At 43.9% G+C, this 71740-nt stretch overlaps 3 protein-coding genes across 6 annotated transcripts; 1 reads left to right on the top strand and 2 right to left on the bottom strand.

The window, feature by feature from the left end:
- Nucleotides 1-19896: 19896 nt before the first annotated feature.
- On the bottom strand, nucleotides 19897-26591 carry LOC120032838 (4-hydroxy-2-oxoglutarate aldolase, mitochondrial-like). 3 transcript variants are annotated; one of them, XM_038979045.1, is made up of 8 exons: nucleotides 26467-26591; nucleotides 25860-26122; nucleotides 25182-25310; nucleotides 24300-24427; nucleotides 22730-22864; nucleotides 22087-22183; nucleotides 20446-20579; nucleotides 19897-20317 (listed from the first exon to the last, which is right to left on the bottom strand). In XM_038979045.1, the coding sequence occupies exons 2-8, from the start codon at nucleotides 26092-26094 to the stop codon at nucleotides 20168-20170; spliced, it is 1008 nt and encodes a 335-aa protein (XP_038834973.1). In that variant the 5' UTR covers nucleotides 26095-26122; nucleotides 26467-26591; the 3' UTR covers nucleotides 19897-20167. The 3 variants fall into 3 exon arrangements, with proteins under 3 accessions (XP_038834973.1, XP_038834972.1, XP_038834974.1); XM_038979044.1 differs by lacking the exon at nucleotides 26467-26591 and having other exon boundaries at nucleotides 25860-26211; XM_038979046.1 differs by lacking the exons at nucleotides 25182-25310; nucleotides 26467-26591 and having other exon boundaries at nucleotides 25860-26211.
- A 2091-nt stretch (nucleotides 26592-28682) lies between these two features.
- On the top strand, nucleotides 28683-52360 carry LOC120033042 (metal transporter CNNM1-like). The gene is made up of 10 exons (XM_038979327.1): nucleotides 28683-30222; nucleotides 42170-42313; nucleotides 43707-43847; nucleotides 44469-44638; nucleotides 45454-45544; nucleotides 45847-45992; nucleotides 46572-46812; nucleotides 49495-49599; nucleotides 49757-49864; nucleotides 51045-52360. Exons 1-10 carry the CDS (start codon nucleotides 28791-28793, stop codon nucleotides 51122-51124), a joined length of 2658 nt encoding a protein of 885 aa, XP_038835255.1. The 5' UTR covers nucleotides 28683-28790; the 3' UTR covers nucleotides 51125-52360.
- A 1485-nt stretch (nucleotides 52361-53845) lies between these two features.
- Nucleotides 53846-66193, bottom strand: LOC120032643 (aspartate aminotransferase, cytoplasmic-like). 2 transcript variants are annotated; one of them, XM_038978827.1, is made up of 9 exons: nucleotides 65965-66193; nucleotides 61816-61997; nucleotides 60854-60977; nucleotides 60333-60445; nucleotides 59921-60025; nucleotides 59449-59599; nucleotides 58950-59115; nucleotides 56338-56480; nucleotides 53846-55051 (listed from the first exon to the last, which is right to left on the bottom strand). In XM_038978827.1, the coding sequence occupies exons 1-9, from the start codon at nucleotides 66071-66073 to the stop codon at nucleotides 54912-54914; spliced, it is 1233 nt and encodes a 410-aa protein (XP_038834755.1). In that variant the 5' UTR covers nucleotides 66074-66193; the 3' UTR covers nucleotides 53846-54911. The 2 variants fall into 2 exon arrangements, with proteins under 2 accessions (XP_038834755.1, XP_038834756.1); XM_038978828.1 differs by lacking the exons at nucleotides 53846-55051; nucleotides 56338-56480 and adding an exon at nucleotides 57254-57593.
- Nucleotides 66194-71740: the final 5547 nt, after the last annotated feature.

Genomic DNA, 71740 nt, shown 5'->3' with positions numbered 1-71740 from the left:
TGACTTTTTTTGAAAACCTCCATAAATCACTCAGGCCAGCACACATTGATTTTTGGGCCGAAGAATAGTGCTCCCAGAGCGGGTATGGAAGTCTGGATGCCCCCTAAAAGCAATTTCAACCATGGCACCTGGTAACCCAAAAAAATACCAGGTGCACGAAAAGTTTGGACTTAGAATATTTTTTGAGTTTTTTGGAAAAACTCCATAAATACTCAGGCCATTGACTCGAGAAGAAAAAACATAAAATATTTTCCATGAAAAAAAACAGAATATTTTCTGACTTTTTATTTTTCTGACTCCATCCTTGCTGTGTGTGTCTGTGTGTGTGTGTGTGAGCTTTTCTTTGACATCTGTTTAGAGAAATGACTGATTTACAGTTCATGAAGGTTGCCTAATCACATACTTAAAGTTTTGGAAAGATCTGACTTTTTTAACCCTTTGAAACAGCACCTATGACCCCATTTTAAGGCACTTCCGGTTGTCACAGGAAGCTATAAGTAAATACCTATCCTGATCGTGGTATGCTTTTACAGAATCCTGAGTTTTAAGTCTATACGTTAAGAACTGACTAATTTACACAGGGTTGAATGCACTATAAATCACAAACTGCTGGTTGGGTATGGCAAAACACTTTTAGGGTGATTTTATCACTTCCGGTTGCTCCAGGAAGCTTAGAATCGACACAGGTAGACCTCATAGTGGCTTGATGGATTGTCATTGAAGACTGGTTCATAAGACATTCATAACCCACATAGGGTTTATTTAAAGAATGCACGTTACATTTGCATATGATTCAACAGTGAAAAACATCACATCATATTGCAAACATAACACACTGTTGAATCATATTGCAAACACACACTGTTATATTTGCAATATGATGTGTTGAATCATATTGCAAACATAACACACAGTGTTACATTTGTAATATGATGTGTTGAATCATATTGCAAACATAACACACAGTGTTACATTTGCAATATGATGTGTTGAATCATATTGCAAACATAACACACAGTGTTACATTTGTAATATGATGTGTTGAATCATATTGCAAACATAACACACAGTGTTACATTTGCAATATGATGTGTTGAATCATATTGCAAATGTAACGTGCATTCTTTAAATACTTTAGAAATACAAAATTGAACGTCCTGATGACCTCAGGATGGCCGGGCAGTGTTAGTGGTTCCTCTCCATCGCTCGTTGCGTGGAAATTTCATCATGTCGATTTTGGTGATGGTACCCCCCCGTTGAAACATATTGCAAATGCACAAAAGTCAACTAGCAAGTCAGTGTCCATCAGTCAATTGGATATTGTCAGACACCAAACTGATACCATCTGACACTAAACTCACTTTTTCCAACTCCTTTAGAAGCCAACTATAACATATTTCAGAGCAGGCCCAAAATTCACAGCGCCTTCCATTTAAACCATAATAAAACAAATAATACGTAGTTATGTTCTAGCTGCGGGTCCAGTTCTCACATTATGTTTAGCCCTATGTGAGGCGACCTCGAATCCCAAGTTTCGGCTCGATAGGTCATTCGGTGCCCGAGCAATACCTTAATTGGTGCTGAAAATCCACTTTTTTCATTGCCTTGCTACGGGGTCCTTGAATGAGCAATCAAACAGGCTCGTTGGGGTCTGACTCTATGGGCCGAGCCGGTTTCAATGCACCTAGTCTTGAGACTCTGGGACTTTTCTAAATGTTGTCAGTTTCGTTGAGCTGAAAATGAATTGAAAACATAGCAAATACACGAGGCTGTTTATCGGTCTGAGAACCTTCTAGAGCCACATAACTCACCGTGCACAATCAACCTGAGGTCTAGAACAGGTTTCCAAAGTTTCAGAACTCTAGGTCTGACGGTTCTTTAAAAGTTGGAACAAAAGTAACTACCACAGGCACTGTCTGCCTCTTAGCCCCTCAGTGTGTCCCTCCATCATTTCTGTTTGGGTGTGTAAATTTTTCTTTGAAATCTGATGGGACTAATGACTGATTTACAGTTCAGGAGGGTTGCCTAATCACAAATATGAAGTTTTGGAAAGATTTGACATTTTTAACCCTTCAAAACAGCCCATTTGACACCAATTATGGCACTTCCGGTTGGCACAGGAAGCTGTAAGTAAACACATATACTCACTGGAGTATGCTGTTAGAGAATCCTGAGTTTTAAGTCTATATGTTAAAAATTGACTGATTTACATAGGGCTGAATGCACTATTTCTCTCAAACTGCAGGTTGGATATTGCAAACACTTTTAGGGTGATTTTAACCACTTCCGGTTGCTCCAGGAAGCTTAGAATCGACACAGGTAGACCTCATGGTGGCCTAATGGACTGTCATCAAAGACAGGTTCATAAGACATTCATAACCCACATAGGCTTCAGGTTGAATTTAGGGGAGCAGTCAATGTATTCCTATGGGGCGAAATGTCATTGTAAACTGTTTGATGTAAACGCCTTCTTTTAACTGTGAAGGGTTAATGCCACAAGGTCAAGGTTAGGCTTGCACAGATCGGGAGGACCTTAGAATTGTTCCTGAGGTGAAATTGTGCTTCTAACCTTAACGGTTCTCTCTCTGTCTCCCAAAAGCAAATGAAATTGACATTGAGGTCAAAAGGTCATTCGTGTCCGTTCTCTTGTAACGGTCGCTGCGCTCAGACCGAGCGAGCTACGGTCAAGCGGGGCATCCCGTTGAACTCGGCACGGCCTGGAGAATATGGTGATGTCATTTTAGTGGTGATTTCAGAATGCTATTTTGGTGCATTCATGGAAGGCGCTGTGAATTTTGGGCCTGCTCTGAAATATGTGATAGTTGGCTTCTAAAGGAGTTGTAAAAAGTGAGTTTGGAGTCAGATGGTATCAGTTTGGTGTCTGAAAATATCCAATTGACTGATGGACACTTGCTAGTTGACTTTTGTTGACACTTGCTAGTTGACTTGCTAGTCGACTTTTGTACATTTGCAATATGTTTCAACGCGGGGGTACCATCACCAAAATCGACATGATGAAATTTCACGCAACGAGCGTTGGAGAGGAACCACTATCACTGCCCGGCCATCCTGAGGTCATCAGGACGTTGACTTTTGTATTTCTAAAGTATTTAAAGAATGCACGTTACATTTGCAATATGATTCAACATCACATCATATTGCAAATGTAACGTGCATTTGCAATATGATGTGATGTTGAATCATATTGCAAATGTAACGTACATTCTCTTAAATACTTTAGAAATGCAAAAGTCAACGGTCTGATGACCTCAGGATGGCCGGGCAGTGATAGTGGTTCCTCTCCATCGCTCGTTTCGTGAAATTTCATCATGTCGCTTTTTCCTCATGGTACCTCCCCGTTGAAACATATTGCAAATGTACAAAAGTCAACGAGCAAATCAGTGTCCATCAGTCAAATAGATATTTTCAGACACCAAACTGATACCATCTGACTCCAAACTCACTTTTTCCAACTCCTTTAGATGCCAACTATAACATATTTCAGAGCAGGCCCAAAATTCACAGCGCCTTCTATTTAAACCATAATAAAACAAATAATACGTAGTTATGTTCTAGCTGCGGGTCCAGTTCACACATTATGTTTAGCCCTATGTGAAGCGACCTCGAATCCCAAGTTTCGGCTCGATAGGTCATTCGGTGCCCGAGCAAAACCCTAATTGGTGCTGAAATTCCACTTTTTTCATTGCCTTGCTACGGGGTCCTTGAATGAGCAATCAAACAGGCTCGTTGGGGTCTGTCTCTATGGGCCGAGCCGGTTTCAACGCACCTAGTCTTGAGACTCTGGGACTTTTCTAAAGGTCGTCCGTTTCGTTGAGGTCAAAATGAATTGAAAACATGGCAAATACACGAGGCTTTTTATCGATCCGAGAACCTTCTAGAGTCATATAATTCACAGTGCACAATCGACCTGAGGTCTAGAACAGGTTTGTAAATTTTCAGAACTCTAGGTCTGACGGTTCTTTAAAAGTTGGAACAAAAGTAACTACTGCAGGCACTGTCTGCCTCTTAGCCCCTCAGTGTGTCCCTCCATCATTTCTGTGTCGGTGTGTATTTTTTTTTGTTGAAATCTGATGGGATGAAGGACTGATTTACAGTTCATGAGGGTTGTCTATTCACATATATGAAGTTTTGGAAAGATTTGACATTTTTAACCCTTCGAAACAGCCCATTTGACACCAGTTATGGCACTTCCGGTTGTCACAGGAAGCTATAAATAAACACATATCATCACTGGAGTAGGCTGTTACAGAATCCTGAGTTTTAAGTCTGTATGTTAAAAATTGACTGATTTACATAGGGCTGAATGCACTATTTCTCTCAAACTGCAGGTTGGCTATGGCAAACACTTTTAGGGTGATTTAACCACTTCCGGTTGCTCCAGGAAGCTTAGAATCGACACAGGTAGACCTCATGGTGGCCTGATGGACTGACATCAAAGACAGGTTCATAAGACATTCATAACCCACATAGGCTTCAGGTTGAATTGAGAGGTGCAGTCAATGTATTCCTATGGGGCGACATGTCATTGTAAATTGTTTGATGTAAACACCAGCTTTTAACTGTTAAGGGTTAATGCCACAAGGTCAAGGTTAGGCTTGCACAGATCGGGAGGACCTTAAGAACATTCCTGAGGTGAAATTGTGTTTCTAACCTTAACGGTTCTCTCTCTGTCTCCCAAAAGCAAATAAAATTGACATGAGGTCAAAAGGTCATTCGGGTCCATTTTCTTGTAACGGTCGCTGCGCTCAGACCGAGTGAGCTACGGTCAAGCGGGGCATCTCGTTGAACTCGGCACGGCCTGGAGATAATAGTCATGCCATTGCAGGCTTTGTGTGTCTTTAAGCACCGTACTTTTTCACTCCATCCTTCCTTTTTGTGTGTGTGTGTGTTTGTGTGAGAGAGCTTTTCTTTGACATCTGTTGGGAAAAATGACTGATTACACTTCATGAGGGTTGTCTAATCACACAAGTGAAGTTTTGAAAAGATCTGACCTTTATTACCCTTCAAACCTGACCCTATGCACCATTTTAAGGTACTTCCAGTTGACATAGGAAGCTGAACGTGAACACATACCCTCCTTGGGGTAGGCTCTTATTTAATATTGAGTTTTAAGTCTTTATGTTAAGAACTGACTTATTAACAGAGGGTTAAATGAGTGTGTGTTACTTCATAAAATCACATAAAATCACAGAATTCTCGCAGAGCTTCGAGACCCACTTTAAAAATGTTCGTGTGAACAAACTGCAACTGGATCTGTGAATTTTTTGAAAAAAAAAATTCCTCTTCGTGAACATCACCAAATGGACAATGTACGATTTCTCTTAAATTACGATAGATAAACGGCTGGTTCTTTTTTCCTGACACCGTATGCTTATGTACTTTGACGTGAAGCGGTCAAATTGCACCCTACTTTGCGTTTTTGACCTTTAATCCCAGAAAAATGGCCATAACTCAAAAAGCGCAGAGGCCTCGACGCCATCTTGTTCGGGGCCAACTTCCCTTTACTCCAAACCTACGCTCGTCGAGTTTCGGCTTCGAAATATTTTCCGTTTAGGAGAAAAGGCCGCGCTCGTTTGCCCCGTGTTCGTGCGCCTGCAATATGATTTATTTGCCCCCTGGTGGGAATTTTCGAGAATGCAGAGTCCAAGTCACTATGTGATAGTTGGCTTCTAAAGGAGTTGGTAAAAGTGAGTTTGGTGTCAGATGGTATCAGTTTGGTGTCTGAATATATCTAATTGACTGATGGACACCGACTTGCTACTTGACTTTTGTACATTTGCAATATGTTTCAACGGGGGGGTACCATCACAAAAAGCGACATGATGAAATTTAACACAACGAGCGATGGAGAGGAACCACTATCACTGCCCGGCCATCCTGAGGTCATCAGGACGTTGACTTTTGCATTTCTAAAGTATTTAAGAGAATGTACGTTACATTTGCAATATGATTCAACATCACATCATATTGCAAATGCACGTTAGATTTGCAATATGATTCAACACATCATATTGCAAACGTAACAGTGTGTGTTATGTTTGCAATATGATTCAACACATCATATTACAAATGTAACACTGTGTGTTATGTTTGCAATATGATTCAACACATCATATTGCAAATGTAACACTGTGTGTTATGTTTGCAATATGATTCAACACATCATATTACAAATGTAACACTGTGTGTTATGTTTGCAATATGATTCAACACATCATATTGCAAATATAACAGTGTGTGTTTGCAATATGATTCAACAGTGTGTTATGTTTGCAATATGATGTGTTGTTTTTCACTGTTGAATCATATGCAAATGTAACGTGCATTCTTTAAATAAACCCTATGTGGGTTATGAATGTCTTATGAACCTGTCTTCAATGACAATCCATCAAGCCACTATGAGGTCTACCTGTGTTGATTCTAAGCTTCCTGGAGCAACCGGAAGTGATAAAATCACCCTAAAAGTGTTTTGCCATACCCAACCAGCAGTTTGTGATTTATAGTGCATTCAACCCTGTGTAAATTAGTCAGTTCTTAACGTATAGACTTAAAACTCAGGATTCTGTAAAAGCATACCACGATCAGGATAGGTATTTACTTATAGCTTCCTGTGACAACCGGAAGTGCCTTAAAATGGGGTCATAGGTGCTGTTTCAAAGGGTTAAAAAAGTCAGATCTTTCCAAAACTTTAAGTATGTGATTAGGCAACCTTCATGAACTGTAAATCAGTCATTTCTCTAAACAGATGTCAAAGAAAAGCTCACACACACACACACAGACACACACAGCAAGGATGGAGTCAGAAAAATAAAAAGTCAGAAAATATTCTGTTTTTTTTCATGGAAAATATTTTATGTTTTTTCTTCTCGAGTCAATGGCCTGAGTATTTATGGAGTTTTTCCAAAAAACTCAAAAAATATTCTAAGTCCAAACTTTTCGTGCACCTGGTATTTTTTGGGGTTACCAGGTGCCATGGTTGAAATTGCTTTTAGGGGGCATCCAGACTTCCATACCCACTCTGGGAGCACTATTCTTCGGCCAAAAATCAATGTGTGCTGGCCTGAGTGATTTATGGAGGTTTTCAAAAAAAGTCAGAAAATATTCTATGTTTTTTCTTCTGGAATTTTTGTTTTGTTTTTTCTTCTCGAGTCAATGGGGGTCCGGCCTGAGTGATTTAAGGAGGTTTCCAAAAAAAGTCAAAAAATATTCTATGTTTCATGTTTTGGGTTACCAGGCGTCATTTTTCAAAACGGTTTTATGCTTCATTTTGGCCTTTTAAAATCTAAAAAGCACTTTTTTAAAGGGGTTGATAAGTTTTTTCTAATTTATTCACATTTTTGACTTCATATTAAATCAGATTGCAAATGCACAAAACATATTCCTTAAGTACAAGTAAACATTTCAAAAAAATTATGATAATAAAATGTGACTAAAGTATCTTCATACAGTTCTTATACATGTGTAATTGACCTAAAAATCGAAAGAATTTCAAAAAACGGTCCAGAAAGCACTTTTTTAAAGGAGGTTATACGTTTTTTCAAAATTTTTGACATTTTTGACTTTTGACTTTTGACTTCCTATGAAATCACATTCCAAATGCACAAAACAAATTCCTTAAGTCCAAATAAAAATGTCCTAAAAATTATGTTAATAAAATTTGACAAAAGTATTTTCATACAGTTCTTACACATGTGTAATTGACATAAAAATTGAAAGAATTTCGAAAAACGGTCCAGAAAGCACTTTTTTAAAGGGGGTGATACGTTTTTTCCAAATTTTTGACATTTTTGAATTTTGACTTTTGACTTCCTATGAAATCACATTCCAAATGCACAAAACAAATTCCTTAAGTCCAAATAAAAATGTCCAAAAAATTATGTTAATAAAATTTGACAAAAGTATTTTCATACAGTTCTTACACATGTGTAATTGACATAAAAATCGAAAATATTTCGAAAAACGGTCCAGAAAGCACTTTTTTAAGGGGGTGATAAGTTTTTGCCAAAACTTTCAAAATTTCAAAATTTCAAAATTTGGCTCTGGGGTCTTGACTTGCGTTACAAAAGGCCTATGAAAAATTTAGATAGAAAACACTCGCCCACTATAGGATTTTTGGGGTGTTACACAGCTCATTTACAATATGGCATTTGCCATCAACTTTGGACGAAACAGCGCCGGATGTAATGTGAAATCCCACACAATCCCATCGTGTATATGGTCCGCTCGGTGCCAATAAGTTGCCATGTTATTTTGTACAATTGAGGGGGGACTTCCCTTACATCATTTCTGTGTCGGTGTGTATTTTTTTTTGTTGAAATCTGATGGGATGAAGGACTGATTTACAGTTCATGAGGGTTGTCTATTCACATATATGAAGTTTTGGAAAGATTTGACATTTTTAACCCTTCGAAACAGCCCATTTGACACCAGTTATGGCACTTCCGGTTGTCACAGGAAGCTATAAATAAACACATATCATCACTGGAGTAGGCTGTTACAGAATCCTGAGTTTTAAGTCTGTATGTTAAAAATTGACTGATTTACATAGGGCTGAATGCACTATTTCTCTCAAACTGCAGGTTGGCTATGGCAAACACTTTTAGGGTGATTTAACCACTTCCGGTTGCTCCAGGTAGCTTAAAATCAACACAGGTAGACCTCATAGTAGCCTGATGGATTGTTATCAAAGACAGGTTCATAAGACATTCATAACCCACATAGGCTTCAGGTTGAATTTAGAGGAGCAGTCAATGTATTCCTATGGGGTGAAATGTCATTGTAAAATGTTTGATGTAAACGCCTTCTTTTAACTGTGAAGGGTTAATGCCACAAGGTCAAGGTTAGGCTTGCACAAATCGGGAGGACCTTAGGATTGTTCCTGAGGTGAAATTGTGCTTCTAACCTTAACGGTTCTCTCTCTGTCTCCCAAAAGCAAATAAAATTGACATTGAGGTCAAAAGGTCATTCGTGTCCGTTCTCTTGTAACGGTCGCTGCGCTCAGACCGAGCGAGCTACGGTCAAGCGGGGCATCCCGTTGAACTCGGCACGGCCTGGAGAATATGGCGATGTCATTTTAGTGGTGATTTCAGAATGCTATTTTGGTGCATTCATGGAAGGCGCTGTGAATTTTGGGCCTGCTCTGAAATATGTGATAGTTGGCTTCTAAAGGAGTTGTAAAAAGTGAGTTTGGAGTCAGATGGTATCAGTTTGGTGTCTGAAAATATCCAATTGACTGATGGACACTTGCTAGTTGACTTTTGTTGACACTTGCTAGTTGACTTGCTAGTCGACTTTTGTACATTTGCAATATGTTTCAACGGGGAGGTACCATGAGGAAAAAGCGACATGATGAAATCCTTTTTGTGTGTGTGTGTGTTTGTGTGAGAGAGCTTTTCTTTGACATCTGTTGGGAAAAATGACTGATTACACTTCATGAGGGTTGTCTAATCACACAAGTGAAGTTTTGAAAAGATCTGACCTTTATTACCCTTCAAACCTGACCCTATGCACCATTTTAAGGTACTTCCAGTTGACATAGGAAGCTGAACGTGAACACATACCCTCCTTGGGGTAGGCTCTTATTTAATATTGAGTTTTAAGTCTTTATGTTAAGAACTGACTTATTAACAGAGGGTTAAATGAGTGTGTGTTACTTCATAAAATCACATAAAATCACAGAATTCTCGCAGAGCTTCGAGACCCACTTTAAAAATGTTCGTGTGAACAAACTGCAACTGGATCTGTGAATTTTTTGAAAAACAAATTCCTCTTCGTGAACATCACCAAATGGACAATGTACGATTTCTCTTAAATTACGATAGATAAACGGCTGGTTCTTTTTTTCCTGACACCGTATGCTTATGTACTTTGACGTGAAGCGGTCAAATTGCACCCTACTTTGCGTTTTTGACCTTTAATCCCAGAAAAATGGCCATAACTCAAAAAGCGCAGAGGCCTCGACGCCATCTTGTTCGGGGCCAACTTCCCTTTACTCCAAACCTACGCTCGCCGAGTTTCGGCTTCGAAATATTTTCCGTTTAGGAGAAAAGGCCGCGCTCGTTTGCCCCGTGTTCGTGCGCCTGCAATATGATTTATTTGCCCCCTGGTGGGAATTTTCGAGAATGCAGAGTCCAAGTCAAAAATTTGTTATTTTTATAAAACGGTGACCGAACGTCCGAGACGATTTCTTCGATGACTTCCTGAAAGAGCTCCCCCCCGCCCTCGGCCCGACGCCGTCCGCGATTTTCCGAGACGAAGTCGGACGTCTAGTAAGGGACCGTACATTCGCAATGGGAGAATCTTCACCGATCATATGGCTCCCGTCTCACACTTCCCTTAAGGTATGGAGGGACACACTGAGGGGCTAAGAGGCAGACAGTGCCTGCAGTAGTTACTTTTGTTCCAACTTTTAAAGAACCGTCAGACCTAGAGTTCTGAAAATTTACAAACCTGTTCTAGACCTCAGGTCGATTGTGCACGGTGAATTATATGGCTCTAGAAGGTTCTCGGATCGATAAAAAGCATCGTGTATTTGCCATGTTTTCAATTCATTTTGACCTCAACGAAACGGACGACATTTAGAAAAGTCCCAGAGTCTCAAGACTAGGTGCGTTGAAACCGGCTCGGCCCATAGAGACAGACCCCAACGAGCCTGTTTGATTGCTCATTCAAGGACCCCGTAGCAAGGCAATGAAAAAAGTGGCATTTCAGCACCAATTAGGGTTTTGCTCGGGCACCGAATGACCTATCGAGCCGAAACTTGGGATTCGAGGTCGCTTCACATAGGGCTAAACATAATGTGTGAACTGGACCCGCAGCTAGAACATAACTACGTATTATTTGTTTTATTATGGTTTAAATAGAAGGCGCTGTGAATTTTGGGCCTGCTCTGAAATATGTTATAGTTGGCTTCTAAAGGAGTTGGAAAAAGTGAGTTTGGAGTCAGATGGTATCAGTTTGGTGTCTGAAAATATCTATTTGACTGATGGACACTGACTTGCTCGTTGACTTTTGTACATTTGCAATATGTTTCAACGGGGAGGTACCATGAGGAAAAAGCGACATGATGAAATTTCACGAAACGAGCGATGGAGAGGAACCACTATCACTGCCCGGCCATCCTGAGGTCATCAGACCGTTGACTTTTGCATTTCTAAAGTATTTAAGAGAATGTACGTTACATTTGCAATATGATTCAACATCACATCATATTGCAAATGCACGTTACACGATGGGATTGTGTGGGATTTCACATTACATCCGGCGCTGTTTCGTCCAAAGTTGATGGCAAATGCCATATTGTAAATGAGCTGTGTAACACCCCAAAAATCCTATAGTGGGCGAGTGAGTTCCATCTTAATTTTTCATAGGCTTACTGTAACGCAAGTCAAGACCCCAGAGCCAAATTTTGAAATTTTGAAAGTTTTGGCAAAAACTTATCACCCCCTTAAAAAAGTGCTTTCTGGACCGTTTTTCGAAATTCTTTCGATTTTTATGTCAATTACACATGTGTAAGAACTGTATGAAAATACTTTTGTCAAATTTTATTAACATAATTTTTTTTACATTTTTATTTGGACTTAAGGAATTTGTTTTGTGCATTTGGAATGTGATTTCATAGGAAGTCAAAAGTCAAAATTCAAAAATGTCAAAAATTTTGAAAAAACGTATCACCCCCTTTAAAAAAGTGCTTTCTGGACCGTTTTTCGAAATTCTTTCAATTTTTATGTCAATTACACATGTGTAAGAACTGTATGAAAATACTTTTGTCAAATTTTATTAACATAATTTTTAGGACATTTTTATTTGGACTTAAGGAATTTGTTTTGTGCATTTGGAATGTGATTTCATAGGAAGTCAAAAGTCAAAAGTCAAAAATGTCAAAAATTTGGAAAAAAACGTATAACCTCCTTTAAAAAAGTGCTTTCTGGACCGTTTTTTGAAATTCTTTCGATTTTTAGGTCAATTACACATGTATAAGAACTGTATGAAGATACTTTAGTCACATTTTATTATCATAATTTTTTTGAAATGTTTACTTGTACTTAAGGAATATGTTTTGTGCATTTGCAATCTGATTTAATATGAAGTCAAAAATGTGAATAAATTAGAAAAAACTTATCAACCCCTTTAAAAAAGTGCTTTTTAGATTTTAAAAGGCCAAAATGAAGCATTTAAAACCGTTTTGAAAAATGACGCCTGGTAACCCAAAACATGAAACATAGAATATTTTTTGACTTTTTTTGGAAACCTCCTTAAATCACTCAGGCCGGACCCCCATTGACTCGAGAAGAAAAAGCGTAAACTATTTTCCAGAAAAAAAACATTGAATATTTTCTGAGTTTTTGTGAAAACCTCCATAAATCACTCAGGCCAGCCCCCATTGATTTTTGGCCGTAGAATAGTGCTCCCAGAGCGGGTATGGAGGTCTGGATGCCCCTAAACGCAATTTCAACCATCTTGAAACATGGCACCTGGTAACCCCAAAAAAATACCAGGTGCACGAACAGTTTGGACTTGTGTGTGTGTATGTGAGCTTTGATTTGACATCTGTTTAGAGAAATGACTGATTTACACTTCATGAGGGTTGCCTAATCACACACTTAAAGTTTTGGAAAGATCTGACTTTTTTAACCCTTTGAAACAGCACCTATGACCCCATTTTAAGGCACTTCCGGTTGGCACAGGAAGCTATAAGTAAATACCTATCCTGATCGGGGTATGCTTTTACAGAATCCTGAGTTTTAAGTCTATACGTTAAGAACTGACTGATTTACACAGGGTTGAATGCACTATATATCACAAACTGCTGGTTGGGTATGGCAAAACACTTTTAGGGTGATTTTATCACTTCCGGTTGCTCCAGGAAGCTTAGAATCAACACAGGTAGACCTCATAGTGGCTTGATGGATTGTCATTGAAGACAGGTTCATAAGACATTCATAACCCACATAGGGTTTATTTAAAGAATGCACGTTACATTTGCATATGATTCAACAGTGAAAAACACCACATCATATTGCAAACATAACACACTGTTGAATCATATTGCAAACACACACTGTTATATTTGCAATATGATGTGTTGAATCATATTGCAAACATAACACACACTGTTACGTTTGCAATATGATGTGTTGGATCATATTGCAAACATAACACACACTGTTACATTTGCAATATGATGTGTTGAATCATATTGCAAACATAACACACACTGTTACGTTTGCAATATGATGTGTTGAATCATATTGCAAACATAACACACACTGTTACATTTGCAATATGATGTGTTGAATCATATTGCAAATCTAACGTGCATTTGCAATATGATGTGATGTTGAATCATATTGCAAATGTAACGTACATTCTCTTAAATACTTTAGAAATGCAAAAGTCAACGTCCTGATGACCTCAGGATGGCCGGGCAGTGATAGTGGTTCCTCTCCATCGCTCGTTGTGTTAAATTTCATCATGTCGCTTTTTGTGATGGTACCCCCCCGTTGAAACATATTGCAAATGTACAAAAGTCAAGTAGCAAGTCGGTGTCCATCAGTCAATTAGATATATTCAGACACCAAACTGATACCATCTGACACCAAACTCACTTTTACCAACTCCTTTAGAAGCCAACTATCACATATTTCAGAGCAGGCCCAAAATTCACAGCGCCTTCCATTTAAACCATAATAAAACAAATAATACGTAGTTATGTTCTAGCTGCGGGTCCAATATTCACATTATGTTTAGCCCTATGTGAGGCGACCTGGAATCCCAAGTTTCGGCTCGATAGGTCATTCGGTGCCCGAGCAAAACCCTAATTGGTGCTGAAAATCCACTTTTTTCCATGCCTTGCTACGGGGTGCTTGAATGAGCAATCGGACAGAATCGTTGAGGTCCGTCTCTATGGGCCGAGCCGGTTTCAATGCACCTAGTCTTGAGACTCTGGGACTTTTCTAAATGTCGCCAGTTTCGTTGAGCTCAAAATGAATTGAAAACATTGCAAATACACGAGGCTGTTTATCGGTCTGAGAACCTTCTAGAGCCACATAACTCACCGTGCACAATCGACCTGAGGTCTAGAACAGGTTTGTAAAGTTTCAGAACTCTAGGTCTGACGGTTCTTTAAAAGTTGGAACAAAACTAACTACTACAGGCACTGTCTGCCTCTTAGCCCCTCAGTGTGTCCCTCCATCATTTCTGTGTGGGTGTGTTTTTTTTTTTTTTTAATCTGATGGGATGAATGACTGATTTACAGTTCAGGAGGGTTGTCTATTCACATATATGAAGTTTTGGAAAGATTTGACATTTTTATCCCTTTGAAACAGCCCATTTGACACCAATTAAGGCACTTCCGGTTTGCACAGGAAGCTAAAAGTAAACACTTATCATCACTGGAGTATGCTTTTACAGAATCCTGAGTTTTATGTCTGTATGTTAAAAATTGACTGATTTACATAGGGTTGAATGCACTATTTCTCTCAAACTGCAGGTTGGGTATGGCAAACACTTTTAGGGTGATTTAACCACTTCCGGTTGTTCCAGGAAGCTTAGAATCGACACAGGTAGACCTCATGGTGGCCTGATGGACTGACATCAAAGACAGGTTCATAAGACATTCATAACCCACATAGGCTTCAGGTTGAATTCAGAGGAGCAGTCAATGTATTCCTATGGGGCGAAATGTCATTGTAAAATGTTTGATGTAAACGCCTTCTTTTAACTGTGAAGGGTTAATGCCACAAGGTCAAGGTTAGGCTTGCACAAATCGGGAGGACCTTAGGATTGTTCCTGAGGTGAAATTGTGCTTCTAACCTTAACGGTTCTCTCTCTGTCTCCCAAAAGCAAATAAAATTGACATTGAGGTCAAAAGGTCATTCGTGTCCGTTCTCTTGTAACGGTCGCTGCGCTCAGACCGAGCGAGCTACGGTCAAGCGGGGCATCCCGTTGAACTCGGCACGGCCTGGAGAATATGGCGATGTCATTTTAGTGGTGATTTCAGAATGCTATTTTGGTGCATTCATGGAAGGCGCTGTGAATTTTGGGCCTGCTCTGAAATATGTGATAGTTGGCTTCTAAAGGAGTTGTAAAAAGTGAGTTTGGAGTCAGATGGTATCAGTTTGGTGTCTGAAAATATCCAATTGACTGATGGACACTTGCTAGTTGACTTTTGTTGACACTTGCTAGTTGACTTGCTAGTCGACTTTTGTACATTTGCAATATGTTTCAACGGGGAGGTACCATGAGGAAAAAGCGACATGATGAAATTTCACGCAACGAGCGTTGGAGAGGAACCACTATCACTGCCCGGCCATCCTGAGGTCATCAGGACGTTGACTTTTGTATTTCTAAAGTATTTAAAGAATGCACGTTACATTTGCAATATGATTCAACATCACATCATATTGCAAATGTAACGTGCATTTGCAATATGATGTGATGTTGAATCATATTGTAAATGTAACGTACATTCTCTTAAATACTTTAGAAATGCAAAAGTCAACGGTCTGATGACCTCAGGATGGCCGGGCAGTGATAGTGGTTCCTCTCCATCGCTCGTTTCGTGAAATTTCATCATGTCGCTTTTTCCTCATGGTACCTCCCCGTTGAAACATATTGCAAATGTACAAAAGTCAACGAGCAAGTCAGTGTCCATCAGTCAAATAGATATTTTCAGACACCAAACTGATACCATCTGACTCCAAACTCACTTTTTCCAACTCCTTTAGAAGCCAACTATAACATATTTCAGAGCAGGCCCAAAATTCACAGCGCCTTCTATTTAAACCATAATAAAACAAATAATACGTAGTTATGTTCTAGCTGCGGGTCCAGTTCACACATTATGTTTAGCCCTATGTGAAGCGACCTCGAATCCCAAGTTTCGGCTCGATAGGTCATTCGGTGCCCGAGCAAAACCCTAATTGGTGCTGAAATGCCACTTTTTTCATTGCCTTGCTACGGGGTCCTTGAATGAGCAATCAAACAGGCTCGTTGGGGTCTGTCTCTATGGGCCGAGCCGGTTTCAACGCACCTAGTCTTGAGACTCTGGGACTTTTCTAAATGTCGTCCGTTTCGTTGAGGTCAAAATGAATTGAAAACATGGCAAATACATAATGCTTTTTATCGATCCGAGAACCTTCTAGAGCCATATAATTCACCGTGCACAATCGACCTGAGGTCTAGAACAGGTTTGTAAATTTTCAGAACTCTAGGTCTGACGGTTCTTTAAAAGTTGGAACAAAAGTAACTACTGCAGGCACTGTCTGCCTCTTAGCCCCTCAGTGTGTCCCTCCATCATTTCTGTGTCGGTGTGTATTTTTATTTTTGAAATCTGATGGGATGAAGGACTGATTTACAGTTCATGAGGGTTGTCTATTCACATATATGAAGTTTTGGAAAGATTTGACATTTTTAACCCTTCGAAACAGCCCATTTGACACCAGTTATGGCACTTCCGGTTGTCACAGGAAGCTATAAATAAACACATATCATCACTGGAGTAGGCTGTTACAGAATCCTGAGTTTTAAGTCTGTATGTTAAAAATTGACTGATTTACATAGGGCTGAATGCACTATTTCTCTCAAACTGCAGGTTGGCTATGGCAAACACTTTTAGGGTGATTTAACCACTTCCGGTTGCTCCAGGAAGCTTAGAATCGACACAGGTAGACCTCATGGTGGCCTGATGGACTGACATCAAAGACAGGTTCATAAGACATTCATAACCCACATAGGCTTCAGGTTGAATTGAGAGGTGCAGTCAATGTATTCCTATGGGGCGACATGTCATTGTAAATTGTTTGATGTAAACACCAGCTTTTAACTGTTAAGGGTTAATGCCACAAGGTCAAGGTTAGGCTTGCACAGATCGGGAGGACCTTAAGAACATTCCTGAGGTGAAATTGTGCTTCTAACCTTAACGGTTCTCTCTCTGTCTCCCAAAAGCAAATAAAATTGACATGAGGTCAAAAGGTCATTTGGGTCCATTTTCTTGTAACGGTCGCTGCGCTCAGACCGAGCGAGCTACGGTCAAGCGGGGCATCTCGTTGAACTCGGCACGGCCTGGAGATAATAGTCATGCCATTGCAGGCTTTGTGTGTCTTTAAGCACCGTACTTTTTCACTCCATCCTTCCTTTTTGTGTGTGTGTGTGTTTGTGTGAGAGAGCTTTTCTTTGACATCTGTTGGGAAAAATGACTGATTACACTTCATGAGGGTTGTCTAATCACACAAGTGAAGTTTTGAAAAGATCTGACCTTTATTACCCTTCAAACCTGACCCTATGCACCATTTTAAGGTACTTCCAGTTGACATAGGAAGCTGAACGTGAACACATACCCTCCTTGGGGTAGGCTCTTATTTAATATTGAGTTTTAAGTCTTTATGTTAAGAACTGACTTATTAACAGAGGGTTAAATGAGTGTGTGTTACTTCATAAAATCACATAAAATCACAGAATTCTCGCAGAGCTTCGAGACCCACTTTAAAAATGTTCGTGTGAACAAACTGCAACTGGATCTGTGAATTTTTTGAAAAAAAAATTCCTCTTCGTGAACATCACCAAATGGACAATGTACGATTTCTCTTAAATTACGATAGATAAACGGCTGGTTCTTTTTTTCCTGACACCGTATGCTTATGTACTTTGACGTGAAGCGGTCAAATTGCACCCTACTTTGCGTTTTTGACCTTTAATCCCAGAAAAATGGCCATAACTCAAAAAGCGCAGAGGCCTCGACGCCATCTTGTTCGGGGCCAACTTCCCTTTACTCCAAACCTACGCTCGCCGAGTTTCGGCTTCGAAATATTTTCCGTTTAGGAGAAAAGGCCGCGCTCGTTTGCCCCGTGTTCGTGCGCCTGCAATATGATTTATTTGCCCCCTGGTGGGAATTTTCGAGAATGCAGAGTCCAAGTCAAAAATGTGTTATTTTTATAAAACGGTGACCGAACGTCCGAGACGATTTCTTCGATGATTTCCTGAAAGAGCTCCCCCCCGCCCTCGGCCCGACGCCGTCCGCGATTTTCCGAGACGAAGTCGGACGTCTAGTAAGGGACCGTACATTCGCAATGGGAGAATCTTCACCGATCATATGGCTCCCGTCTCACACTTCCCTTATGTATGTTAGTGCAGGACAGTGGCATTACACCTGGCTCTGTGGAATGTTACCTATAGATCTAGGTTAGTGCAGGACAGTGGCATTACACCTGGCTCTGTGGAATGTTACCTATAGATCTAGGTTAGTGCAGGACAGTGGCATTACACCTGGCTCTGTGGAATGTTACCTATAGATCTAGGTTAGTGCAGGACAGTGGCATTACACCTGGCTCTGTGGAATGTTACCTATAGATCTAGGTTAGTGCAGGACAGTGGCATTACACCTGGCTCTGTGGAATGTTACCTATAGATCTAGGTTAGTGCAGGACAGTGGCATTACACCTGGCTCTGTGGAATGTTACCTATAGATCTAGGTAAGTGCAGGGCAGTGGCATTACACCTGGCTCTGTGGAATGTTACCTATAGATCTAGGTTAGTGCAGGGCAGTGGCATTACACCTGGCTCTGTGGAATGTTACCTATAGATCTAGGTTAGTGCAGGGCAGTGGCATTACACCTGGCTCTGTGGAATGTTACCTATAGATCTAGGTTAGTGCAGGACAGTGGCATTACACCTGGCTCTGTGGAATGTTACCTATAGATCTAGGTTAGTGCAGGACAGTGGCATTACACCTGGCTCTGTGGAATGTTACCTATAGATCTAGGTTAGTGCAGCACAGTGGCATTACACCTGGCTCTGTGGAATGTTACCTATAGATCTAGGTTAGTGCAGGACAATGGCATTACACCTGGCTCTGTGGAATGTTACCTATAGATCTAGGTTAGTGCAGGACAGTGGCATTACACCTGGCTCTGGAATGTTACCTATAGATCTAGGTTAGTGCAGGACAGTGGCATTACACCTGGCTCTGTGGAATGTTACCTATAGATCTAGGTTAGTGCAGGACAGTGGCATTACACCTGGCTCTGTGGAATGTTACCTATAGATCTAGGTTAGTGCAGGACAGTGGCATTACACCTGGCTCTGTGGAATGTTACCTATAGATCTAGGTTAGTGCAGGACAATGGCATTACACCTGGCTCGGTGGAATGTTACCTATAGATCTAGGTTAATGCAGGACAGTGGCATTACACCTGGCTCTGTGGAATGTTACCTATAGATCTAGGTTAGTGCAGGACAGTGGCATTACACCTGGCTCTGTGGAATGTTACCTATAGATCTAGGTTAGTGCAGGACAGTGGCATTACACCTGGCTCTGTGGAATGTTACCTATAGATCTAGGTTAGTGCAGGACAGTGGCATTACACCTGGCTCTGTGGAATGTTACCTATAGATCTAGGTTACCTATAGAATGGAAGGAGCTCATCTTGTTTCAACAGAAATAGCAGGACAAAGGTTAGTGACGGTTGCTGGGTAGGTTGTCTTTCTCTCTATCTGGAAGAAACAGATCGAAAAACATCCTTAGAGCAAATAAACAAACTCTTATTCCTCACATTTCTTTTTACTTCCTGCTGCATTTCATTCATGTCAAAGGGTGCGTCCCAAAATGGCAACCCATTCCCTATACAGTGCACTACTTTTAACCAGGACCCATATGGCTCTGGTCAACAGCAGTGCACTATGTAGTGAATAGGGTGTGATGTGGGACACAATCAAAACCCCTATGGCCATTACAGGTGGGAGGCCTTGGGGCAGTCCTACAGTGTTGACATGTCTCTAACACACAACACCCTCACAAAGGCCTCCTCACATAGATAGAACCTTGGACACGTTAGATTAACAGGAACAGAGAAAGTCTCATCACATGGAGCCACAGTATTTTCCTTTCTTTACAACAATCTGTTTATTTTCATTTGTCTGTTTATTTCTGTATTTTATTTGTACAGGTGATCCCATGGAGATGAAAGGTTTGTAGAGGAGAGGTCTGTCCCAAGAATATAGCAAGGCAGCATGACCACTGATAGGTGAAAGGACTGGATTGGTTATTGCTTTCAACTATCAAGTCCTCTACGCATTCTATGATGCCAACTTCAACCTGGAGCAGAGGCCCAGTCCCCTGTCTTCTACTCAGTCCTGCCCCCTGTCCCCTTCAGAGCCAGCCGTTGGTGGAGAAGTCCAGTCTGAGCTGCTGTGATTCGGCCTCTGAGAGCGGTTGAAGAGGAGAGCGACAGGTGCCGCCGTGGTAACCAAACCACTCCATCGCCTGCTTGAGAGCGGGAATGCCAAACTTCCTGGTCACCTAGCAACAACAAAGAGAGGAGTGGATGGGGGGTGTTATTTAGGGCTATGTAGGTTCACTCAAAGCTGTGCTGGACTCTATGTCAACTCTTATGTAGGGTTACATAGGGTTTATGTAGCTTGACTTACAGCAGTGTTGGGCTCTATGAGGCGTCGCTGCAGAGCACTGGCTTCTTCCCACCGTCCCGACATACACAGCTGCTCCAGCTCACACACCTCACGACCCAGCACGTTGGCAAGCGCACACACACCGCCCACACAACCTGCAACACACACACGCAGTATTAGCTGGGTCCTTTTAAAAGGACTACTTGTCAGTATTATTGATCTGAAACACAGCTTTAACACTCACACGTGACCTGCTCCTTCATATTCCTACAATTTGATTGACAGCTTATGGAATCATATCTAACTGTAATGATTGGCAGTTGGGCCCTGGACCCTTGCGCGCGTGTGTGTGTGTGTGTGTGTGTGAGACTGACATCCGTTATGATTTCCTCAAATATGCATTTTGATTGACAGCCATATGACACACCCCTTCGTTCAGCATCCTGAGGTAGATGAAGGATCTCTGGATCTCAACAACGCAGACACACACACACACCAGATAACACATACACGCATGCACAATACGTACTGTACACACACGCAGTACAGACACACCTACACAGTAGACACACCCACACCCACCAGATCCCAGTCACATGATATTAGTCATCCTGTACTTGAGCTCCTCCTCTCTGCAGATCATCTATATTACTGCTCCTTATAGGACACATCACTACACTCTGTACTATATCACTGCTCCTTATAGGACACATCACTACACTCTGTACTATATCACTGCTCCTTATAGGACACATCACTACACTATGTACTATATTACTGCTCCTTATAGGACACATCACTACACTCTGTACTATATTACTGCTCCTTATAGGACACATCACTACACTCTGTACTATATTACTGCTCCTTAAAGGACACATCACTGCACTCTGTACTATATTACTTCTCCTTATAGGACACATCACTACACTCTGTACTATATCACTGCTCCTTATAGGACACATCACTACACTCTGTACTATATTACTGCTCCTTATAGGACACATCACTACACTCTGTACTATATTACTGCTCCTTATAGGACACATCACTACACTCTGTACTATATCACTGCTCCTTATAGGACACGTCACTACACTCTGTACTATATTACTGCTCCTTATAGGACACATCACTACACTCTGTACTATATTACTGCTCCTTATAGGACACATCACTACACTAACTAACTTGCCTAGTTAAATAAAGGTTAAATAAATACATCTGTATTACTGCAGCAGACACCCCATCAGACTATTATGATCATCTTTACCCTGTGTAAATGTGAGCCGAGAGAGAGAGAGAGAGACAGCTCTGTAGGACAGATACTGTATAATACAGAGACGGTATAATCTGACAGAGAGAACGACTCACTAGTCAGAGGTTCATACTCTATATATCTCTATTATCTCTATCCCCTAAGGTTGTCACATATTCATCTGCAGTACAAAGTGGGTTGGTTCTAGCTAGCATAGGAGAGAAGTAATGTTGTACCCTACACTCTGTGATATAACGCTAAGTGATTACCAGAGAGGGAATTGAGATGTCAATGTCAGTTCCAAGTTCTAGGTTTTACATTTGTGGTTCTTAAATTCTACATTCTATGTTGTAGGTTCTAGATTCTAAGCTATAGGGTCTGTGTGCTAGGTTCTAAGTTCTTACCCACGGAATACGCCGCCATAAGGAACCCAGCGGAACCCGCCAGAACCTGAAAATCCTGCGGCTTCGTTTTGTGAACGATCAGAGCGATCCTGGTGATCTGAGGGACGACAGGAGAAAAACCCAGGGATGTAAAAGGAGAGAAACACAGTGGTATGCGTCCCTATAGGCCCTGGTCAACTGTAGTGCACTATATAGGGAATAGGGTGGCATTTGGGATGCCGACAGCATGTTCTCCCCATCACTCCTCCCTGCTGTCAGGATGAGGACTGTTGTCATGGTGAGCAGTAGGCAGGTAGTACCAAACAACTCATCACTAACTAACTACTGGAAAATAAACAGAGGGCGAGAGAATGGAACGTTTTGACAGGTGAGAAGAGATACTTCAAAAGAGGAGATGAAGGGAGTTTTTCATGCAATATTCATCCCTCTCGATTTTAGTTTTATTCTCTTGTCAGTCAAGACATGAACCACCGTTTCCAAATAAACTTGAAATGCTGCGATGTTCAAAGGATACATAAAACACACACACACAGTGGAAAACCCACAGGGAAAACCCACAGGTCGGTAACTGATCCATCAATCAATCAAATAAATAAATAGATAGTGTGTGTGTGTGTGTGTGTGTGTGTGTGTGTGTACTCACGTCTCCTCCGCTGTCCTTGAGTCCCAGTATGTTAGGGTGTTGGGCCAGTCTCACCACAGCATCAACAGGAAGGTCAAGACCTGTGTTAGCCGGGACACTGTACAGAACTACTGGTACTGGACTACTGTCAGCCACCTGCAGGGGGAGACAGAGAGACAACACCGGGACCAAACACAACCCCCCGGTCCAGGCCATAGAATCAGAATAATTATGTTTCTATTGCATTCTATTTCTATGGTCCAGAATGCATGGGTTCAGAACAGAACTATGACATACATATTACGACATGTGGTTTATATTACGACATGTGGTTTATATTACGACATGTGGTTTATATTACGACATGTGGTATATATTACGACATGTGGTTTATATTACGACATGTGGTTTATATTACGACATGTGGTTTATATTACGACATGTGGTTTATATTACGACATGTGGTTTATATTACGACATGTGGTTTATATTACGACATGTGGTTTATATTACGACATGTGGTTTATATTACGACATGTGGTATATATTACGACATGTGGTATATATTACGACATGTGGTATATATTATGACATGTGGTATATATTATGACATGTGGTATATATTATGACATGTGGTATATATTACGACATGTGGTATATATTATGACATGTGGTTTATATTACGACATGTGGTATATATTACGACATGTGGTATATATTACGACGTGGTATATATTAAGACATATGGTATACACTACCGTTCAAAAGTTTGGGGTCACTTAGAAATGTCCTTGTTTTTGAAAGAAAAGCTCATTTTTTGTCCTTTAAAATAACATCAAATTGATCAGAAATACAGTGTAGACATTGTTAATGTTGTAAATGACTATTGTGGCTGGAAACGGCTGAGTACGTTGTGTTAGCTAATCCAAGTTTATCATTTTAAAAGGCTAAATGACCATAAGAAAACCCTTTTGCAATTATATTAGCACAGCTGAAAACTGTTGTTCTGATTAAAGAAGCAATAAAACTGGCCTTCTTTAGACTAGTTGAGTATCTCAGAGCATCAGCATTTGTAGCTCAAATGGCCAGAAACAAAGAACTTTCTTCTGAAACTCGTCAGTCAACGCTGTGTACTACTCCCTTCACAGAACAGAGCAAACTGGCTCTAACCAGAATAGAAAGAGGAGTGGGAGGCCGCGGTGCACAACTGAGGAAGAGGACAAGTACATTAGAGTGTCTAGTTTGAGAAACAGACGCCTCACAAGTCCTCAACTGGCAGCTTCATTAAATAGTACCCGCAAAACACCAGTCTCAATGTCAACAGTGAAGAGGCGACTCCGGGATGCTGGCCTTCTAGGCAGAGTTCCTCTGTCCAGTGTCTGTGTTCTTTTGCCCATCTTAATCTTTTATTTTTATTGGTCAGTCTGAGATATGGCTTTTTCTTTGCAACTCTGCCTAGAAGGCCAGCATCCTGGAGTCACGTCTTCATTGTTGATGTTGAGACTGGTGTTTTGCGGGTATTATTTAATGAAGCTGCCAGTTGAGGTTGAGTAGTAGAAGTAGTAGAAGTAGTAGAAGAAGATCAGCTGACCTGTGTGAAGTGGTGAACCAGCGCCCTGCTGTCCATCTTGCCCTTGTAGAAGCATGGCGTTACCACAAGAACCAGGTCTGCCCCCGCCCCCGCCATCCTCTCGGTCATCACTACCGTACCTTTGGTGGCTGAGGGGGAGGGGAGACAGGGGAGAGAGAGGGGGAGAAAGCGAGGGAGGGAGCGAGAGATCGGGGTGAGGGAAAGGTTAGAGAGGAGATATAATGGGGGAGAGACAGACAGGGAGGGAGGGAGAAAAAGAAGAGGAGAGAGAAAGAGATTTATTCAGATCCATGTTTACAACACTATTCAATTCCATTAAAGGGTTTTATTGGCGTGGGAAACATAATTACATTGCCAAAGCAAGTGAAGTAGATAATAAACAAAAGGGAAATAAACGAGGAAAACATTACGCTCACAAAAGTTTTGAACGAATATAGACATTTCAAATGTTATATTACTGGCTATGTACTGTGTGGTAACATCTCTAGGTAGGCTAAGTGCACCATGTTAATGTCATGTTGTAACCTACACAATATAGGAAAGTGGCCATCCTTTTCCGTCGTTAACACTGGGGCATTACAGGGGCATGATGTGGTAGCAATGACTATACAGCCCAATAAAAGACTGTGTTGTTGGGTTTACTGGACACCCATTATCAGCCAATAAAACCACATGATATTAAAACTATAGCTGGACTGAGAGGTAAAGTGTCTCCTGAAATAGTCTAAATCACAGTATTCACACATCGCACATGAACACATTTTTGCTGTAAAATTCAGTAGCCATTTTTCATATGGTTCCTATATGTGGTCATCGGTCAGTTACATTAATGAGAGTCACATGGTCTCCTTCTCTGTCACACAGACTCACACAGGGCCTTACATTCACATCCGGATCCTGCCATGACCAGTTTGTCTGTGGGCAGCGCCAGTCTGACCCTCCTCACCACCTCTACCCTCTCCTCATCCGTCAGGTATGGGTACTCTCCATTAGAGCCCTGCACCACCAGACCTGGAACACAGAACATCTTCATCATCATCATGTTTGGACTAATCAAGTCCTGAAACAGCGCCTAGCCCTGAAACGTCAGTATACAGGAAAACGCGACTGACCGTGGGAATCGGCCAGAGGGCACCAAACACCCTCCACTGGGGACTATATCAATCTATTGCACCTTGCCTGCAAACGTGCACCTCTGCGCCTGAGTCGGACCTTGTCCCTGGGCCTGAGTCGCACCTTGCCCCTGGGCCTGGCCCCTAACCAAATGAACTGGCTGACAGTCATAACACGAGGCCACGGACACTACCACGGTACTACCTCCTCAACGCAATATAAAGGTTTCATTGTCACAATTAGGCTATAGGATACGGTTAGGACACTTTCATCGGGAAACGCGAGATCTTTAGACTACATGGACTAATATGCATACAAAATTATTAGATGTATGATCATGTCTTCATTTTCATAATTCATTTCCATTTGCAAAGAAGACAGTACAAAAACTTGATCCCGGATAAACCAGTCAGTCATTGCAGAAATTACTTTGTGAATTGTAATTACCTTTGAAAGGAATCTTTGCATACTTCTGCAGGTTTTCATCCAGTTTGTGATAGTCCACGTCCTCTTTCTGAGTGAACGGAGTGGCTATGGGCGGGTAGATCCCCCCGATGTCCACTCTCTGTCCCGCCGCCGCGCTTTGGGGTCGGCTCTGGGTCTTAGTTGGCTTCCACAGCACAGAGGCACCACGTCTACACACTGCTGGACCGACAGTTCGGAGAGTTTTCACACCGAACATTGTGTCAACTGGAACGGCTGTATTTTGGCTGAAGAAGAGGGTGGGTTGACAAAGTACGGTGGTCAAATGGTAGGTTAGCCGACACCAACAGATGTTGCACTGACTATGCCAGCCCAGTTAATATGCAACGACGCTCTCTAAATATTGACAAAAAGTTAAGGGGGTTTGACATTTTCCCAGCTTTGGAAATCAGGTGTCCTTCCTCAGCGAGTCTAGTAATACAATACAGTTACCCATGTTTATGCTATGCGCTACAGATTGAGTTGTCCCAAGAATATAGGCCTAAACTCTCCAAAGTAGCCGATCTCTATACACGTTCAGTTCAATATCACTATTCGGACATTCTCATTTGCACATTGAATTAAGACATACCGGTGAATAAAATATTTGCATTTCAGTGGGGTGTAGGACCTAGGCAACTTTCAAGCTGGTTAGGCAGCAGCGCAGGCTTGCTTCAGTTTTGGCAGAGAGGAAGAGGTAAAGAGAGGCCCAACTCGGCGGAAAATCGGTCTCCCTCCAGCAGGTGACGTTTTTTCGCACACCAAGCAAAGGAGTTTTTGTTTCGCGGTCAATGAGTGTCGAATTTGGTCAACAACAAACAATGAATGGCTTATTAACCTCACGTGTGCTACGTGAGGTTTATTTGATTGAATAGACATTTTGGAACGCTTAGGTTGTTAGTGTGCTGATATAAGTAGCACACGTGACATCACCGCAATTTAGAGAAAAAACACTTTATATCGCAGTTGTCTCGAGATGGCTATGCATATTCATGTTCTGAGGCAAGTGGCATAGAGTCTCTCCATTGAGCACAGCGGTTGACGTCAACAACCCTCATCGAATATTCAAAAGAGTATTAAAATAATGAGATGTATCCATCCACTAATCTAAAGAAAGGCGGGAGATAGACAGCCCGCTGAGGCGCTTTGTGGACAACGACTAACATTGTCAGGGCGGAGAGACAAGTATCTTGTCAGTATATCCATAAGCTTTCATTTTGGTGAAGATCCGCCCACGTCATGCAGGGGCCACCAAGAAAGAGCAAGACAGTTATAAAATATAGTTACTATTTTTGATGTTTAGAAAAACAAACCTCAGAAAGTAGGCTACTTACCGGTATTAGAACATGAGTGATAATGTTTTTGTTAAATGACCAAATCTCGCATACTATATCCATATGCAAATCATAACGTTTCTTTGGAACATGGGTGATTTAATTTATTATGAGGACAATGGATCATAAATCTATAGAATATGTGATATTACTACAGCTATGACCAGGGCTTCAATCAGTTATAGGTAAAGATGGATACATTATCATGAATTATTGTTAGCACATATATTATCATATGTTGTACAATACCGCCGTCTTCTGGAGATTACAGCCGATATATTACAATCATGATATTATGTCTACACACAAGACAACTCACAAGTGATCCACGTTGAAATCCCAATAGTCCTAATTCACAATTGCTTTACATCAGATTACTTTGCATAATGTCTTTAAAAATATATATAATATTAATATTATCCTCAAATTAAACCAGACACTGGTTCTAGGTATGCTCTTAGAAAAAAAATGTTATTTGGGGTTCTCTATAGAACTTTTAGGGGTTCCATACATGAAGCAAGCGATATAACCCTTTTTGGTTCTATATAAAACCTTTGTGTAGTCTGGAGGCATAATAACCATTCTGAGCATGGTCTGTGCGTCTGACAGACAGGCGAAAGAAAGAGTCCTGGCCTTGGCCAGCTCTACACAACAATATACTGCTCCTCAGCCTTTTGTTTGTGTATGAGAGAGAGGGAGAGAGAGAGAGAGAGTGGGGAGAGAAAGGGGGGGGGAGAGAAAGCGAAGGGGGGAGATAGGTAGGATAAAGAGAGAATTGGGAGAGAAACAGGCAGAGCGCGAGCGAGAAAGAGATGCAGAGTGGGAGACGGAGAGCGAGAGAAGGGGGAGAGGGAGAGAGATAATAGTTTCCTAAAAGCCACATCCGATCCACAACATTCTTTTAGCAGTTATTTTTGTTTCCATTCCGTCTGCCCGCAATGTGTTGTTATGGGAATATAACAGACAGACAGACATACCAGTGGAATGACCATGCTGTTTACGTCATTATAAACCCACTGAACAAAAACATAGACATCTTTGGAATAGTGTTTTTAGTAGGTGCAGTGCAGGCAATAGCATAGGCTGCTATTTGTCCGTGCGCAAAAACAGATTCATTTTGGGTGTAGAGAGTAGAATATCTAGACAGAGTGGGGGGAATTTGATAAGGAATCTGATAATTAAGTCTTATTACATTTCCCACGTGACAATTACTGGGGATGGGAAGCAATCTGGAATGGAAACTTCCCGTGTTCTATTTTTGTGTGTCTCAGTACGTGTGCCTTTTGGCATTCGTAGCCGGCTTCTTCGTGCAAAATGGCATTACGTCACTGCATAATTCTGGCAAATTCTCTCTCTCACCAAAAAAATGACTTGACTACAGGCGGCCAGCCAGCCACCCGCCCCGTTAGTTGCATGGTATAGTAGAGTAGAGAATCAGCATCAACAACAACACCGGGAAATGCAGCTGCTGTAACGGAACCGGTCCCCCACCCACCACCGGCAGATGGAGTGTGAGCGCGCCACCGCCACGTGACTCGGTCGGTTCGCATCTGTAGTGTGGCGGAGTATCTCACTCTGCATCATGGCTGTGGAAGATGCAGCTGCCCGGTCCCGAACCGCCCTCTTCCCCAGGGCACCTTTCTCCCCAGCCCGGCTGCTGTTCCTCTCTCTCCTCTCCCTCTGCCTCATCCCCTCCCCGTCCCTCGCCCTGCTCGGCTTCCGTCCGGAGGAGACCGGGGGAGAGCTGTCCGTGGACGACGGGGTGCTGAAAGCCACCGAGGGAACCCGCTTCATGCTGCGGGTCTACTACGCCTCCTCCCCACAGAGGCTCAACCGGACTGCTGGGGCCAGAGCCAACGCCGCTCCCTGGATAGCATTCATCGAGGAGCCGAGGCCGGGGAGAGAGGGGCAGGTCCACCCGAAGCGGAATATGTGCATGGATAAAAACGCCAGGAGCTCGGATATTGAGATCTTGGGCTCTTTCAAGTCCGCTTCGAGTCAGAACTCCGTGTTGGTGGAAGTATTGGCTAAGAACCTGCGTAGGGGAGAGAAGATGAAGTACTATTCCATGTGCGCCTTCGACGGGTCCAAATGGGAACACTACCGGACCCGGGATTTCTGGGTGGCCGTGGTGGAGCGCGGGGCCGAACCGGACCTCTGGCTTCAAGTGTTAGTATCGGTTCTGTTACTGGCCCTCTCGGCGCTCTTCAGTGGCCTGAACCTCAGTCTGCTCGCGTTGGACCCGGTGGAGCTCCAGGTTCTGCAGAACAGCGGCACGGACAAGGAGCAGAAATACGCGAGGAAAATTGAGTCAGTGCGGCGGCACGGTAACTACGTCCTGTGCACTTTGCTGCTGGGCAACGCGCTGATCAACGCGGCGCTCGCAGTGTGGATGTGTCAGATCCTGGGGATGACCTGGTTGTCCACCATTATCTGCGCGTTTGGGATCTTTTTCATTGGGGAGATCCTGCCGCACTCTGTTGCGTCGCGGCACGGCCTGGCCATTGCGTCCAAAACCATCTGGGTAACCCGTCTTCTCATGGTTCTCTCCTTCCCCATCTCCTACCCCATCAGTAAACTCCTAGACTTCATCCTCCACCAGGAGATCAGTAACTTTTATACGCGGGAAAAACTCCTTGAGATGCTGCGTGTGACCGACCCGTACCACGACCTGGTTAAAGAGGAGCTCAACATCATACAGGGCGCGCTCGAGCTCCGGACCAAGACCGTAGAAGATGTTCTGACTCCGCTAACCGACTGCTTCATGCTCACCTCGGAAGCGGTGCTGGACTTTAACACCATGTCGGAGATTATGCAGAGCGGCTACACGCGCATCCCGGTGTTTGAAAACTTGCGGTCGAACATTGTGGATATTCTGTTCGTGAAGGACTTGGCGTTCGTTGACCCCGATGACTGTACCCATCTGAAGACCATAACACAGTTCTATAAACACCCCATGCACTGTGTGTTCAACGACACCAAACTGGATGCCATGCTGGAGGAGTTCAAGAAGGGTAAGGAGAGGGGGGAGAAAGATCCCCCAAGAAACTCTAGAAACGATGGTATGATTGTGTGTCTCCCCCCCCCCCCCACTCTCTCTCTATCTTTTTCTCCCCTTCTCTCCTCCCCCCACTCGCCCTCGCCCTCCCCCATCCCAACCCCCCACTCTCGCTCTTTCTCCCCCTCTCTCGCCCCCCCTCCTCTCTCTGCCTTCTTGGCCGAGTCACTGGTTTAAGCTCCTATTGTTCATTTCATTTCCATAAACTACAACAGTTTACATGTAGGGCCTACCAGTGTCAATGTAGTCATATAAAGTAACTTAAGTGAGATTCTCTCTGTGGAAACAACTGCTGTCTGCTCATAAGAGGCGCTGTACCATAGTGTGACTAACAGGGATATCCCATCTCAGTGATAGTCTACTACAAAGGGAATAGGGTGCCATTTGGAATACATACTACGATATAGCCTATTCCTAATGGGCAATTTATGATGATATGAGCAGGTAAGGTGGCTTGGTGGGTGTGTCTCCTGTTGACCAATAGCAGGTAGCCATGTTGCCAGGTGGTCTGTGTCTGTATATGGGGGAAGAAGGCAGTGTCAGCGTTTCTCATGTTGTTGCATGCAGAGGCTGTGCTAGAGAAACACATGAAGGACACCTTCAATAGATGTATGTGTTTACACTGTCTCGACCCATATTCATAAAGCATCTCAGAGAAGTAGTGCTGATCTTGGATCAGTTTCTCCTTTTAGATCACATAATTAATGAGATTACATGGACAAGAGGGACCTGATCCTAGATCAGCACTCAGTATAATCCACACAGACGAATGGATAACAAAACAGTGTGTGTGTGTGTGTGTGTGTGTGTGTGTGTGTGTGTGTGTGTGTGTGTGTGTGTGTGTGTGTGTGTGTGTGTGTGTGTGTGTGTGTGTGTGTGTGTGTGTGTGTGTGTGTGTGTGTGTTTAAGAGAGAGAGAGTTTTGAATTGAATTGAGAGCACCAGTGTGATAGAGAGATAGAGGGATGAGAATGTCATGGTGACACAGAGAGAGACAGAGAGAGAGAGACATAAAAGGCTGTTACCTTTAGAATGTCCTTTCCTGTCATGACACCCCCTCCCCTCTCTCTCTCTCCCTCCACCCCTCCATTGCTCCGCCCCAGGAGAGAAGACATGAAATATTCAGAGAACACTTTTGCCCTCTTCCTCTCCCTCCCTCTCTCTCTCTTCATCTGTCCTCTGTGGTGCTGCATTCAACACAGCCACTGTGTGTGTGTGTGTGTGTGTGTGTGTGTGTGTGTGTGTGTGTGTGTGTGTGTGTGTGTGTGTGTGTGTGTGTGTGTGTGTGTGTGTGTGTGTGTGTGTGTGTGTGTGTGTGTGTGTGTGTGTGTGTGTGTGTATGTGTGTGTGAGAGAGAGGGCATGACTGTGTGTGTTTTCCATATATGAGAGAGAGAAAGAAAGAAAGAAAGAGAGAGAGAGAGAGAGAGAGAGAGAGAGAGAGAGAGAGAGAGAGAGAGAGAGAGAGCATGACTGTGTGTGGTGATGCTGCAACCCCATTTAGTCAAACCAAAGCAGAAATCAGCAAAGTACAACAGACTACTCCCTCCCTCCCTACCACAGTGACTGTAGCCTTTATGAGCAAGTGCACAAGAGTGTATTCCAACACTGAGCTAAAGCCTAGAGACACTAGGTGTGGGAGCTGAGTTAAAGCCTAGAGACGCTAGGTGTGGAAGCTGAGATAAAGCCTAGAGACACTAGGTGTGGGAGCTGAGATAAAGCCTAGAGACACTAGGTGTGGGAGCTGAGCTAAAGCCTAGAGACACTAGGTGTGGGAGCTGAGCTAAAGCCTAGAGACACTAGGTGTGGGAGCTGAGTTAAAGCCTAGAGACACTAGGTGTGGGAGCTGAGTTAAAGCCTAGAGACACTAGGTGTGGGAGCTGAGTTAAAGCCTAGAGACACTAGGTGTAGGAGCTGAGATAAAGCCTAGAGACACTAGGTGTGGGAGCTGAGCTAAAGCCTAGAGACACTAGGTGTGGGAGCTGAGCTAAAGCCTAGAGACACTAGGTGTGGGAGCTGAGTTAAAGCCTAGAGACACTAGGTGTGGGAGCTGAGTTAAAGCCTAGAGACACTAGGTGTAGGAGCTGAGATAAAGCCTAGAGACACTAGATGTGGGAGCTGAGATAAAGCCTAGAGACACTAGGTGTGGGAGCTGAGTTAAAGCCTAGAGACACTAGGTGTGGGAGCTGAGCTAAAGCCTAGAGACACTAGGTGTGGGAGCTGAGTTAAAGCCTAGAGACACTAGGTGTGGGAGCTGAGCTAAAGCCTAGAGACACTAGGTGTGGGAGCTGAGTTAAAGCCTAGAGACACTAGGTGTGGGAGCTGAGCTAAAGCCTAGAGACACTAGGTGTGGGAGCTGAGCTAAAGGTGTGTGTGTGTGTGTGTGTGTGTGTGTGTGTGTGTGTGTGTGTGTGTGTGTGTGTGTGTGTGTGTGTGTGTGTGTGTGTGTGTGTGTGTGTGTGTGTGTGTGTGTGTGTGTGTGTGTGTGCTGGGCTGGGCGATATGGACAAAATATAATTGTACAATATTTTTGACAGTATGATGGTGTTTGATGGTATTTGATGTTTTTGAATAATAACAGTTGTAAATATGCTTTAGGAGTAGTGACAACACATACACTCTTTATCCATTTATACTGTTCAATCCAACTCCAAACAAAAATTATTTTCAGCATTTTCATCCATTTCTGCATTTCCTGCACTTTGATTATAATTTCCACACTGTGCCACGCAGCATGATATGGGCAACACATGTAGCCTTGTTAATTAGTAAACTGTTGGAATCATGGAAATATAATGATTATTCTAATTCTATATTTGGAATATAATGGGCAGCACCTTGAATAGATTGTTGTTTGACATGACAACGAATGAATAAACCAGGGAGGAATTATTGACAGGGTAGGAACCAAAGTGTTGGTCAGTGTTTCCAGGTGACCCTAACTAGATGTTACATTACATGTTTTCTTACTTCATGTACCTAGCTAGCTAACATATTCATGCTTCGCCTATTCCTCTCTGATAAGATACCGTTGCACAAACATGCTTATCTAGGCTTACACCAGCACTGGTACCAGGCAGTATTAGCTAGCTCGCTATGTTCAACCTGACGCTTAGTACATTTAGCAAGCTAATCTAGCTAGCCAGCTAACTAGTGATTAGCATTAGCGGCTAATACAAATTATTTTAGCAACAGCTTGCTAAGAAAACGCAAGCTAGTAGGTAGTAGTTTGCAGACAGGAAGGTACACAAAGTAATAGTGTATAGAGCGCTTGTTGAAAGCAGCGTGTCACCAACATTGTTTCATCCATCTAACCATGCAGAGTGAAAGGCAAGAAAGTGGTTGTGTCTCTGTGGTTGAGCCACTGCTCTCTCCTTGAGTGACAGGGGGCCCGGCTTGGTGTGTTTAGCGCCGTGCAGCAGCAGGAGAGGGAGAGAGACGACTCCAGTAGCAAACGGAGTAAACTACTAAAACTGACATGATGCGCACCGGAGTTGAGTGTCACATTTATCAAACCAAACATTAAAATAACGTTATGTGTGTAAGAGCTGTTAATGTGCTGCTAGACCTGACCCATATAAAGAAGATCTGACAGAATCTCTCTCTCTCTTTTTCTCTCGCTCTCTTTCTCTCTCATTCTCTCTCGCTCTCTTTCAATTCAATTCAATTCAATTCAAGGGGCTTTATTGGCATGGGAAACATGTGTTAACATTGCCAAAGCAAGTGAGGTAGATATTATACAAAAGTGAAATAAACAATACAAATTAACAGTAAACATTACACATACAGAAGTTTCAAAACAATAAAGACATTACAAATGTTATATTATATATATACAGTGTTGTAACAATGTACAAATGGTTAAAGCACACAAGTTAAAATAAATAAGCATAAATATGGGTTGTATTTACAATGGTGTTTGTTCTTCACTGGTTGCCCTTTTCTTGTGGCAACAGGTCACAAATCTTGCTGCTGTGATGGCACACTGTGGAATTTCTCCCAGTAGATATGGGAGTTTATCAAAATTGGATTTGTTTTCAAATTCTTTGTGGATCTGTGTAATCTGAGGGAAATATGTCTCTCTAATATGGTCATACATTGGGCAGGAGGTTAGGAAGTGCAGCTCAGTTTCCACCTCATTTTGTGGGCAGTGTGCACATAGCCTGTCTTCTCTTGAGAGCCATGTCTGCCTACGGCGGCCTTTCTCAATAGCAAGGCTATGCTCACTGAGTCTGTACATAGTCAAAGCTTTCCTTAAGTTTGGGTCAGTCACAGTGGTCAGGTATTCTGCCACTGTGTACTCTCTGTTTAGGGCCAAATAGCATTCTAGTTTGCTCTGTTTTTTTGTTAATTCTTTCCAATGTGTCAAGTAATTATCTTTTTGTTTTCTCATGATTTGGTTGGGTCTAATTGTGCTGTTGTCCTGGGGCTCTGTGGGGTGTGTTTGTGTTTGTGAACAGAGCCCTAGGACCAGCTTGCTTAGGGGACTCTTCTCCAGGTTCATCTCTCTGTAGGTGATGGCTTTGTTATGGAAGGTTTGGGAATCGCTTCCTTTTAGGTGGTTGTAGAATTTAACGGCTCTTTTCTGGATTTTGATAATTAGTGGGTATCGGCCTAATTCTGCTCTGCATGCATTATTTGGTGTTCTACGTTGTACACGGAGGATATTTTTGCAGAATTCTGCATGCAGAGTCTCAATTTGGTGTTTGTCCCATTTTGTGAAATCTTGGTTGGTGAGCGGACCCCAGACCTCACAACCATAAAGGGCAATGGGCTCTATGACTGATTCAAGTATTTTTAGCCAGATCCTAATTGGTATGTTGAAATTTATGTTCCTTTTGATGGCATAGAAGGCCCTTCTTGCCTTGTCTCTCAGATCGTTCACAGCTTTGTGGAAGTTACCTGTGGGGCTGATGTTTAGGCCGAGGTATGTATAGTTTTTTGTGTGCTCTAGGGCAACGGTGTCTAGATGGAATTTGTGGTCCTGGTGACTGGACCTTTTTTGGAACACCATTATTTTGGTCTTACTGAGATTTACTGTCAGGGCCCAGGTCTGACAGAATCTGTGCAGAAGATCTAGGTGCTGCTGTAGGCCCTCCTTGGTTGGTGACAGAAGCACCAGATCATCAGCAAACAGTAGACATTTGACTTCGGATTCTAGTAGGGTGAGACCGGGTGCTGCAGACTGTTCTAGTGCCCGCGCCAATTCGTTGATATATATGTTGAAGAGGGTGGGGCTTAAGCTGCATCCCTGTCTCACCCCACGACCCTGTGTGAAGAAATGTGTGTGTTTTTTGCCAATTTTAACCGCACACTTGTTGTTTGTGTACATGGATTTTATAATGTCGTATGTTTTACCCCCAACACCACTTTCCATCAATTTCTCTCTCTCGATCTCTCTCTCTCCCTCCCAGTCAGAGTGAGACACAGCCAGAGTGGGTGAAGAGAGGGTAGCACAGTAGGAACAGCAAGGAGATCTCTTGTGGACGCTGTTGGGGGGTGGAACGCTGCAGCTGTGTGTGTGTGTGAGAGAGAGAGAGGGTAGCTGCAGCTGTGTGCAAGGATGTGTGTAAGTTTTGACTGTGTTACATAATGGCTGATGATGTAATCTTCAGCTGCTAGTGTCTGCAGTGCAGTCTCTCTCTCTCTCTCTCTCTCTCTCTCTCTCTCTCTCTCTCTCTCTCTCTCTCTCTCTCTCTCTCTCTCTCTCTCTCTCTCTCTCTCTCTCTCTCTCTCTCTCTCTCTCTCTCTCTCTCTCTCTCTCTCTCTCTCTCTCTCTCTCTCTCTCTCTCTCTCTCTCTCTCTCTCTCTCTCTCTCTCTCTCTCTTCCTCTCTCTCTCTCCAGGGGGATCCCTGAGTAGTCTCTGTACAACCCAATCACCCTTCATGCCCCCTCCAACCCCTACCCCCCCTCTATTCTCCTCTTCCCTCTTCTCCTCCTGTCCTCTACTCACTCACTCACTCACTCACTCACGAACAAACACAATGAACCAGCCTCCCATTCCTCCCATCTAAATCACCATCTCACAGAACCTTTAACATCAACAAACAGAAGCAGAAATAGACCATATCTAACTAACAAATCAACTAGACTGTTTATCTGAAACGATTCCCCATTTACTCTGGCTGTGTCTCTAATAATACCCCCCTGTTACCATGGAGATTACCCCCTCCCCCGTGTGTGCATCACAAATGGCACACAGTTTCTATACAGTGCCCTTCTTTTGACCTGTGATTGTTTCTCTCCCTCGTTCTCTGTGGGCCCTGGTACACTAAATAGGGAATAGGGTGCCACCTGGGACTCAGCTGTGCATCATCCCCCTGCTGGGAAGTTTGGCGTCACTTGGACCTCCTGGGTATTGGTGTGTCACTGGGCGACGACCCAGGGGTGTGTATTCACTAGAAACCAAACGGAAGCACACTGAACAAAACGGGGAGGGATCTTTTTTCCGTTTCTAAATGTTGTACAACGGGTTGCTACGGTGTGCTCTAATGAATACACCCCTGTTGTGTTTCTACTAGATCGCTTACTGGTTCTATTCCTGTGGCCTCATGGGAGATGTAGTCTGTGTGTTTGTGTTTAAAAAAATAAAATAAAAACTTTATTTAACCAGGTAGGCTAGTTGGGAACAAGTTCTCATTTACAACTGTGACCTGGCCAAGATAAAGCAAAGCAGTACGACAAAAACAACAACACAGAGTTACACATGGAATAAACAAGCGTAAAGTCAATAACACAATAGAAAAAAAGAAAGTCTATATACAGTGTGTGCAAATGGCGTGAGGAGGTAAGGCAATAAATAGGCCATAGTAGAGAAGTAATTCAAATTTAGCAAATTAACACTGGAGTGATAGATGAGCAGATGATGATGTGCAAGTAGAGATACTGGTGTGCAAAAGAGCAGAAAACTAAATAAAAACAATATGGGGATGAGGTAGGTAGATTGAGTGGGTTATTTACAGTGATCGGTTAGCTGCTCAGATAGCTGTTTAAAGTTAGTGAGGGAAATATAAGTCTCCAGCTTCAGCGATTTTTGCAAGTCACTGGCAGCAGAGAACTTGAAGGAAAGGCGGCCAAAGAGCTGTTGGCTTTGAGGGTGACCAGTGAGATATACCTGCTGGAGCGCGTGCTACGGGTGGGTGTTGTTATCGTGACCAGTGAGCTGAGATAAGGCGGAGCTTTACCTAGCATGGACTTATAGATGACCTGGAGCCAGTGGGTCTGGCGACGAATATGTAGCGAGGGCCAGCCGACTAGAGCATACAGGTCGCAGTGGTGTGGCTTTGGTAACAAAACGGATGGCACTGTGATAGACTACATCCAGTTTGCTGAGTAGAGTATTGGAAGCTATTTTGTAGATGACATCGCCGAAGTCGAGGATCGTGGGATAGTCAGTTTTACTAGGGTATGTTTGGCGGCGTGAGTGAAGGAGGCTTTGTTGCAAAATAGAAAAACGATTCTAGATTTAATTTTGCATTGGAGATGTTTAATATGAGTCTGGAAGGAGAGTTTACAGTCTAGCCAGACACCTAGGTATTTGTAGTTGTCCACATATTCTAAGTCAGAACCGTCCAGAGAAGTGATGCTAGTCGGGCAGGCAGGTGCGTGCAGTGAACAGTTGAAAAGCATGCGTTTAGTTTTACTTGTATTTAAGAGCAGTTGGAGGCCACGGAAGGAGTGTTGTATGGCATTGAAGCTCGTCTAGAGGTTTGTTAACACAGTGTTCAAAGAAGGGCCAGATGTATACAGAATGCTGTCGTCTGCGTAGAGGTGGATCAGGGAATCACCTGCAGCAAGAGCGACATCGTTGATATATACAGAGAAAAGACTTGGCCCGAGAATTGAACCCTGTGGCACCCCCATAGATACTGCCAGAGGTCTGGACAACAGGCCCTCCGATGTCACACACTGAACTCTGTCTGCGAAGTAGTTGGTGAACCAGGTGAGGCAGTCATTTGAGAAACCAATGCTATTGAGTCTGCCGATAAGAATACAGTGATTGACAGAGTCGAAAGCCTTGGCCAGGTCGATGAATATGGCTGCACAGTACTGTCTTTTATCGATGGCGGTTATGATATCGTTTAGTACCTTGAGCGTGGCTGAGGTGCACCCGTGACCAGCTCGGAAACCGGATTGCACAGCGGAGAAGGTACGGTGGGATTTGAAATGGTCGGTGATCTGTTTATTAACTTGGCTATCGAAGACTTCAGAAAGACAGGGCAGGATGGATATAGGTCTATAACAGTTTGGGTCTAGAGTGTCACCCCCTTTGAAGAGGGGGATGACCGTGGCAGCTTTCCAATCTTTAGGGATCTCGGACAATACGAAAGAGAGGTTGAACAGATTGCTAACAGGGGTTGCAACAATGGCGGCAAATCATTTTGGAAAGAGAGGGTCCAGATTGTCTAGCCTAGCTGTTTCAGTGTTTATGTGTGTCATTCTACTGTAAATGATGCTCTTCTGCTCAGTTTACATGTTACATTTTAGTCATTTAGCAGACGCTCTGATCCAGAGAGACTTACAGTTAGTGAGTCATTTAGCAGACGCTCTTATCCAGAGTCACTTAAAGTTAGTGAGTCATTTAGCAGACACTCTGATCCAGAGAGACTTACAGTTAGTGAGTCATTTAGCAGACGCTCTGATCCAGAGAGACTTACAGTTAGTGAGTCATTTAACAGACGCTCTGATCCAGAGAGACTTACAGTTAGTGAGTCATTTAGCAGACGCTCTGATCCAGAGAGAATTACAGTTAGTTGGTCATTTAGCAGACGCTCTGATCCAGAGAGACTTACAGTTAGTGAGTCATTTAGCAGACGCTCTGATCCAGAGAGACTTACAGTTAGTGAGTCATTTAGCAGACGCTCTGATCCAGAGAGACTTACAGTTAGTGAGTCATTTAGCAGACGCTCTGATCCAGAGAGACTTACAGTTAGTGAGTCATTTAGCAGACGCTCTGATCCAGAGAGACTTACAGTTAGTGAGTCATTCAGCAGACGCTCTGATCCAGAGAGACTTACAGTTAGTGAGTCATTTAGCTGACGCTCTGATCCAGAGAGACTTACAGTTAGTGAGTCATTTAGCAGACGCTCTGACCCAGAGAGACTTACAGTTAGTGAGTCATTTAGCAGACGCTCTGATCCAGAGAGACTTACAGTTAGTGAGTCATTTAGCAGACGCTCTGACCCAGAGAGACTTACAGTTAGTGAGTCATTTAGCAGACGCTCTGATCCAGAGAGACTTACAGTTAGTTGGTCATTTAGCTGACGCTCTGATCCAGAGAGACTTACAGTTAGTGAGTCATTTAGCTGACGCTCTGATCCAGAGAGACTTACAGTTAGTGAGTCATTTAGCAGACGCTCTGATCCAGAGAGACTTACAGTTAGTGAGTCATTTAGCAGACGCTCTGATCCAGAGAGACTTACAGTTAGTGAGTCATTTAGCAGACACTCTGATCCAGAGAGACTTACAGTTAGTGAGTCATTTAGCAGACACTCTGATCCAGAGAGACTTACAGTTAGTGAGTCATTTAGCAGACGCTCTGATCCAGAGAGACTTACAGTTAGTGAGTCATTTAGCAGACGCTCTGATCCAGAGAGACTTACAGTTAGTTGGTCATTTAGCTGACGCTCTGATCCAGAGAGACTTACATTTAGTGAGTCATTTAGCAGACGCTCTGATCCAGAGAGACTTACAGTTAGTGAGTCATTTAGCAGACGCTCTGATCCAGATTCACTTACAGTTAGTGAGTCATTTAGCAGACGCTCTGATCCAGAGAGACGTACAGTTAGTGAGTCATTTAGCAGACGCTCTGATCCAGAGAGACTTACAGTTAGTGAGTCATTTAGCAGACACTCTGATCCAGAGAGACTTACAGTTAGTGAGTCATTTAGCAGACGCTCTGATCCAGAGAGACTTACAGTTAGTTGGTCATTTAGCTGACGCTCTGATCCAGAGAGACTTACAGTTAGTGAGTCATTTAGCAGACGCTCTGATCCAGAGAGACTTACAGTTAGTGAGTCATTTACCTGACGCTCTGATCCAGAGAGACTTACAGTTAGTGAGTCATTTAGCAGACGCTCTGATCCAGAGAGACTTACAGTTAGTGAGTCATTTAGCAGACGCTCTGATCCTGAGAGACTTACAGTTAGTGAGTCATTTAGCAGACGCTCTGATCCAGAGAGACTTACAGTTAGTGAGTCATTTAGCAGACGCTCTGATCCAGAGAGACTTACAGTTAGTGAGTCATTTAGCAGACGCTCTGATCCAGAGAGACTTACAGTTAGTGAGTCATTTAACAGACGCTCTGATCCAGAGAGACTTACAGTTAGTGAGTCATTTAGCAGACGCTCTGATCCAGAGTCACTTACAGTTAGTGAGTCATTTAGCTGAAGTTCTGATCCAGAGAGACTTACAGTTAGTGAGTCATTTAACAGACGCTCTGATCCAGAGAGACTTACAGTTAGTGAGTCATTTAGCAGACGCTCTGATCCAGAGAGACTTACAGTTAGTGAGTCATTTAGCAGACGCTCTGATCCAGAGAGACTTACAGTTAGTGAGTCATTTAGCAGACGCTCTGGTCCAGAGAGACTTACAGTTAGTTGGTCATTTAGCAGACGCTCTGATCCAGAGATACTTACAGTTAGTTAGTCATTTAGCAGACGCTCTGATCCAGAGAGACTTACAGTTAGTGAGTCATTTAGCTGACGCTCTGATCCAGAGAGACTTACAGTTAGTGAGTCATTTAGCAGACGCTCTGATCCAGAGAGACTTACAGTTAGTGAGTCATTTAGCAGACGCTCTGATCCAGAGAGACTTACAGTTAGTGAGTCATTTAGCAGTAGCTCTGATCCAGAGAGACTTACAGTTAGTGAGTCATTTAGCAGACGCTCTGATCCAGAGAGACTTACAGTTAGTGAATCATTTAGCAGACGCTCTGATCCAGAGAGACTTACAGTTAGTGAGTCATTTAGCAGACGCTCTGATCCAGAGTCACTTACAGTTAGTGAGTCATTTAGCAGACGCTCTGATCCAGAGAGACTTACAGTTAGTGAGTCATTTAGCAGACGCTCTGATCCAGAGAGACTTACAGTTAGTGAGTCATTTAGCAGACGCTCTGATCCAGAGTCACTTACAGTTAGTGAGTCATTTAGCAGACGCTCTGATCCAGAGAGACTTACAGTTAGTGAGTCATTTAGCAGACGCTCTGATCCAGAGAGACTTACAGTTAGTGAGTCATTTAACAGACGCTCTGATCCAGAGACTTACAGTTAGTGAGTCATTTAACAGACGCTCTGATCCAGAGTCACTTACAGTTAGTGAGTCATTTAGCAGACGCTCTGATCTAGAGAGACTTACAGTTAGTGAGTCATTTAGCAGACACTCTGATCCAGAGAGACTTACAGTTAGTGAGTCATTTAGCAGACGCTCTGATCCAGAGAGACTTACAGTTAGTGAGTCATTTAGCAGACGCTCTGATCCAGAGACTTACAGTTAATGCATTCATCTTAAGATAGCTAGTTGAGACAACAACACTCCACAATCGTATCAAGTACATTTTCCCTCAACAAAGTATTTATCAGCAAACTCAGTGTTAGTAGGAAAAGGCAAGAGCCTTCCTTTGTCTCCTCAGGAACATGTCAAGGGAGATCTGTTGACTCCATCAATTGGTTTTCCTCTCTTGCTTCTCCCATTCCTCTTACCCCAGACCCCTTCACATAGTTAAATGCAGTCCCTTTACACTGCCAAAATAAATGCATTTAAATACATAAATGTTTTTGTATACTACAAAATGCCATTGTTTTATGTTGGAGTTTCACCTCCCACATGGTCTGTCCCCTCCATGTTTGTTAGGTAAGTCCCACAGGTTAGGGTAATATTATGATGTCATATCCTGTCTCTCTCCAGGCAAGTCCCACCTGGCCATCGTCCAGCGGGTCAACAACGAGGGTGAGGGTGACCCCTTCTATGAGGTCATGGGCATCGTGACCCTGGAGGACGTTATAGAGGAGATCATCAAGTCAGAGATACTGGACGAGACTGACCTCTACAGTACGTAGACACGCACACACGCACGCACGCACGCAGGCACACGCGCACACACACACACGCACACGCTGACCTAAACTACATACACACTCGCAAGAACTGACGGACATGCAAGAACACACACACACACACACATACGCTCTGAAATACTGCTGATTATCAATGTGTGTGTCCATCTCTCTGTCCTTGTGTTTGTGTGTGTATGTGCACCTGAATGTGCGCCCATCCGTGTGTGTGTGTCTCACCCTACATCTAAAAACCTCCCTAAGTGTCTCCCTCTACAGTTGATAACCTCTCTAAGTGTTGTGTCTACAGCGGATAACCTCCCTAAGTGTCTCCCTCTACAGTTGATAACCTCTCTAAGTGTTGTCTCCCTCTACAGCTGATAACCTCTCTAAGTATCTCCCTCTACAGCTGATAACCTCTCTAAATGTCTCCCTCTACAGCTGATAACCTCTCTAAGTGTCTCACTCTACAGCTGATAACCTCTCTAAGTGTCTCCCTCTACAGTTGATAACCTCTCTAAGTGTTGTGTCTACAGCGGATAACCTCCCTAAGTGTCTCCCTCTACAGTTGATAACCTCTCTAAGTGTTGTCTCCCTCTACAGCTGATAACCTCTCTAAGTGTTGTCTCCCTCTACAGCTGATAACCTCTCTAAGTATCTCCCTCTACAGCTGATAACCTCTCTAAATGTCTCCCTCTACAGCTGATAACCTCTCTAAGTGTCTCCGTCCACATCTGATAACTCTCTAAGTGTCTCCTCTACAGCTGATAACCTCTCTAAGTGTCTCCCTCTACAGTTGATAACCTCTCTAAGTGTCTCCCTCTGCAGTTGATAACCTCTCTAAGTGTCTCCGTCCACATCTGATAACCTCTCTAAGTGTCTCCTCTACAGCTGATAACCTCTCTAAGTGTCTCCCTCTACAGTTGATAACTCTCTAAGTGTCTCCTCTACAGCTGATAACCTCTCTAAGTGTCTCCCTCTACAGTTGATAACCTCTCTAAGTGTCTCCCTCTGCAGTTGATAACCTCTCTAAGTGTTGTGTCTACAGCTGATAACCTCTCTAAGTGTCTCCTCTACATCTGATAATCTCTCTGTGTTTCCTCTACAGCTGATAAACTGTCTATGTGTTGTGTCTCCTCTACAGCTGATAAACTCTCTAAGTGTTGTGTCTCCTCTCCAGCTGATAAACTCTCTATGTGTTGTATCCCTCTACAGCTGATAAACTCTCTACGTGTTGTATCCCTCTACAGCTGATAAACTCTCTATGTGTTGTGTCTCCTCTACAGCTGATAACCTCTCTAAGTGTTGTCTCCCTCTACAGCTGATAACCTCTCTAAGTGTTGTCTCCCTCTACAGCTGATAACCTCTCTAAGTGTTGTCTCCCTCTACAGCTGATAACCGTTCTAAGCGTCGTGTTTCTCACCATGAGAGGAAGCAGCAGGACTTCTCCATCTTTAAGCTGTCGGAGAACGAGATGAAGGTGAAGATCTCTCCCCAGCTCCTCCTCGCCACGCACCGCTTCCTGTCCACGGGTAGGCCCACTGTGATGTCACTTCCTGTCCACTGTGAGGTCACTTCCTGAGTGTTAAATAATTAAATATATAATCTCTGTGGAAGTAAGTTGTTCTCAATTTGAGGCCTGGTAAAAAACAACCCATTGAATAGTAAAGAATGTTTACCAGTTATTACAAATGACCTTTTTCTTCTTACTTTTCCACTGACTCTCTCATGTCTTCCTCTCTATCCCTCTTTCATCTCCCCCTTTTACTACCCTCTCCTCCTACCTCTTCTATCTCTCCCCTTTTACTACCCTCTCCTCCTACCTCTTCTATCCCTCTTTCATCTCTCCCTTTTACTACCCTCTCCTCCTACCTCTTCTATCCCTCTTCCATCTCTCCCTTTTACTACCCTCTCCTCCTACCTCTTCCATCTCTCCCTTTTACTACCCTCTCCTCCTACCTCTTCTATCCCTCTTCCATCTCTCCCTTTTACTACCCTCTCCTCCTACCTCTTCTATCCCTCTTCCATCTCTCCCCTTTTACTACCCTCTCCTCCTACCTCTTCTATCCCTCTTCCATCTCTCCCTTTTACTACCCTCTCCTCCTACCTCTTCTATCCCTCACTCTCTCTCTTTCTCTCCCCACCTTCTGTAGAGGTGGAGCCCTTCAAGCCAGCCCACCTATCAGAGAAGATCTTACTGCGTCTCATTAAACACCCCAGTGTGGTTCAGGAGCTGAGCTACGATGACAAGAACAAACTGGCCCCACAGCACTTCCTGTTTCAGAGAAACAAACCTGTTGACTACTTCATCCTGTTACTACAGGTATAAATGCCCGCAATAATTGTCCCTTAGCGATAAATCATATTGATTTGCTGTATTGTGTTGATAGGAGAGTAGACAGGACAGTGAGGAGATAAGTGTGTCAAAGCAGAAAAGGGTTCGATCCCACACAGAGGGAGAGGACACTGAGTGGACAAGACATTAGGAACACCTTCCTAATATTGAGTTACACCTCCTTTTGCCCTCAGAACAGCCTCAATTCATCGAGGCATGTACGAGGTGTTGAAAGTGTTCCACAGGGATGCTGGTCCATGTTGACTCCAGTGCTTCCCACAGTTGCATCATGTTGGCTGGATGTCCTTTTGGTGGTGGAACATTCTTGATACACACAGAAAACTGTTGAGCGTGAAAAACCCAGCAGCGTTGCAGTTCTTGACTTACTCAAACCGGTGCGCCTGGCGCCTAATACTGCACTACCCATTCAAAGGCACTTAAATATTTTGTCTTGTCCATTCACCCTCTGAATGGCACACATACACAATCCATGTCTCAATTGTCTCAAGGCTTAAAAATCCTTCTTTAACCTGTCTCCTCCCCTTCATCTACACTGATTGAAGTGGATTTAACAAGTGGCATCAATAAGGGATCATAGCTTTCACCTGGATTCACCTGGTCAGTCTATGTCATGGAAAGTGCAGGTGTTCCTAATGTTTTGTACCCTCAGTGTATATAATGTGCTGCAGGTGGAGGTGCTGACTGCTACACCAACCCTGGTTTTATATATAGCTTGGAATATCTAGAAGATGGCTGAGACACAAATCAGGGAACTTGCCCATTTCTCTGTCCTGTGTGTCCAGGGTCGTGTGGAGGTGGAGTTTGGTAAAGAGGCTCTGAGGTTTGAGAACGGAGCATTCGCCTACTACGGGGTGCCTGCCATCATGCCCACAGGTAACTGGCTCATCACTCACTCACTCACTCACTCACTCACTCACTCACTCACTCACTCACTCACTCACTCACTCACTCACTCACTCACTCACTCACTCACTCACTCACTCACTCACTCACAAACATTAACACATGAATGTAGAGAAACAGAGAAACATTACGAGCTCAAAGAAAACAAAACGTTTCATGAGAAACATAAAAGATTACACATACATTATCTGGACTGTCCCATTGCATAGACCAGAGAGGGGTAGAACACTATCTCATCCCTGTCTGACTCATTACCATCCTGTATGGTTCAGTCCACAGATCCCCCTCCCGTAGCAGTGGTCTGGACCGGTCTGACTCTATGCTGTATGGGGGCAGTCTGGGCCAACTCAACGGAGGGGGGAGCGTCTACCTGCCTGACTACTCTGTTAGGCAGCTCACACACCTGCAGGTCATTAAGGTAGGCCTACCTAGACTACGGTACAGTACAGCCCCGCCCACCTCACGTTACCTGGATACACCTGCTCCAACACCATTTGGGGGGCCTTTACTTGGCTCATTGCGCTCTAGCGACACCATGTGGCAGGCCGGGGGCCTGCAGGCTGACAACGGTCGTCAGTTGAACGGTGTTTCCTCCGACACATTGGTGCGGCTGGGTTCCGGGTTAAGCGGGTGTTAAGGAGCGCGGTTTGGCGGGTCATGTTTTGGAGGACACATGACGTGACCTTGGCCTCTACCGAGCCCGTTGGGGAGGTGCAGCGATGAGACAAGATCATAACTGAATTTGGGAGAGAAAGGAGGTCAAACAAAATAAATAAATAATAAAGGTCCCAAATAGCACCCTATTCTTTATACAGTGCGCTACTTTTGATCATAGTCCTATGGTCCTTGGTCAAAAGTAGTGCACTTTATAGTAAAAAGTGTGTAATTTGTGATACAACCTAGTAGACAGAGCTGTGGTACAGTACAGCCTCTAACTTCGACCTATGACTATTTATGACCTACGACCTTTCTTTGACCTTCGACTTCTAACCCCCAGATCACCCGTAGCCACTACCAGAACGCCCTGACAGCCACTCTGATGGACAGCTCCCCCCAGACCCCCGACACAGACGCCCGGCCCACAGACGGGAACACTCCCGACCTCCCTGTCCCGGAGCAGAGTGGAGACCACCTCCTCCCCCCCAGAGAGACCCGGCCCAGCTCGGCCAGAACCAGAGGACAGCAGTCCTCCGTCCCACACAGCACCTCTCTGCTCAACGAGAAGAACCGCATCGTCCGTAAGTCAACCATACTGGTAGGAGGGAGGGAGAGAGAGAATACACTTACTCCCTTTGCTTACTCCCCTACAGGCAGTAAATCAGACGGTCAGAACAGCCCCGGTGACTGTGTGTATAATAACTCTCCTGTCTCTCTCTACAGGCAGTAAATCAGACAGTCAGAACAGCCCCAGTGACTGTGTGTATAATAACTCTCCTGTCTCTCCCTACAGGCAGTAAATCAGACGGTCAGAACAGCCCCGGTGACTGTGTGTATAATACCTGTCCTGTCTCTCCCTACAGGCAGTAAATCAGACGGTCAGAACAGCCCCGGTGACTGTGTATAATACCTGTCCTGTCTCTCCCTACAGGCAGTAAATCAGACGGTCAGAACAGCCCCGGTGACTGTGTATAATACCTGTCCTGTCTCTCCCTACAGGCAGTAAATCAGACGGTCAGAACAGCCCCGGTGACTGTGTATAATAACTGTCCTGTCTCTCCCTACAGGCAGTAAATCAGACGGTCAGAACAGCCCCAGTGACTGTGTGTATAATAACTGTCCTGTCTCTCCCTACAGACAGTAAATCAGACGGTCAGAACAGCCCCGGTGACTGTGTATAATACCTGTCCTGTCTCTTCCTACAGGCAGTAAATCAGACGGTCAGAACAGCCCCAGTGACTGTGTGTATAATAACTGTCTTGTCTCTTCCTACAGGCAGTAAATCAGACGGTCAGAACAGCCCCGGTGACTGTGTATAATACCTGTCCTGTCTCTTCCTACAGGCAGTAAATCAGACGGTCAGAACAGCCCCGGTGACTGTGTATAATAACTGTCCTGTCTCTCCCTACAGACAGTAAATCAGACGGTCAGAACAGCCCCGGTGACTGTGTATAATACCTGTCCTGTCTCTCCCTACAGGCAGTAAATCAGATGGTCAGAACAGCCCCGGTGACTGTGTATAATAACTGTCCTGTCTCTTCCTACAGGCAGTAAATCAGACGGTCAGAACAGCCCCAGTGACTGTGTATAATACCTGTCCTGTCTCTTCCTACAGGCAGTAAATCAGACGGTCAGAACAGCCCCGGTGACTGTGTGTATAATACCTGTCCTGTCTCTCCCTACAGGCAGTAAATCAGACGGTCAGAACAGCCCCAGTGACTGTGTGTATAATAACTGTCCTGTCTCTCCCTACAGACAGTAAATCAGACGGTCAGAACAGCCCCGGTGACTGTGTATAATACCTGTCCTGGCTCTCCCTACAGGCAGTAAATCAGACGGTCAGAACAGCCCCGGTGACTGTGTATAATACCTGTTCTGTCTCTCCCTACAGGCAGTAAATCAGACGGTCAGAACAGCCCCGGTGACTGTGTATAATACCTGTCCTGTCTCTCCCTACAGGCAGTAAATCAGACGGTCAGAACAGCCCCGGTGACTGTGTATAATACCTGTCCTGTCTCTTCCTACAGGCAGTAAATCAGACGGTCAGAACAGCCCCAGTGACTGTGTGTATAATAACTCTCCTGTCTCTCCCTACAGGCAGTAAATCAGACGGTCAGAACAGCCCCGGTGACTGTGTATAATAACTCTCCTGTCTCTCCCTACAGGCAGTAAATCAGACGGTCAGAACAGCCCCGGTGACTGTGTATAATACCTGTCCTGTCTCTCCCTACAGGCAGTAAATCAGACGGTCAGAACAGCCCCGGTGACTGTGTGTATAATACCTGTCCTGTCTCTTCCTACAGGCAGTAAATCAGACGGTCAGAACAGCCCCGGTGACTGTGTATAATACCTGTCCTGTCTCTTCCTACAGGCAGTAAATCAGACGGTCAGAACAGCCCCGGTGACTGTGTATAATACCTGTCCTGTCTCTTCCTACAGGCAGTAAATCAGACAGTCAGAACAGCCCCGGTGACTGTGTATAATAACTGTCCTGTCTCTCCCTACAGGCAGTAAATCAGACGGTCAGAACAGCCCCAGTGACTGTGTGTATAATAACTGTCCTGTCTCTCCCTACAGACAGTAAATCAGACGGTCAGAACAGCCCCGGTGACTGTGTATAATACCTGTCCTGTCTCTCCCTACAGGCAGTAAATCAGACGGTCAGAACAGCCCCGGTGACTGTGTATAATACCTGTCCTGTCTCTTCCTACAGGCAGTAAATCAGACGGTCAGAACAGCCCCGGTGACTGTGTATAATACCTGTCCTGTCTCTTCCTACAGGCAGTAAATCAGACGGTCAGAACAGCCCCGGTGACTGTGTATAATACCTGTCCTGTCTCTCCCTACAGGCAGTAAATCAGACGGTCAGAACAGCCCCGGTGACTGTGTATAATACCTGTCCTGTCTCTTCCTACAGGCAGTAAATCAGACGGTCAGAACAGCCCCAGTGACTGTGTGTATAATACCTGTCCTGTCTCTTCCTACAGGCAGTAAATCAGACGGTCAGAACAGCCCCGGTGACTGTGTATAATACCTGTCCTGTCTCTTCCTACAGGCAGTAAATCAGACGGTCAGAACAGCCCCAGTGACTGTGTATAATAACTGTCCTGTCTCTCTCTACAGGCAGTAAATCAGACGGTCAGAACAGCCCCAGTGACTGTGTGTATAATAACTGTCCTGTCTCTCTCTACAGGCAGTAAATCAGACGGTCAGAACAGCCCCAGTGACTGTGTGTATAATAACTGTCCTGTCTCTCCCTACAGGCAGTAAATCAGACGGTCAGAACAGCCCCAGTGACTCCGTGTTCCTCAGGATGGATGAGATCTCTTACATCAGAGAGGAGCACTCAGAGAGGGACGGCCCCAACGGTAAGAGAATATAGGGAGGAACAAAGGAGTGGAAGACTGGAGAATAAGGAGGATGTTGGTGAAGAGGGAAGACATTTAACACAGAAACAACATCCACAGTTTACTATGGAGATTGATAATGTCACATTCCGTCTCTCCCTCTCCCTCTCTCTCTCAGACACCGCCTCTGTTGCTATAGAAACGGACGCCCCCTCCTCTTTCATCAGTACTCTGTCTCTGAGTGGATCAGAGGACACACTGGGCAAGAAACTACTGCTCAAACTCAGTGAGTCACACACACAACATACACAACATACAGTACACACAAATACACACACACCTTTACTCTCTTGCATTCTAACACCTGTGTGACAATCCAAATGCCCACACACACATACAACCATTTAAATCTCAACCCAGCCACTGTGATGGCACAAACCCAACAACCCCACGCCGTGAGTCCCCTCCACCGGTCACTTTGTAATGTTAGGATACGTCCCGAATGGCACTTTATTCCCATGGGCCCTGGTCAAAAGTAGTGCACTAAATAGGGAGTAGGGTGCCATTTGGGATGCACCCTTAGTAACAGTCTAAATTTTTAGCCTTTCTCTTTCCCTGCACCTCTGCTACGTGAACGGCTGTGTCCTAGCAACCAGTCATTCATTGGGCCCTGCCTCCCTCTGCCAAGTATTTTCTCTGGAGGCCCCCCTAACGGAACCCCTGGCCCCTCAGTGTGAAAAAAATCTCCCTCTCTCTCTCCCTCCCCCCCTCTCTCTCTCTACTACTCTCCCTCTCACTCTCTCTCCCTCTAACACTCACACAGGAGAGCCAACTAGTGTGTTTCTCTCTTCTCTCTCGACTGGCCCACTGCTGAATGAGCTGAATGGAGAATGAATGTTAAGTGAGCCTCCCAAGTGGCACCCCATTCCCAAAGCTCTATAGGTCCTGTTCAAAAGTAGTGCACTTAATAGGGAACAGTGTGCCAGTTGGGATGCAGACCGAGTGTTTCTCCGCTCAGTATCACAGAGCTACTTTAACTAAATGACTGTCCCACACACACACGTGGTCCCTCTCTGAGCCAAAGAGCAGCAGAATGGTCTCTCTCATTTCAGTAAAAGGCTGAAACTGGACCAAAATCACACCACATTGCAGGAAAGAAGCACTAAAAGCCTGGTCAGAAGTAGTGAACTAAACGCCATTTACAAAGTACTTGTAAATTACATTGTCATTGTCCAATTCATTGATTCAAAATTAATAGTATTGATGAAATGCAATTACATTTATATATTTTCCAATTAAATGTATATTTATTTAAATTACATTTAGTACATTTATTTCAATAAAATGTTGATATTTTTCTGTTAAATGTATACATTTTTTCAATTTAATATCTATATGTTTCAATATATATATATTTTAAAATGTATATATGTTTTTCAATTAAATGCATATTTATTTCTCCTCAGGTCACAAGAAGAGGAAAAAGTCTCGGGAAGGAGACAAGACACCTGAGGAGACATCAGAGCAGCCGCTGGTCAAGACCTAGCAGTGTGTGTGTGTTGTGTGTGTGTGTGTGTGTTGTGTGTGTAGATGGACTAACTCACACAATCATCAACAGCCTATTTTCTTCCTCTTTTTGATCGTTTAAAAGACGTTTCTGCAACATTTGCCAGACGTTCCAGTCACTAGTTGACCACTCAGATGTCCCAACCAACAGACATTCTGAAGGGAAACAGAAGGATATAACAGCACATAGAAAAGATAGACCTCATCTCCCCATAACACCCCCACAGTCTCTGATCTTAGACAGCACCAAATGGAAGGAACTAACTGAACCAGTGGGACGGAAGCTACCATATCATGAACCAGGTTATTTTTTCTTCTTGAATGTTTCATGTCTAAGTTGCTAATGGATTTGAAGACAAAGAATGTCAGGAGAAGAGAGGAGGTTTTTGGTTTAAGCCACTGTCAACATTTAATTCACCCCCTCCCTACAAAAGAATTGAATTGGCCCTGTTGGAGCTGTGACAAGGAAACCAAAGACTATGTAGATATCATCCATGCACAGAAGAATATTCACCATCCACCGTTATAAAGATCTCATCCATTCCTTCTTCAGGCGTTTTTATGGATGCTGTATCACTTGTGTTATTTGATAGTGAATGTTTATTACTATTCTCTTCTATCCCCTTTCCTATCTACTGTCTAAGGGGTGAATCCTAACTTTCACTTGAGTGGATTTTCATGCATTGATATCAATGGGAGACTAAGTGAAATTCTATTTAGGATTCACCCAGAAGTTCACTTGTCAGCATGGACTCATGGTGGTGTAAGGGGTTTAAAATGACTTGAGATGGTTTGGGGTTTGAATGCCTTACTAAGAGAAAATCTTCAATCTGCATGTTTTAGGTACTGGCTGAGCACCATGTAGATCTCTATTCTCTCAGCCCAACTGTTATCACAACTTCCTCAAATGGTGGGGATGAGGACTGACCAGTCAAAAGAACGGACCAGTCTCTTCCAAATGATGTATATGAGCAATACTGAAACACTTTTACACAGTTGTGAACGGGACACATCCAAAAGACGGTACTCATGTAGGATATGCCATTAGGAAACACATCTGTTGTAGAGAATACATTTCTTATTTGATCTGACAAGCTGTACCATAAGACCCGTGTTTCTCTCTCTGGATTAAGACCGCGGGGTGTGTCTCTGCTCTGACTGGGTTTGTGCCGATTCAGGTTTGTGCCACTGCACCACAGTGGGGGGAGAGAGAGTAGGGAGGAGGACGAAGGGGAGAGGGATAGAGAGAATGGTGGGGAGGAGAGGCATAGAAGATGGGGGGCTAGAGGGAGAGGGATAGAGAGGAGGGCTAGGGGAGAGAAATAGAGAGAGGAGGGTTTGGGGGAGAGGGATAGAGAGGAGGGCTAGGGGAGAGAAATAGAGAGAGGAGGGTTTGGGGGAGAGGGATAGAGAGAGAAGGGTTTGGGGGAGAGAAAGAGAGAGAGGAGGGTTTGGGGGAGAGGGATAGAGAGAGGAGAGAGGGGAGGAGAGGCATAGAGGACGGGGGGCTAGGAGAAAAGGGATACGTGAAGGATGGAGAGAAAGGGTAAAGGGGGAGTGATGCTCTGTGGCTCCTGTCATTGGTCAGTGAGGAGAGAAGAGCATCCTTCCTTGGAAAACAGAAAAAGTGCTGACTCACTATGCTGCATGGGAGTAGAGGCAACAGCCAATCAGAACCCTGTTTTTAACTGGAGTAGGATGAGACTGATTTAAGGTCAGTTTTCTTGTTTTTCACCTCAATGGTTAGGGTTAGGATTTTGGGAGGGGAAGCTGATTCTAGATCTGTGCTTGTCAGCAACGTCTATATGGAGGTATTTTAACACAATGCATTTTTAAAGTGCTTTTTGTCTCAAAAATGGTCCTAAATTGAAATGGATAAATTAGACAGATCGTCAGGACTGGAGAACACTGGTGTATGGGGAGAGAGTGGCACCTACACAGAAAGTAATACAGAGATATATCTTTTTATAGAAGAGAAATGCATATATGAGAGATGTATTGTAGATATTAGAGTTTATAATGACTTTATGGGTACAGTATGTTCAAATGACTACACTGGGCATTTTAACAGGGGAAAACCCCTTGGATTTTTGCATTAAAAATGTACAGAATTAAAAAGATTCACAGGTTTCAGCTGTCTGACTTTTTATTGTTCAGACTTTGAACAATGTTTTTGTTTATTCCAGTTGCTGACAGTTATTACGCAGGGCCCAGAGTTTTTTCTTGTCAGGTTAGGAAAAACTCTGGGTCAAGTTATTACTAATGTCTTAAGGACAAATCGCACCATTAGGAACATCACCACTGTGGGACTCAGTAGCAAAATACCCAGAACTACACCAAGGGCCTCCGGGGGAATTCCAAAAGGGATTCGGGGTGTCTGTGATTGAGTGTCCCACAGAGGACCCCAGGAAGAGTAGCTGCTGCTTTCACAACAGGTAATGGGGATCCTAATAAAATACCCCAAACCCATCTGGGCAGTCAATTACCTGCTGGATGTTGATGAACGGTGGCGATTCAACATGTAGCATCTTTTTGGAAATTAAAACAGAAAATGGCGGCTGATATTCTGTGGTCAGAGGCAGTAGGTCGATCAGTCAGCCGACGGGTGCTTTTAACCGTTTGTCGGCAGTGTTTAGTCTTTTAGAACTAGATTAAAACAGCCATGTACACAGGTAGAGAATAAAGGAGAAATTACATTCAGTTTAGTACACGATTCATAATTTATTATTAGCTGTATGAATGTACATACAGGATGTCAATATAACCATGGCAATCAAATGGCGTGTGGCTGTGTGTTGGAAGACCAACCGTATGTGTACAGTGAACAAAACATCACAACAAAACAAATACAGAACCGTTAAAGGCGGAGATTAACAATCATTCATAAGTAGCGTTATTATGAATAGGAGTGTTTTATCACACCAAGTACATGCCTAACACAGAACCTAAGCCACAGACATTTACGTGGTTCAACTATTACCACAGTAGTGGTATGTGCTTTTCCTATAGGCCATATCTGCATATAGCTGCTCAAATGTTTAGAAAAGGTCATATCACCCTATCAGAGGGCATTTCCTGTTAACGTTTGACCTATTAGGCACATGCATGAACTGTAAAGAACCTTTCAAGCCTGTCACATGACATCACAGAGCATTCGATCCACAATGCACCATTTCACACATTCTAGAACGTGGCGATTGTTAAATGGAACCAGTTCTATGTAAAAGACGTTCAGAAGCATTGTGGTTGTCTGTAGATAGGAGGTCTGGGGGCTCGTATGTAGAACACACAATCACACAATTCATTTTACACAAACTTTTCACTCAACTTCTGGCAATGCTTCACTTTCAAGTGCTCTGAAACATTTTTTTTTTTTTTAAACAAAGTGCACACAGTCATCTCTTATACATTTTCAAAACCAGAAATGGCACAATAAAATAAATAAAAGGCAACGTAACGATCGCCAGGAGAGTGAAATACTTCGACTAGAGGTCTGCATTCAGATTGTTTACAGACGGCTCAGTAATCTGAGGAGGAGAGAAGATGGACAGACACCAGTTATACTGTTGATCATTAACATTGATTGTTGTGAACACGTGTCATATCGTCGCTCTTCTACATTTTACAACCAATAGATGGTTAGAGCACTGCTTATAGAGGATGTGTTGTCACAGAAGGGGGTGCTTGACGAGACCACACGTGACAGTTAACAGTACTTCCTGTGGTGGATAGGAAGCAGGAAGTAGCTGGATGTGGACGGCGGGGCCTTACTGGACCTTGGACACTGTCTCATGGATGGACTCTGCGACATAGTCGATGTTCTTGGAGGTGAGGCCACACATGTTGATACGACCGCTGGCCATCAGGTAGACATGCTTCTCCTTAATCATGTACTGCACCTGCTTAGCTGGAGGGAGGAAGGAGAGGGAGAAAGAGAGGGAGGAAGGAGAGGGAGAAAGAGAGGGAGGAAGGAGAGGGAGAAAGAGAAAGGAAGAGAGGGAGGAAGAGAGAATGTTATTAAAATGACAGCCAACTGTCTATGTTGATCATGTAATCAATCTGCTTAGCTGTAGACTGTAGGGAGAGGAAACATATCTAAGTTGTAGAATTGTATCCGTGTGTGAGGATCTGTGTGTGTAGTTGAGCGTGCATGTTTCTGTAACTTACCGGAAAAAGTCCATTAAAAACGCAGTCTCCGACAAGCGCCGGTCTCATAATGCCCGGGGCATCGTTTCATATTTTAGCAACAAAAAAACACCCGGTCAAAAAAAGGTGTGATTACACGTGCACAGATTATGCCCGGTCTGCTTGGATGTGCCTGGGTACATGTCTGTGTGTTTGGGAAACTCTTATGCCCAGTCTGCTTGGATGTGCCTGGGTACATGTCTGTGTGTTTGGGAAACTCTTATGCCCGGTCTGCTTGGATGTGCCTGCGTACATGTCTGTGTGTTTGGGAAACTCTTATGCCCGGTCTGCTTGGATGTGCCTGCGTACATGTCTGTGTGTTTGGGAAACTCTTATGCCCGGTCTGCTTGGATGTGCCTGCGTACATGTCTGTGTGTTTGGGAAACTCTTATGCCCGGTCTGCTTGGATGTGCCTGGGTACATGTCTGTGTGTTTGGGAAACTCTTATGCCCAGTCTGCTTGGATGTGCCTGGGTACATGTCTGTGTGTTTGGGAAACTCTTATGCCCGGTCTGCTTGGATGTGCCTGCGTACATGTCTGTGTGTTTGGGAAACTCTTATGCCCGGTCTGCTTGGATGTGCCTGCGTACATGTCTGTGTGTTTGGGAAACTCTTATGCCCGGTCTGCTTGGATGTGCCTGCGTACATGTCTGTGTGTTTGGGAAACTCTTATGCCCGGTCTGCTTGGATGTGCCTGGGTACATGTCTGTGTGTTTGGGAAACTCTTATGCCCAGTCTGCTTGGATGTGCCTGGGTACATGTCTGTGTGTTTGGGAAACTCTTATGCCCGGTCTGCTTGGATGTGCCTGCGTACATGTCTGTGTGTTTGGGAAACTCTTATGCCCGGTCTGCTTGGATGTGCCTGCGTACATGTCTGTGTGTTTGGGAAACTCTTATGCCCGGTCTGCTTGGATGTGCCTGGGTACATGTCTGTGTGTTTGGGAAACGTTTATGCCCGGTCTGCTTGGATGTGCCTGGGTACATGTCTGTGTGTTTGGGAAACTCTTACGGTTGAGTCCGGTGAAGCTGAACATGCCGATCTGCTGAGTGATGTGGTCCCAGGTGCCAGGCGTCCCCAGAGCAATGAGCTTATCCTTCAACTGGTCTCTCATCAACAGTACACGGTCAGCCATGGTCTTTACATTACCCTTCCTACAGGAGAGAGAGAGTTGGTTAGTTTAGCCTTCAACTGGTCTTTACATTACCCTTCCTACAGGAGAGAGAGAGTTGGTTAGTTTAGCCTTCAACTGGTCTTTACATTACCCTTCCTACAGGAGAGAGAGAGTTGGTTAGTTTAGCCTTCAACTGGTCTCATCAACAGGACGTTACCCTTCCTACAGGAGAGAGAGTTGGTTAGTTTAGCCTTCAACTGGTCTCTCATCAACAGTACACGGTCAGCCATGGTCTTTACATTACCCTTCCTACAGGAGAGAGGGAGAGAGAGAGTTGGTTAGTTTAGCCTTCAACTGGTCTTTACATTACCCTTCCTACAGGAGAGAGAGAGTTGGTTAGTTTAGCCTTCAACTGGTCTTTACATTACCCTTCCTACAGGAGAGAGAGAGTTGGTTAGTTTAGCCTTCAGCTGGTCTTTACATTACCCTTCCTACAGGAGAGAGAGAGTTGGTTAGTTTAGCCTTCAACTGGTCTTTACATTACCCTTCCTACAGGAGAGAGAGAGTTGGTTAGTTTAGCCTTCAACTGGTCTTTACATTACCCTTCCTACAGGAGAGAGAGAGTTGGTTAGTTTAGCCTTCAACTGGTCTTTACATTACCCTTCCTACAGGAGAGAGAGAGTTGGTTAGTTTAGCCTTCAACTGGTCTTTACATTACCCTTCCTACAGGAGAGAGAGAGAGAGAGAGTTGGTTAGTTTAGCCTTCAGCTGGTCTCTCATCAACAATACACAGTCAGCCATGGTCTTTACATTACCCTTCCTACAGGAGAGAGAGAGTTGGTTAGTTTAGCCTTCAACTGGTCTTTACATTACCCTTCCTACAGGAGAGAGAGAGTTGGTTAGTTTAGCCTTCAACTGGTCTTTACATTACCCTTCCTACAGGAGAGAGAGAGTTGGTTAGTTTAGCCTTCAACTGGTCTCATCAACAGGACGTTACCCTTCCTACAGGAGAGAGAGTTGGTTAGTTTAGCCTTCAACTGGTCTCATCAACAGGACGTTACCCTTCCTACAGGAGAGAGAGTTGGTTAGTTTAGCCTTCAACTGGTCTCTCATCAACAGTACACGGTCAGCCATGGTCTTTACATTACCCTTCCTACAGGAGAGAGAGAGAGAGAGAGTTGGTTAGTTTAGCCTTCAGCTGGTCTCATCAACAATACACAGTCAGCCATGGTCTTTACATTACCCTTCCTACAGGAGAGAGGGAGAGAGAGAGTTGGTTAGTTTAGCCTTCAGCTGGTCTCATCAACAGGACGTTACCCTTCCTACAGGAGAGAGGGAGAGAGAGAGAGAGGGAGAGAGAGAGTTGTTTAGTTTAGCCTTCAGCTGGTCTCATCAACAGGACGTTACCCTTCCTACAGGAGAGAGGGAGAGAGAGAGAGTTGGTTAGTTTAGCCTTCAGCTGGTCTCATCAACAGGACGTTACCCTTCCTACAGCCCACAGGGAGTGGGACAGCTTCAACTCTATATCACTGATCTGAATGGGAACGGCAGTCTTACAAAACATTTCCCACCAACAGAACGTGGCTTACAACAATCCCCAATAAGGAAGCACAGTTATTAACCTACAACAATCCCCAATAAGGAAGCACAGTTATTAACGCACAACAATCCCCAATAAGGAAGCACAGTTATTAACGTACAACAATCCCCAATAAGGAAGCACAGTTATTAACGTACAACAATCCCCAATAAGGAAGCACAGTTATTAACGTACAACAATCCCCAATAAGGAAGCACAGTTATTAACGTACAACAATCCCCAATAAGGAAGCACAGTTATTAACGTACAACAATCCCCAATAAGGAAGCACAGTTATTAACGTACAACAATCCCCAATAAGGAAGCACAGTTATTAACGTACAACAATCCCCAATAAGGAAGCACAGTTATTAACGTACAACAATCCCCAATAAGGAAGCACAGTTATTAACGTACAACAATCCCCAATAAGGAAGCACAGTTATTAACGTACAACAATCCCCAATAAGGAAGCACAGTTATTAACGTACAACAATCCCCAATAAGGAAGCACAGTTATTAATGTACAACAATCCCCAATAAGGAAGCACGGTTATTAACGTACAACAATCCCCAATAAGGAAGCACAGTTATTAATGTACAACAATCCCCAATAAGGAAGCACAGTTATTAATCTACAACAATCCCCAATAAGGAAGCACAGTTATTAACGTACAACAATCCCCAATAAGGAAGCACAGTTTTTAATGTACAACAATCCCCAATAAGGAAGCACAGTTATTAATCTACAACAATCCCCAATAAGGAAGCACAGTTATTAACGTACAACAATGGAGCAGTTGTCAAAACTTGGACTGTACCATTCAGTGAACTCCTCGGGGTTAACTTAGAAGGGAATGTTGTTGGACTGTACCATTCTGTGAAGAGAATTGGGTTGTTGAGTATAAAGGGTTATATTTTTGACCGTACCATTCTATGAACAGATCGGGGTTGTTGAGTGTGATGGCTACGATGCGCGCCCCCTGAGAGGGAGGGTTGGACCAGGTGGTCCTGACGATCTTCTCCATCTGGGACAGAACACGGGCCAGGTTGTCTTTATCCTGGGCCACTACCGTCAGGTTACCAACACGCTCATCTGGAGGACAAAGGAACAAAATGGAGGATTAGCGTCACACAGTGTGTTTAAGTGGCTGAGAGTTTGTGACCATATGAAAAGTGTAAGCAGAAACTCTGAAATGTGGCCACAGCAGCAGACTGTGTGTGTGTGTGTGTGTGTGTGTGTGTGTGTGTGTGTGTTACATGTTGGTGTCCATGTCTATGTATAATATATGCCATTTAACAGACATTTTATCCATTTTACGTATGGGTGGTCCCGGGAATTGAACCCACTATCCTGGCGTTACAAGCACCATGCTCTACCACCGGAGACACAGAGGACCACGATGTACGTGTCTGTCTATAGACTCACTGTAGAGGCCAAAGTTCTTGGAGAAGGACTGGGCACAGAGCAGCTCAAATCCTTCAGAGACAAAGTAGCGGATGGCCCAGGCATCTTTATCCAGACTGCCTGATGCAAAACCCTGGTAGGCTGAGTCAAAGAACACAAACAGCTTCCTCCTCTGGAGGGGGGCAGGGGGGGAGAAGGGACACAGAGAGAGGAGGGAGGAGAAGGGAAAGAGAGATAATTGAATTGAGAGGGTAGAAAGGAAAAACAAAAAGTTACCAAATATAAACGAGCCAGATGGATTATGGTTGGGATTGTGAGAAGTCCGTTCCCCTGGGGAGAATTCATTAGTCGCAGTACAGAAACTATTTCATCCAAATGGAAAGCTTTTTGCAATGAAACTAGAGCTTCTATTGAACAGATTCAGGTAGGCCCCGTTCCGTTTGGTTCCGTTTGGTTCCTAGTGAATACATTCCTGCTGTCTCCCCTGTCTCACCTTCATGACCTCAGCGATCGTCTTCCATTCGTCAGGTGTGGGGTCTGTCCCAGTGGGGTTGTGGGCACAGGCATGGAGCACAAAGATAGAGTGTTCTGGAGCGTTCTGACAAAATAACACACATCAATGATCAAGAACAGGATTAGGGATGTGCATTTGAAAGAATGTCTGCGTTCAAGTAAATCTCATGAAAATGATTCTGAGTAGTCAAATGTCAGCGTGAAACGGGGCTGACGGCAAAACAGTTTGCAGTGTGTTATCTGTTGTTCAGATTACTGGTTGTTCTGATACACAACTGAAAACCAAACTGAAATATTAATGCGAGATGCTCATCCACAGCTTGTTGTAGCCTAAATCATGCATGATGTCGCTCTAACTCAAGTCCCTCACCCTCCCTCCGCCCCTCTCTCACCTCCAGGTCATCCATTATACCAGTCACGTCCAGGCCTTTCTTTGCTCCGTCCCAGTAGTGGTAGGGGCGGATATCTTTAAACCCAGCATCCGAAAACACTGCATTGTGGTTCTCTATAGGGGGAGAGAAGGAGGAGAAAGAAGATGGCGAGGAGGAGGCGGTGGAGAAGAGGGTATTTGCTCAGTATGTTGTGCTCTTAGGGGGATGATGACTCAATAGAAGTAGAATATGTTGATTGTGCTCTGTGTGTCTGCTGCGTCTCAGTTATCTTGTCATCTAAACAGTCCTTATTGGTTATCTTGTCATCTAAACAGTCCTTATTGGTTCTATGGTTATCTTGTCATCTAAACAGTCCTTATTGGTTCTATGGTTATCTTGTCATCTAAACAGTCCTTATTGGTTCTATGGTTATCTTGTCATCTAAACAGTCCTTATTGGTTCTATGGAACCCAGGACTCCCTGGAAAATCCTGGCTAAATCAATTCCATGTAAATGAGTTGGTTGTAGCTCCGCCCACTGACCCCAGGTCGGCGCAGAGACGTAGACGGGTGTGGCCGTGTTGTTGGTGCCGTTGTACCAGCGCCTCAGAAACTCCGCCCCGATCCTCAACGCACCGGTACCTCCCAATGCCTGGACCGCTCCCACCTGGAAAGAGAGAGAAAACATCAACATTTGGGCAGGGCAAGGCAGAAGACTCTGTGTCTGTGTCTGTGTGTCTGTGTGTCTGTGTGTGTGTGTGTGTGTGTGTGTGTGTGTGTGTGTGTGTGTGTGTGTGTGTGTGTGTGTGTGTGTGTGTGTGTGTGGACTTCCACCCCACGATGTAGAACTTGAGTTACAGGAAGTATAATTTAATTCAGTGCAATTCAAAGAAATTGGACTGAGTCATGGAACGAGTTATATTGAATCTGACAGGTCACACTTCCAGATACCAAGTAATATATCACTTTTCCCTGGAAACAATGTTCATCAACTCTTTTAACCTTAGTGCTTAGAACAGACCATTACATTTCCACCAACCATTTCATTTCTTTGGCTTCTTTTTCAAGGCCTCAGGGTCAACTTGAGGGTTGAACTAATGCTGGGAAATGTAGTATTTCCCCCATATTTAACTAAATATAAGTGATTAATAAAATATAATAACTTTGAATATTCACATACAGGTGTCGTTTTCTTTGATCATACATTTCAAGATGTTGTCCTGAAAATTGATTGTTTTATATGCATGTATATTACGACATGTTTGATGTTTTAGGCACAAGATGTATACTTGTATAGACTACACCTAATGTAGAATAGAAGAGACACTTCAAATTAATAGAATTTCACTAAATTCTATTTCCTTTAAGTAAAAATTGTAATTCTGTATTCTCCTTACGACTTCAATTCAATCATTTTATGGGAATTTCTGAGGCATTTTCAATTCAATTCTGCCCAACTCTGGTATGTGTCTATGTATATACATGTGTCCCTCCCTGCTACCTACCCTTCCGTCCTTGATGGCGGGGCTGTCATCCCCCAGGGCCACCTTGGAGGCAGCAGAGCGGAGCTCAGGGAGACCCAGGATGGGAAGATACTCGTGGTTCAGACTGTTGTCCTCCACTATCATCTTCTCTACCTTCTTCACTACGGGCAGGACCCACGGTAGACAGTCATCTGTACGGTAGGCTGAGGAGAGAGAGAGAGGAGACATTATATACTGTATCTAACGGTCTATCTAGGCAGGACCCACGGTAGACAGTCATCTGTACGGTAGGCTGAGGAGAGAGACATTATATACTGTATCTAACGGTCTATCTAGGCAGGACCCACGGTAGACAGTCATCTGTACGGTAGGCTGAGGAGAGAGAGGAGACATTATATACTGTATCTAACGGTCTATCTAGGCAGGACCCACGGTAGACAGTCATCTGTACGGTAGGCTGAGGAGAGAGACATTATATACTGTATCTAACGGTCTATCTAGGCAGGACCCACGGTAGACAGTCATCTGTACGGTAGGCTGAGGAGAGAGAGGAGACATTATATACTGTATCTAACGGTCTATCTAGGCAGGACCCACGGTAGACAGTCATCTGTACGGTAGGCTGAGGAGAGAGACATTATATACTGTATCTAACGGTCTATCTAGGCAGGACCCACGGTAGACAGTCATCTGTACGGTAGGCTGAGGAGAGAGACATTATATACTGTATCTAACGGTCTATCTAGGCAGGACCCATGGTAGACAGTCATATGTACACCATCTGTATACAGGGCTCCAGAGTGGCGCAGCGGTCTAAGGCACTGCATCTCAGTGCTAGAGGCATCACTACAGACCCTGGTTTGATTCCAGGCTGTATCAAAACCGGCCGTGATTGGGAGTACCATAGAGCGGCACACAATTGGCCCAGCGTCATCCGGGTTAGGGTTTGGCCGGGGTAGGCCGTCATTGTAAATAAGAATTTGTTCTTAACTGACTTGCCGAGTTAAATAAAATGTTTTATAATACACACTGTACATGTCTGTCAGCCTTTCTGCGTGGGCAGGACCAATAGCAGGCACCAGGCAGTCATTTACTGTAGGCTGGAGAGACAAAAACTAGTATTACAGAGTGTACAATAGCCTAGTTATAATAAGCCTACTTAAAAATGTTGATGGTTGACACCAAAACAACTTTTCATAATGACCACTAGCAGGCTGCAAAATTCATGCACTCTGTTGTCACACCCTGCTCTGCTGGAGGTCACCCTGGCCTGAAGAATAAGTGTGTGTGTGTGTGCACACGCCTGTGCATGTGACTTCCGAGGAGCTTCATTTCCCTCTCTAAGGAAAGCCTTCCAATTTCTCTCCTTTCCAGTCCAGGCCGGTGCGCTCTACCATTGAGGATCAAATTACAGCCGTTGATATTCAGTTACCAAAGTTCACAACAAATAGCTAGCTGGCTGGCTGGCCTATACCAGGCCCTGGTCTAGTCGAAGGGGAAACTACATACATGTAGCCTAGCTGGCTGGCCTACACCAGGCCCTGGTCTAGTCGAAGGGGAAACTACATACATGTAGCCTAGCTAGCTGGCCTACACCAGGCCCTGGTCTAGTCGAAGGGGAAACTACATACATGTAGCCTAGCTGGCTGGCCTACACCAGGCCCTGGTCTAGTCTAAGGGGAAACTACATACATGTAGCCTAGCTAGCTGGCCTACACCAGGCCCTGGTCTAGTCGAAGGGGAAACTACATACATGTAGCCTAGCTAGCTGGCCTATACCAGGCCCTGGTCTAGTCTAAGGGGAAACTACATACATGTAGCCTAGCTAGCTGGCCTACACCAGGCCCTGGTCTAGTCGAAGGGGAAACTACATACATGTAGCCTAGCTAGCTGGCCTACACCAGGCCCTGGTCTAGTCGAAGGGGAAACTACATACATGTAGCCTAGCTAGCTGGCCTACACCAGGCCCTGGTCTAGTCGAAGGGGAAACTACAGACAGGTAGGCTAGCTGGTTAGAAGCTACTTTTCTTTGTTGTTTTTTTCCCTTCCTGCAGTTCATTAATATACCAAATAGTGATTCATCAAGGTCACAAGACAAGCCCAACTAGTTTATTATAACAGTTCCTCAACACCCTGTTTCTACTAGCATCAGTCTCTCACTGCCAACAACAACCAGTCGATATTTTCCCAGGAGTCCTGTGTGGTGTTGTGTTATGAGGCCCTTGGCTCTAGGTTCTGTAGCTACTACCGAGGGAGTACGAGCGGAAGTGACTTTTCCTAGCAGGTTGAGCTAACCCCATCCCTTTTCCTAGCAGGTTGAGCTAACCCCATCCCTTTTCCTAGCAGGTTGAGCTAACCCCATCCCTTTTCCTAGCAGGTTGAGCTAACCCCCTCCCTTTTCCTAGCAGGTTGAGCTAACCCCCTCCCTTTTCCTAGCAGGTTGAGCTAACCCCCTCCCTTTTCCTAGCAGGTTGAGCTAACCCCCTCCCTTTTCCTAGCAGGTTGAGCTAACCCCCTCCCTTTTCCTAGCAGGTTGAGCTAACCCCCTCCCTTTTCCTAGCAGGTTGAGCTAACCCCCTCCCTTTTCCTAGCAGGTTGAGCAAACCCCCTCCCTTTTCCTAGCAGGTTGAGCAAACCCCCTCCCTTTTCCTAGCAGGTTGAGCTAACCCCCTCCCTTTTCCTAGCAGGTTGAGCTAACCCCCTCCCTTTTCCTAGCAGGTTGAGCTAACCCCATCCCTTTTCCTAGCAAGTTGAGCAAACCCCCTCCCTTTTCCTAGCAGGTTGAGCTAACCCCCTCCCTTTTCCTAGCAGGTTGAGCTAACCCCCTCCCTTTTCCTAGCAGGTTTAGCTAACCCCATCCCTTTTCCTAGCAGGTTGAGCTAACCCCATCCCTTTTCCTAACAGGTTGAGCTAACCCCATCCCTTTTCCTAGCAGGTTTAGCTAACCCCATCCCTTTTCCTAACAGGTTTAGCTAACCCCATCCCTTTTCCTAACCTAAGTCTTCTAACCTAAATCTAAATTCTCCTTACCTGCTATGAAAAAGTCACTTCTAGTCGTAGCTGTACTCCTAGGTTCCCCAACTGGCCGAATTTGGCCCGCAGGTTATTTTTGGGGGCCAAACCCTAGCTCCAAATGATTTTGGAAATCTGTTCCAAAGTATTCCCACGCACAATAGTGAGATATGTGATCATATGCAAATATGTGATTATGTTCTAGTCAAATATTATCTGTTTGGGCTTCTTGGCGTCAATTTGCAGCCTACAAATGACTTGTAATTATGTTCCCCTGACCATCGGCTCAAGAAAAACAATGGTCCCGGTGTAGAATCTAGTTGATGAGCCCTGCTGTTCTCCCTCTAGTCAGAACCATTGTTCACCTGTCTGCGTCTGTCGTTGTGAATTTAACAGAGCGTGGTTTGGGGAACAAGTTTAAACGGTGAGTGAGAAGATACAATCATGCATTCCCTACAGCCTTGGCATTGGAAGACTGATGAATGAAATGCAAGGGATGACAATATAACCTAGTAGTGAAGGCAGAGTGATCTATTCCAAACCCAACACATGCATAACTATCTGTTCTGACCAGAGCCCACTGGTCATAGAGATCCAATTCCTAATTGTATGGCGATGGCATTCAGACCTCATCTACAATGTTTAGGAATGACCGCAGACCTTTTGGAAGGTCTGTCACCCGACGTCACCAGTCCTATGATGACTGAGTTCGAACTAAAGTTAACAGTTTATAATACGCTTCTATTGCGGACTGCCTGATCTGTTCTGTATGGACCGCACGAGTTCTCGTAGAATCAATCATGAGGTCACATTGCTGTCCAGTGTCCAACAAATGACAAACTGCAGAATGAGCAGCGTTTTATAAATGCTTTCATGCTGCAAAGCATAACATGTAAATCATGTTAGATACTAGCTAGATGTCCCTGTATTAGCAGAAAAATATGGCTGATATATGCGGCAGTCTAGTTGCACTTGCTGTCAAACTTCGACTACTCTGTTAGCCAGCATGCTAACGAGGAAGGTCAAAGCCATGTTAGTTGGCAAGCATTCTATTATCATGCTACTCAAACTAGTGGCCGTGGTCAAAGCAGTTTACCCGTCTGTGTTGCAAATTCGAAACGTAAGTTAGAATAGCTTGTTGGGTCTTCTCTCTCTTACCTCCGACTCCCAAATTCACCTTCTGCGCGTGAGTGTCCTCTCTGAAATCGGCAGTCAGTTTAAAAACGGCCACTGGAGGGGCTTGAGGTACTTCGGCGAATATAGACATGATTATAACGGATCCCGGTACAGGGCAGGAGAAGGGGAGAGAGTCGTTCTTGTTCAGTACCTCACCGATAGGCTGCAGCGGAGAGACAGGCGAGCTTCACCTTCAACGCGCTACAAGGTACCGCTGTGAAGCAGGAAAGAATAACTAAGTACTTCCGGGTCACGGATTTCTGGAATCCTTCAGAATAAAGAGACAGTGCAAAGCCTAAATGGTCAAAAATTGTTTTGTGTGTGTGCTCATATTATTTATTGCACTGTACGGTGTTTTAGTGAAAGGGGGGTCCATTTTACTCAGACTTCTAGTTTCCAAATCTACAGAGTTTACACCCAGAGGAGCGTCCTGCTCCTTCAGTATACAGGTAATTGTGTACTACGGTGCAGTATGTTCACTGTGAAAAACGTACTGAACTTCGTGCAAAACGAATGCGCTAATTAATAATGGGATTTAAAAGTATTTTCTGAAGTTGATTATTATAATTATTATAATAATATTATTCATATTTTTATTAATAGTAGCATTATAAATAATGTTTTGTTATTTGTATTATTGTTGTTGCCATGATAACTATCTAGTAATAATTACTTGCTGTAAACAATAATGTCAACGCTATAATATCATTTTTGCTATAAAGGCGATTAACTTTATTGATTTTTCCATATTGTTAAACTAAATTTGAAGTCTGCTAACATTTCCTCATAACATGTTACGAATTTCGACCATTTGTAATATTTTTCACGATCTTCATTGCAGGACATTTATTTAGGAAAAAGCCGAGGTAACGGCCTAAATTCTTGCTAAGTATTGCTTATTCTTGCTGGCGGAATGGAGGTCTACAAGGCAAGCTGCGGGCTATTAAACCAATGCAATTCCTCTTTACGCCACAAGATGTCAGCCTTAGCTAGCAATGCAAGATATGCTGTCATTTTATCCCAGGGATTCCCAACCCTGTCTTTGCCTTTAATAAATATGCAGCTCCAAAAATTGTTCGGTTACCAAGAATATTAACTGTTTACTTTGCAAGCTCACCAACAATGGGGCATCAAGCAACAATAGGCCTACTGGTCTTGTGGTATGTACAAATTGCTTGAAATTGATCATTTAGTTATAAAGCTTGCATTTGGAATATATTGTACAAATTCATTATTACATAATCAAAATGTGTTGTAGACAAAATAAAGAAACGGGCTGTCTGGTAGCCTCAATAAATAGACACAGACTTGTAGTTGAACAAGTCATTGCATGTATAGATTGTTTTTACTTGACTTGAGACTTGACTTGAAAAAACTTGTGACTGGACTCAACTTGACTGCCTCTTAGAATGCATGACTTGGACTTGACTGGCTCTTAGAATGTATGACTTGGATTTGACTGGCTCTTAGAATGTATGACTTGGACTTAACTGGCTATTAGAATGTATGACTTGGACATAACTGCCTCTTAGAATACATGACTTGGACTTGACTGGCTCTTAGAATGTATGACTTGGATTTGACTGGCTATTAGAATGTATGACTTGGACATAACTGCCTCTTAGAATGCATGACTTGGACTTGACTGGCTCTTAGAATGTATGACTTGGATTTGACTGGCTCTTAGAATGTATGACTTGGACTTAACTGGCTATTAGAATGTATGACTTGGACATAACTGCCTCTTAGAATGCATGACTTGGACTTGACTGGCTCTTAGAATGTATGACTTGGACTTGACTGGCTCTTAGAATGTATGACTTGGATTTGACTGGCTCTTAGAATGTATGACTTGGACATAACTGCCTCTTAGAATACATGACTTGGACTTGACTGGCTCTTAGAATGTATGACTTGGATTTGACTGGCTATTAGAATGTATGACTTGGACATAACTGCCTCTTAGAATGCATGACTTGGACTTGACTGGCTCTTAGAATGTATGACTTGGATTTGACTGGCTCTTAGAATGTATGACTTGGACTTAACTGGCTATTAGAATGTATGACTTGGACATAACTGCCTCTTAGAATGCATGACTTGGACTTGACTGGCTCTTAGAATGTATGACTTGGACTTGACTGGCTCTTAGAATGTATGACTTGGATTTGACTGGCTCTTAGAATGTATGACTTGGACTTGACTGGCTCTTAGAATGTATGACTTGGATTTGACTGGCTCTTAGAATGTATGACTTGGACTTGACTGGCTCTTATAATGTATGACTTGGACTTGACTGGCTCTTAGAATGTATGACTTGGACTTGACTGGCTCTTAGAATGTATGACTTGGATTTGACTGGCTCTTAGAATGTATGACTTGGACTTAACTGGCTCTTAGAATGTATGACTTGGACATAACTGGCTCTTAGAATGTATGACTTGGACTTGACTGGCTCTTAGAATGTATGACTTGGAATTGACTGGCTCTTAGAATGTATGACTTGGACTTAACTGGCTCTTAGAATGTATGACTTGGACATAACTGGCTCTTAGAATGTATGACTTGGACTTAACTGGCTCTTAGAATGTATGACTTGGACATAACTGGCTCTTAGAATGTATGACTTGGACTTAACTGGCTCTTAGAATGTATGACTTGGACTTGACTGGCTCTTAGAATGTATCACTTGGACTTGACTGGCTCTTAGAATGTATGACTTGGACTTGACTGGCTCTTAGAATGTATAACTTGGACTTGACTGGCTCCTAGAATGTATGACTTGGACTTGACTGGCTCTTAGAATGTATGACTTGGACTTGACTCGAGATGTTCTACTTGTGACTAGACTTGAGACTCGGAACTTGTCACTTGCTTGTGACTCGAATAATAGTGACTTAGTCCCAACTCTGTTTCTACCTTGATACACCTTTGTACCGGTGCATCAAGTCTGACACCAACAGGCTCTTGAACAGCTTCTACCTCCAAGCAATACGACTGATAAATAGACAACAAAATAGCTACACGGACTGTCTGAGTTTACAGTGTAATTTTATGGACCTTCCATTTCAATCTCTGCACTGTCTCTATGCAAGCACGCACGCACACACACACACACACACACACACACACACACACACACACACACACACACACACACACACACACACACACACACACACACACACACACACACACACACACACACACACACACACACACACTGTCCCTCCAGCACACATACAAACACTCACTCTGTCACGCCCTGACCATAGAGAGCTGTTTATTCTCCATGTTGGTTAGGTCGGGGTGTGATTAAGGGTGGGTTATCTAGGGGAATTATATATCTATTTTGGCCTGGTATGGTTCCCAATCAGAGGCAGCTGTTTATCGTTGTCTCTGATTGGGGATCATATTTAGGCAGCCATTTCCCCTTTGTGCTTTGTGGGATCTTGTCTAGGTACAGTTGCCTGTGAGCACTACTCTGAGCTTCACGTTTCGTTTGTTCGCTTTATTGTTTTTGTTCTTTAAGTTTCTCTTCCAAAATAAAGGATGGAAACATACCATGCTGCATCTTGGTCCACTCCTTATAACGATCGTGACACACTCCATCATTTGCTCACTCCCATATATTTATACTGACTCTACACACCCACTCACATACATTTATACTGACTCTACACACCCACTCACATACATTTATACTGACTCTACACACCCGCACACCCACTCCCATATAAGCTGCTGCTACTCTGTTTATCATATAACCTGATGCCTAGTCACCTTACCCCTATACATACCTACCTACATCACTTTAGTATCCCTGTCCCCTTACCCCTATACCTACATCACTTTAGTATCCCTGTCCCCTTACCCCTATACCTACATCACTTTAGTGTCCCTGTCCCCTTACCCCTATACCTACATCACTTTAGTATCCCTGTCCCCTTACCCCTATACCTACATCACTTTAGTATCCCTGTCCTTTACCCCTATACCTACATCACTTTAGTATCCTTGTCCCCTTACCCCTATACCTACATCACTTTAGTATCCCTGTCCCCTTACCCCTATACCTACATCACTTTAGTATCCCTGTCCCCTTACCCCTATACCTACATCACTTTAGTATCCCTGTCCCCTTACCCCTATACCTACATCACTTTAGTATCCCTGTCCCCTTACCCCTATACCTACATCACTTTAGTATCCCTGTCCCCTTACCCCTATACCTACATCACTTTAGTATCCCTGTCCCTTACCCCTATACCTACATCACTTTAGTATCCCTGTCCTTTACCCCTATACCTACATCACTTCAGTATCCCTGTCCCCTTACCTCTATACCTACATCACTTTAGTATCCCTGTCCCCTTACCCCTATACCTACATCACTTTAGTATCCCTGTCCCCTTACCCCTATACCTACATCACTTTAGTGTCCCTGTCCCCTTACCCCTATACCTACATCACTTTAGTATCCCTGTCCCCTTACCCCTATACCTACATCACTTTAGTATCCCTGTCCTTTACCCCTATACCTACATCACTTTAGTATCCCTGTCCCCTTACCCCTATACCTACATCACTTTAGTATCCCTGTCCCCTTACCCCTATACCTACATCACTTTAGTACCCCTGTCCCCTTACCCCTATACCTACATCACTTTAGTATCCCTGTCCCCTTACCCCTATACCTACATCACTTTAGTATCCCTGTCCTTTACCCCTATACCTACATCACTTTAGTATCCCTGTCCCCTTACCCCTATACCTACATCACTTTAGTATCCCTGTCCTTTACCCCTATACCTACATCACTTTAGTATCCCTGTCCCCTTACCCCTATACCTACATCACTTTAGTATCCCTGTCCCCTTACCCCTATACCTACATCACTTTAGTATCCCTGTCCTTTACCCCTATACCTACATCACTTTAGTATCCCTGTTCCCTTACCCCTATACCTACATCACTTTAGTATCCCTGTCCATTACCCCTATACCTACATCACTTTAGTATCCCTGTCCCCTTACCCCTATACCTACATCACTTTAGTATCCCTGTCCCCTTACCCCTATACCTACATCACTTTAGTATCCCTGTCCCCTTACCCCTATACCTACATCACTTTAGTACCCCTGTCCCCTTACCCCTATACCTACATCACTTTAGTATCCCTGTCCCTTACCCCTATACCTACATCACTTTAGTATCCCTGTCCCCTTACCCCTATACCTACATCACTTTAGTGTCCCTGTCCCTTACCTCTATACCTACATCACTTTAGTGTCCCTGTCCCCTTACCCCTATACCTACATCACTTTAGTATCCCTGTCCCTTACCCCTATACCTACATCACTTTAGTATCCCTGTCCTTTACCCCTATACCTACATCACTTTAGTATCCCTGTCCCTTACCCCTATACCTACATCACTTTAGTATCCCTGTCCCCTTACCCCTATACCTACATCACTTTAGTATCCCTGCCCCTTACCCCTATACCTACATCACTTTAGTATCCCTGTCCTTTACCCCTATACCTACATCACTTTAGTATCCCTGTCCCCTTACCCCTATACCTACATCACTTTAGTATCCCTGCCCCTTACCCCTATACCTACATCACTTTAGTATCCCTGTCCTTTACCCCTATACCTACATCACTTTAGTATCCCTGTCCCCTTACCCCTATACCTACACCACTTTAGTATCCCTGTCCCCTTACCCCTATACCTACATCACTTTAGTATCCCT

Source organism: Salvelinus namaycush, chromosome 39 (assembly GCF_016432855.1).
Source record: "Salvelinus namaycush isolate Seneca chromosome 39, SaNama_1.0, whole genome shotgun sequence".
In the NCBI taxonomy this organism is placed as follows: domain Eukaryota; kingdom Metazoa; phylum Chordata; class Actinopteri; order Salmoniformes; family Salmonidae; genus Salvelinus; species Salvelinus namaycush.
Note: the sequence above shows the minus strand (reverse complement) of the source record. Positions and strands in the feature narration are given on the sequence as shown.

Coding starts and splice junctions, on each gene's coding strand:
- LOC120032643 (XM_038978827.1), bottom strand. CDS start 66,073: ATGTCTATATTCGCCGAAGTACCTCAAGCCCCTCCAGTGGCCGTTTTT. Junction 56,481..58,949: donor CCCGATCTGTTCATAGAATG/GTACGGTCAAAA, acceptor TCTCTCCTGTAG/GAAGGGTAATGTAAAGACCA. Junction 55,052..56,337: donor CAGCTTCACCGGACTCAACC/GTAAGAGTTTCC, acceptor TCCTCCCTCCAG/CTAAGCAGGTGCAGTACATG.
- LOC120033042 (XM_038979327.1), top strand. CDS start 28,791: ATGGCTGTGGAAGATGCAGCTGCCCGGTCCCGAACCGCCCTCTTCCCC. Junction 45,545..45,846: donor GCCTGCCATCATGCCCACAG/GTAACTGGCTCA, acceptor TGTATGGTTCAG/TCCACAGATCCCCCTCCCGT. Junction 46,813..49,494: donor CGAGAAGAACCGCATCGTCC/GTAAGTCAACCA, acceptor CTCTCCCTACAG/GCAGTAAATCAGACGGTCAG.
- LOC120032838 (XM_038979045.1), bottom strand. CDS start 26,094: ATGTTCGGTGTGAAAACTCTCCGAACTGTCGGTCCAGCAGTGTGTAGA. Junction 24,428..25,181: donor GGCAGGATCCGGATGTGAAT/GTAAGGCCCTGT, acceptor CCTCCCCCTCAG/CCACCAAAGGTACGGTAGTG. Junction 22,184..22,729: donor TCAAGGACAGCGGAGGAGAC/GTGAGTACACAC, acceptor GTCGTCCCTCAG/ATCACCAGGATCGCTCTGAT.